This window comes from Mustela lutreola, chromosome 10, assembly GCF_030435805.1.
Source record: "Mustela lutreola isolate mMusLut2 chromosome 10, mMusLut2.pri, whole genome shotgun sequence".
Lineage (NCBI taxonomy): Eukaryota > Metazoa > Chordata > Mammalia > Carnivora > Mustelidae > Mustela > Mustela lutreola.
This window is the reverse complement of record NC_081299.1, coordinates 18921763-18982710: the sequence shown is the minus strand read 5'-3', so window position 1 is coordinate 18982710 and position 60948 is coordinate 18921763. Positions and strand designations below refer to the sequence as shown.

At 47.6% G+C, this 60948-nt stretch overlaps 1 protein-coding gene across 2 annotated transcripts; it reads left to right on the top strand.

Annotated features, from left to right (window-relative positions):
- Window positions 1–457: 457 nt before the first annotated feature.
- Window positions 458–31878, top strand: PAFAH2 (platelet activating factor acetylhydrolase 2). 2 transcript variants are annotated; one of them, XM_059136278.1, is made up of 11 exons: window positions 458–615; window positions 7217–7357; window positions 8320–8446; window positions 9040–9136; window positions 13918–13986; window positions 14365–14506; window positions 15494–15607; window positions 19155–19246; window positions 21066–21236; window positions 23014–23168; window positions 30315–31878. In XM_059136278.1, the coding sequence occupies exons 2-11, from the start codon at window positions 7268–7270 to the stop codon at window positions 30407–30409; spliced, it is 1152 nt and encodes a 383-aa protein (XP_058992261.1). In that variant the 5' UTR covers window positions 458–615; window positions 7217–7267; the 3' UTR covers window positions 30410–31878. The 2 variants fall into 2 exon arrangements, with proteins under 2 accessions (XP_058992261.1, XP_058992260.1); XM_059136277.1 differs by having other exon boundaries at window positions 8320–8473.
- The last annotated feature ends 29070 nt before the right edge of the window (window positions 31879–60948 follow it).

The window sequence follows — 60948 nt, the reverse complement described above, 5'->3', positions numbered from 1 at the left end:
CCTCCGGGTTCTTCCTGTTTTCTGTCGGTGAGTTTCTGAAGAGGGACAATGGAAAATCCCAAGTGTCAACAAGTATCGGTTGGTAGAAAATGTGCGCTTAACTTGAATGATCAGTTTCATATTCTCACAGAGTGCAAAGTAGGGGTAAATCAAAAAAAGGGCCATAAGTTCCCGAAAACCCCGCACTCCCTGAGAATAAGACGAAGCCATGGGTATTTGTAGGCACGCCCAGGAATTATTTGAGAAATGGTGAGGCGGAGGGTTACTAACCGGAACTATAAGCGGTAACCCTCCGCTCGAGTCTTGTAATCGTGGAGGCGACGCCTCAGACCGCCAGGGGGAGGAATCGCGCCGTACCCCGAGACTTGGGCGGTATCATTCAACAATGAGGGGACGCGTGGAACTCTGGGGATTGTAGTTTTAAGGGTCGCAATGCGCGTCTTGAGCGATGCACATCGGAAGTTGTAGTTCTAGGCGGAGAGGAGGGGAGTGCTTTTAAGGGCCAATGATGAGTTCTGAAAACTACACCTACCCAAGGGCCACGGGGTTCGGAGTAGATTCTGGTTTCGGTGGAGTTGACCTTCTTGGTTACTTCTGAGGGGTCAACTTGGCTGGGTAAGTTGGCTTGGAGAAAGCTCTTGTTCTGAGCTGAGCTATTAACCGGTTTCTCATTCTCCAGCCGGGTTTGGGGGCTGCTTGTCTCAATCCCAGTAACTCTGGGATTAATCCTTCATTCTTTCCTGTTTCCTCTTAAGACACTTCCAGTATCTACCCTCACCCTTAATGCTCCCACTATCATCTCGCACCTCCCGGCGCCCCTGGAATCCCACCCTGAGCTCTGGTGGTAGGACCCAGCCCCCCCACAGCCCCACCCGCAGCACACAACGTGACGTCCCCGAAACCTGGGCGTCTTTATGCCCCACGCCTCCTGTGTGCTTCTCTCTTCCTTCACTTACCGCTGTTTCATGCTCGTGGAAGAAAAGTCGCCATTCCCTCTTGTCACTGTGGAAGAGCCCTGGACTCGGCAGACCCAGGATCTGCCCGTCCTCCCGCAGCTCACTCGCTTTGTGACCTTGGATGTTGGGCAAATCAAGCAATCTTTCTGGGACTCCCGCTCTTCGTTTACAAAATGGAAATGGCAATTGCTCTGTCAGTCTTAGGGTGAGGCTCTTCGGTGGAGCCAATAAGCTAATATGTGTGAAAGGGCTTTTTAAACTGTAACGCTTCCACAAGCCAGAGAGGTTATTTTTATTAGAATTATTAATGCTCTGGAACACTCTTATCTTGGTGTGTGTGTGGGGATTTTATTTATTTGACAGACAGAGATCACAGGTAGGCAGAGAGGCAGGCAGAGAGAGAGAGGAAGGGAAGCGGGCGCCCCGCTGAGCAGAGAGCCCAATGCTGGGCTGGATCCCAGGACCCTGGGATCATGACCTAAGCCAAAGGCAGAGGCTTTAACCCACTGAGCCCAGGCGTCCCTTTATCTTGGGTTCTTTTCTCTCTCTGCCCCCTTGTTGCTCAAGCTAACCCCTTGAATGCTTGGTGTCTCCATTCTCTAAGAGCAGGATATTTCCTCACTTCCTCCAGAGACCAAAGGTCAGATGAGCTTTAAGTCCCCAGAGAGCTTTGAAAGGAAGCCCCAGAACTGCTTCTCTTGGACTGTGTCCTGAAATAGCCAGTGATGAAAAGTCCACACAGCTGGCAAAAGGGTGGCTGGTTTCTGCTCACTGGAAACAGGATCCCAGCAGGAGATGGGACAGCTGCATTGTAGGAACCATCCATCTCCTGGGCTCTTGTGGGCCTTTTTAGTACACTCTGATTTTTGCTGGGGTGTTTCAGACTCAAGAAGGCTGGGAGAAAGGTTCCACTTTGCCAAAGGTTTTAATACAGAAAAGATGAAAGAGACCTTGACCCCTTGGCCAGGTATGATGAAATAGCATTGTTAATTAATTTTTAACATTTTGTGAGCACTTAAAATGTACCAAGCCTTAGGCAGTATAGCACTTTTCTTATTTATGTATTTTTTCAAATTTGTATATATTTTCTCAATTTTTTAATTTAAATTTAACTTTTGAAGTGGCTTCATTTTACTTATAAAGAACTTGGGCTTAGAGAGGTCATGCTGTAGAAATTACTGTAGTTAGAGTTACTATCTCTGGTTATAGTGCCTTCTACATGTCAGGTGTTTTATATTCATTATTTAATCATCGACAACCTCATGAGTGCTGTTATTTCTGCCGTATAGGATAAATTCTCAGAGGCTCAGAATTTAAGGATCTTGCTCAAGATCACAGCCATTTAAGAACTGGAATTCAGACTGTCACCAAAGCCTTTCTTTTTACACTATGCCATATAGCCTTATTTTTGGATTAAAAAAAAAAAAAGAATTGAGTGGTTTTAAATCAAAGCCAAGTAAAGGAGCATTTAGTGGGTCCTTACTACATAAGGAAAACATTAGGGTAGATGGTTCGGCCTACAAAGAAGTATAAAATACAGCCTTTGTATAGTATGTATATCCAAAGAAGTGAGGCATAAGTTGTGTAAAAATTAAATCAGATTCATTGGATAAGTTAATTATTGAGACCAGTTTTATGCAAGGCACTACATTAAGCCTTGTGATTGGCAGGAACATGGTTCTAGGTAGCCACAGGGATTGAACCCAGTGAAATCCATGGTCATTTCATTACCATAAAATGGTGGGCTAGAACATCGTATACTCTCAGCAGGTGTTTGTTGCATGGGTGCATCTCTGAATAAAAAGTCCTTTGTGTCATCTGGGCCAGAGGTTCTCAAACCTTGCTGATGAGAAACATGGGAAGCTTTTAAAAATTGACCTCTGGGGGCACCTGGGTGGCTCAGTGAATAAGCGTCTGCCTTCGACTCAGGTCATGATCCCAGGGTTCTGGGATCGAGCCCCACATTGGGCTCCTTGCTCAGCAGGGAGCCTGCTTCTCCCTCTCCCACTCACCCTGCTTGTATTCCCTCTCTCACTGTCTCTCTCTCTCTGTGTCAAATAAATAAATAAAATCTTAAAAAAAACCTGACCTCTGGGAATAAGGACCCTAAAATCTGTATCTTTGAAAGTTTCCCAGGTGACTGTGACAGTAGACTCAGGAACCTCTGAACTCGGTTCTACTTGGGCCACTTGTAGGCAAGTTACTGATAGAAAACTGCTAGAATAGGTAATTACCCAAGAGCTCTCCTAAGGCGGCCCGTGATTGGTTAGCAGGTGAGGGATGCGGACAATGCTTAGAGTGGAGAGGAGGGCAGGTGAAAGGACTTGTTAAAGCATAGAGAACCAGAGATTTCTGTGGGCCCTCATGGATGGGGCAGGCTTACGTGGGTGGAGAGGCTTCTAGACGGGCACCATCATGAATTGTGCGGATGAGCTGAGCAAAAGAAGGTAGGCACACCTGGGCCGATTTCCTTGGAAAATTACATGACATTTATTAGAAAGGACTCTGGATACTGTGGGTGGGTGTCTCTTGGGCAAAATAGGATTTTCCCATCTCCCTACTTCCTTGGACATCAGTTAATGTGAGCCCAGAGAACACAGATTCATTTTTGTGTATGCCTCACTCTGGCCAGTTAGCTTTAGTTTGTATTTATTTCCAAACTTAGTTAAGATTCTCCCAGAAACTTTCCAGGACTACTAGAGAGTTCTAGTCCTGTCTGTTCAGCAGTTTTTAACTCTTCTCATCCTGATTTCTATCCCAAGCGCTCTTCTCTATATGGCATAAGACTGAAAGGTCTTCACGTAAGAAGTTACTCTCATTCTGGTCACCCAGTCCTGAAACCTGACTCCTCTTTGGCTCATTTATCTTCCTTGCCTCGCCAAATCCACTCATTTTCCAGATCCGTTGTTTCTACTTTCCACTCAGTCAACAAGTACTTCCTGGATACTTCGAGAGAGCCAGGTACTATCGAGGTGTTCTAAATGCATTATTTCGTTTCACCTCCCTAGCAACCCTACGAGGATGGATAGTTTTCCATTGTACCCGTGGGGAATCAGACTCGGTGAGATCAGAGGATCTGCCCAAAGTAAAAAACCTATGCAGCAAGGGAGCTGGGCTCAAACTTGGCTCCTTCAAACTTAGTATCACTCATTTGAGGAGTAGATTCAAGCTCCTTAGTCTAGCACTAGAGAGACCGCTACCTTCCATGTCCATTGTACCTTTCTCTTCTCCCATGTGCTTTCTTACCCCTGTGCCTTAGCTCACGCACTTTCTTCTACTTAAAAAGTCAACCTTTGCCATCTTCCTCTGCCCTCTGCTGCCAAGCTACAGAAGTGTGCTTTTTTCTCAGAACTCCCGCATCAGATCCTCTTATCTGACCCTCTTTTCTGGCAGCTAGAACTCGGAGCTGCTTCATTGTCATGTGCTCTGTGTCATACATCCCTGCCTATGTCTTCCGTGTGTGCCCTCAGCAGCGAGGGGGAAAAGGTCAGGGTGTGAGACTAAGTAACACATACTCAGCTTCTCTGGCTAGCCAGTCCACTGACTGCATCCGGACCTCAGTTCCTTCCTTCTTTTCTTTCTGTCTTTTTTAAGATTTTATTTATTTGAGAGAGGGCAAGAGAGCACAAGCAGAGGGAGAGGGAGAAGCAGGCTCCCTGCTTAGCAAGGAGCCTGATGCAGGGCTCGATCCCAGGGTCCTGGGGTCATGACCCAAGCCTCAGGCAGATGCTTAACCCACTGAGCCACCCTGGCGCCCTGAGCTTAGTTTCTTTTTAAAAAGAACTGCATTCCACCACTACTGAGTAGTAGAAAGAAAATCATTTGTTATATTCCTACATTAAGCAGAATGACATTCAGATTTTTGGTTATTTGGGGTTTGCCATTGGACCAGACATTTGGAAGTTGGCAGCCAGGAGTTGTATGTGTGATAATAGTTCTGCTTGCGACGTGCAGCTCGCTTAATTTCTGAGGATCTGTATGTAATGGGGAGGGTGGGAGATGACTGTGGCAAGGATTGATAGAAGTAGCTTATAAGGTCTCTTTTTGCCCAGACACACTTGGATTTGAACTTTCTGATCCATCCCAGAATGTCTTTAAAAAAGCAGAATAGTGTAGTGACAAAAAAATGTGAGTCTGGGACTCAGTGTATTGGTTTAGATGCTTTTGGTTCAGGCAATCGAAATCTAAAGTCATTTGGTTTTAACAAAAAAGGGACTTACTGACTCATGTAACTAGAAAGTCCAGAAGCCGGTCAGGTTTTTCAGGTAGTGTCTGATCTAGAGATTCTTAATGTCTTCACAGATATGACTCCATTTGTCTGATTCTCTCTGTGCTGCTGTCCTCCATGGGTAGCTTCATCCTCAAGGTAGCAAAGTGGCTGCAACATTTCAAGGCTTCATACCTGCTTATCACTGTAGTTCAGAACAAGAAAGAACATTTCCATCTTCAACCACCAAGGTCCTGGGCTTTACTCTGAATGGACCAATTATGTCATGTGCCCACTCTTCATCCAGAGACGGACCAGGGGACACCAAGGACTGATCGGTTCAGGTCAACTAAGGCCCAAATCTAGAAGTTAGGGAAGGGGTGTCAGACCCACCCAAGCCTCCCAAGCCACAGGGATACTGCATAGGAGGGCAGGATAGAATGGATATGGAGAAGTTTGGCCATATTCTCCACTGTTAACAGCCATGTTGCCCCTGATCAGATTCTGGCTCTGTTAGCTAGATGTTCTTGGAGAAGTTACCGAACTTTGCCAAGCATTGGTTTCCTCATCTCGGTTTTTCAATTAATGAAAAGAGGGAGAGGAGAGCAACGGCATTGACCCCAATTTAGGGAGCAGCCGAGTTACAGGAATGTTTGCTATTTAGGAACACACTCACCTGCTTGATGAGGCTGCTGCTTGATCTGCTGCCTCGTCCTGCTCTTCTCCGTCTCTGCCCTTATGTCCCGTGTAGGAATGCTTTCCTTCCTCTCCCCTGCCTCTAAATCTACCTCAAGGCACAGCCCAATTGCTACTTTAAAAAATATATATATATTTTTTGATAGAGACATCACAAGCAGGCAGAGAGAGGGAAGGAAGCAGGCTCCCCGTTGAGCAGAGAGCCCAATGCGGGGCTCGATCCCAGGACCCTGAGATCATGACCTGAGCTGAAGGCAGAGGCTTAACCCGCTGAGCCACCCAGGTACCCTCCAAGTGCTACTTTTATAGTAGTTTAGGTCTGTGTTTGTGTAGACAGGTAACTGAGTCTCCCCCATGAGCAGGATCAGTAGATCCAAGTAGACCTAAGAGCTTAGGTCTGGATTAGACAGACCTGGTTTTGCGGCCGGGAAGCAGGATCACTTGGGAAAGTTATTCAGCCGGTTTCCTCATCTGTAAACAGGGTCTTCATAGGCCCTTCTTCGGAGAGTTGTGGAGAGAATGAAATAACGTACTATATGGAAGGAGCTTAGCTCAGTGCTGACACAGAGCGACTAATGCATCTTATCCTGGCCTCATGAGGTCACGGTCTGGGTTACAGTCTCTGAAGAAGTTACTGCCATGCTGGGCACGTGGTAGGTGCTGAGTAAATACTTGGCAGTGGGTTTTGTTGTTTTTTGTTTTTAAGAATTTGTATTTATTTGAGAGCTAGAGTGCAAGTGAGGGGAGGGACAGGAAGAAGGAGAGAATCTTATTTATTTATTTATTTATTTATTTAATTTATTTGCCAGAGATCACAAGTAGGCAGAGAGGGAGGCAGAGAGGGAAGGGGAAGAGCAGGTTCCTTGCTGAGCAGAGAGCCAGATGTAGGGCTCCATCCCAGGACCCAGGGATCATGACCTGAGCTGAAGACAGAGGCTTTAAACCCACTTGGCCACCCAGGCCCCCCGAGGGAGAGAATTTAAGCAGACTCCCTGCTGAGTGTGGAGCCTGACAAAAGGCTTAATCTCATGACCCTGGGACTATGACCTGAGCTGAAACCAAGAGTCGGACCCTCCTGTGACTGAGCCACCCAGGCGTCCCCTTGTGAGTGGGTTTTGGGGAGCATGGGGGCTCTTTTTCCCCAGCTGTCCCTTCACCCTGCTCCCAGCAACAACAAAGCAGCCCTTAAACCTTGGCGAAGTCAGTGTAGCAAAGTAGATGACGTGGAAGACGGAGTGAGTCCCTGGCAGGGAGATGGGGTGATAAGGAGCGTGGGACACGGGTGACAGATAACACATAGAAGCAACAGGAAGCTAAAAGGAAACCAGCAAGAGGCTGTTCTGTGTTCTGCCCTCAGCCATCAAGTCCGGCTCTGCCCAGGTCATTGTTTGTTTCAACTGGTGATAAAATGGGGGTGAACCAGTCTGTGGGCTTCCCGCCTGTCACAGGACCCCACCTCGTGGGCTGCGGGGATGTGATGGAGGGACAGGGTCGCCAGGTAAGTGCTTCAGCTCATCCCCGCACATCCCCCCCCCCCTTCTGTGCCCTGTCAATAGCCAACCTAACAGAGGTGGTTCTCAGCAGGGGAAACAGAGTTAGAGCTGGATTTGCTGATAGAGCCCCCAGGTCCGTCTTTCCTGACCTTTTTCTTCTTCTTTCCTGTTAGAAAGCTCTCAGTAGCCAGAGATGGATTCTTTTGCCAGCTAGGAGGAAGGCAGGGGCTCCAGCTCCAAAGGCAGCTCTCAGATCCCCTGCCCAGTCTTAGAGCAGTTGCCGGATCTGGAAAGGTTTCCAGTCTCGTCCCAACCTGAGGGTGTGAGGGGGGAGCAGTGGACCGTGTGCTGTTGGCCTTTTACTCTCCAAACTGGGTAGGAAGACCTGCTCCTCCTCCTCCTCTACTGCCTTTATCCTTTTTCCCTCCTGCTTTGGTTCTGGACTTTCCATCCACCAGTTCCCAAGTGCTTCTCTGCTGGCCCTTGGACTCCCCCTTTCCCTTGTGAGAGGCACATACTTCCTGTTGACCTGTCACCCACTCCCATGTGAAACAGTTGTGTTGCTGCTTCCTAAGGGCCAGCCTCGAGAACAGGTCTGGGTAACCCCCAGATGCTGCCCCCCCAGCATGAGGGCTAATCTCATTCCCAGGGCTCCTCCAGGCCTGGGCTCAGGGTCAGATTTAAATCTCTCTGATCCAAGCACTGAAAATATTTCAGTGCCCCCCAGATATCATTGAAAATATAGTCGGCTATTTGAAATAACATAAGCCTTACGTGTATGCTAAAAATAAAACTGCTACTTTCTGGATTTTCTGGATGAAAATTCAGGTATATGAATGGACGCTTAAGTGCCCCATTTTGCTGGCCTGCTTTGCTGGTACCCCACATACCCCCTGAGTGTGCCTATAGAGAAATCTCACCAGGCTTGGATTCTTGCTCTGAGCAGTTGCTGTCTTCTTTCCTACAGGGAAGCTTCTTTCGACTCTTCTACCCCTGCCAAGAGGCAGAAGAGACTCCAGAGCAGCCACTTTGGATTCCCCGCTATGAGTACTGCACGGGCCTGGCCGATTACCTGCGCTTTAACAAGCGCTGGGGTGGGTTGCTGTTCAGCTTGGGTGTGGGTAAGTGCTGCCCCCCCGCCACATTCCCAGCTTTTTAGTTCTGTTCCTAGGAGATCCCTCGGCAGGCAAAGGACTGTTAAAGCTGGCATCGTCCAGCCCTCTTGTAGTGGGGCATGCATGAGCCGATGTGGTGTGGAGAGTTAGGAGAGGATTACATACATTGGTTACAGAGCTATGTTGTCCAGGGTTCAAATTCACACTTCATCATTGAAAGTTTCTCCTTAGCTCTCCTCTCTCTGGGTAAAGTCATGTTGAATCATCTACTTCCCCCAAAGGCCCCACCATGAGGAACTCTAGTTAACTGCCTTGGCATCTCAGGGGTTTACCCCATAGTTGTTTGGTACTTCTTTGCATTTATCTTCCCATATTCTATCATATTTGTACTTTCTAAGGAAGAAAGGGGGAAAGCAGAAGTGATTGATTGCCCTGGACTGCTCAGGGGTAAAGGTGCTTCTGTGCTTCTCCAGTGAGGAGGGCACATGTCCCCACCCATGCCTTTACCCAGACTGCCTCTGGGATTCCGGCTTCAGGGAAGCCGGAGGTAACATAGGCCCTGTCTCTGCTAGGATCTTGTCGCCTGCCTGTTAGCTGGAATGGCCCCTTTAAGACAAAGGACTCCGGATATCCTCTGATCATCTTCTCCCATGGCATGGGAGCCTTCAGGTAAGAGCTTCTGTCCCTCAGACCTTGTCATAGCCCTTAACTCATGGCAGCTGCTGAGTCTTGACTTACTCTCAGGGGGCCGAGAGACAGACATTTCCATCTGCCAGCACTGGGTCCACCGTCCCATGAAGGCTGTCCCTAAGCCTCTGTCGCCTGGTGGGGTCTTTCTGCAGGCTTCCCATCCTTTACTTCTCGTGGTCCTGCATGGATAAATGAATAAGCAGACATAATTGATTACATGTTTATATTATATTTAAAAATAAAGAAACATTTATAAATAAACACTTTTAGCTCTCTTCCTATATACACAGCACAGAAGTCTTAGAAGGAGCTGGAGTGTTACAGCCAGACTCGTTCCCTCAGTGCCTGTGGAGGGACAGCTCTGCCATGGCGCCAACGTGGCGGTGACACAGGCCCACTCCCTGCATGCCTGCAGTGCAGGGCCCAACCTGGGAGGCTGTGCCCCATGGCAGCGCAGGACAGCCATAGAACTCTTGGGGCCCTGATATCCTCTGCGTGGTGTGTGAGGGTTCAGTTAGGCCGGCACCTAGCAAGCGTGCACACACAGTGCTCGCTCTCTGTGTGGAGGACACGAGCTGGGGAACTGTAAGGTCTCTTATCAGATTCGGGAAATTCTGCCTGATGTTTGTAAGGCAGTATCCATTCAGAAGTCTTCCTGTGGAGCCTGATTTCCCCACCTTGCTGTGTTGGGTAGCTTTTTTTTTTTTTTTAAGATTATTTATTTATTTGACAGGGATCACAAGTAGGCAGAGAGGCAGGCAGAGAGAGAGAGGGGAAGCAGGCTCCCTGCTGAGCAGAGAGCCCGATGCAGGGCTCGATCCCAGGACCCTGAGACCATGACCCGTTCCAAAGGCAGAGGCTTAACCCACTGAGCCACCCAGGTGCCCCTGTGTTAAGTAGCTTAATAACCGTAATTCATATGTTGCTGTTTAATTTTGTGACTATTCTGTCTGTATGTTCATTATCAACATATAAGTCTAGTTTATGTCCTAGAGTGTCACACGTCATAAAGGTGTCTGTTTTTGCCTTCCCACTCCCCAAACCATTTTCCATACTGTAGCCAGGGAGATCTGTTTGTTTTGTTTTTTATTTTTATTTTATTTATTTGACAGAGAGAGAGACGGCAAGAGAGGGAAAACAAGCAGGGGAACAGGGAGAGGGAGAAGCAGGCTCCCCGCTGAGCAGGGAGCCTGATGCAGGGCTCGATCCCAGGACCATGGGATCACAACCTGAGCTGAAGGCAAGCACTTTAATGACTAAGCCACTCAGGCGCCCCTTGTTTTGTTTTTTAAAGATGTATCCATTTATTTGAGAGAGAGGGAGACTGAGCATGAGCAGGGGAGGGGCAGAGAGAGAGGGAACGAGAGAATCTCAAGCAGGCTCCCTGCTGAATGTGGAGCCCGAGGTGGGGCTTGATCCTAGCACCCTGAAATCATGACTTGAGTCCAACCAGCTGAGCCACCCAGGTGCTCTGGGGGAGATCTGTTTTAAAAGCAAATATGACCTTTAATTTCAGCACCTAGAACAGTGCCTGGCAGAGAGTAGGTGCTCAGTAAATAGTTGTTGAATAAATGAATGAATGTCGCTTCCCTACTTCGTCTTTACAGTAGCCTTTGAACTTACTTCAGCTCCTGTCATTGTCTTACCTGGATGCATGTCCCTGACAGTCTCCAGCCTTGTTTCTTACTACTTGCCCCACTCCAACTCTCTAGACACACTGACCTTCTTTCACTTACATAAAGGTACTACGTTATTTTCTGCTTCAGAGTTTTTATCTGTTCTGTGCTTTGTGGTTCTTCCCTTTGCCTGGAATATTTGCTGTTCTGCTCCTTGCTTCCTCCTGTGCTCCCCACCCCTTCACCTTTGTCTGGCTAATTCCAGATCTCCCTCAAGATCTTAGTTTGGATGTGGCTTTCTTAGGGACACCCATCCCTTAAACATTAGTTCACGTTTTTCCGTAATATGCTTTCATTAGATAACCTGTACTTTCCAATATTTAACACAATTGCAGTGAAGGAATTACACATGTGATTATTCTTTAAGGTCTGTCTTTCCTACTGGATTGTAAGCTCCATGAAGGCAAGAACCGTATCTGTCTTCTCTCTCTTTTGGTACCTAGGACAATACCTGGAAAGTAGTAGTTTCTCAAAGAATATTTATTAAGTGAATGCAAGGGCTATGTTTTGCTAGGTTTTCATTCATTTAGCAAGTACATGGCATAAGAAGTCCTCTGGAGATAAGTCAAGGAATTGCATTTCCTCGGGGAGCCCAAACATGGTCTCTCATAACTGTAGCCCATGGCAGGAGAGTGAATGCAGAGATGAGGCCGTAAGGCAAGTGGATGGTTTTCAGTGTCGCTTTCTTATTCAGCAAATTTAGTACCTGCCATATGCTGGGCCTGTGCTGGGGTTTTTTACTCATTAGTGAGTAAGATAGAGTCCCTTCCGTCAGAAGGACTGTAGTCTAGCAGGAAAAAGAAGTCAGAAACATTCTCTCCTAAGTTCACAGGTATTTTATACAGAGAGCGGGTGAGCACATGACTTTGGAGAGTGGTCTTTTAAGAATCGGTATTGAGACTTCACACCTCAGTCGACCTGGGTGACCCATTTATAAATACTCTTCATTCGCCAGAATGAAACTCCAAGCCAAAGGGCAGGGAGGGAAAGGGGCCTGGTTTCCTCCTGTTGCGTATGTGGTTAATTCAGGATCTGAAATCCTTCCAGACCTATGTGTTCCCACCCCAGGGTGCAGTATATGCATTTAAACGTTCCCTGCTTGCAATGTGCTATTGTTCCTTTGGTTTCCACACAGCCCCGTGAGGTAGGCAGTGGGGGTGTGTATCTTACAGATGACCAAACGGGCTCTGAAAGGCGGACTTGCTGAAGGTTACACAGTCTGAACTGAGAAGGGATCAGAGATCTCTCTGGTTCTGCCTCCCTCGGAAAAGTGAGAGAAGGTGAAAGGAAATGTAATGTCTCTCCTTCCTGACTTTTCTGAATCAGTTAAGATCCAGGCAAATTGTAATAATAGAAAAACCGCCAACAGTAGTGGCCGAAGCAATAGGAAATGTGTTTCTTGCTCAGCTCAAAGAACGCTAGTGGTAGACAGAGATGATATGGTACTTTCACAGAGTTACTGGAACTTCTTTTATCATGCTCTGCCCCATGTGGCTTCCATCTCTAAGGCTGTCTAATGACGTCAGGGGGCTGCTGTAGCTCCTGCCATTCATCTACATTCCAGGCAATAGGAAGGGAGAACTCTCCTGAGACCTTTTTTTTTCCCCCTGAAAGTTCTATCGAGCACAGTCGGTTATGTCCCAATGACTAGAGCTGCTCTGTTCATTTTAGTAGCTTTTAGCGACGTGTGGCTGTTGAACATAGCAAATATCGCTGGTGTAAACTAAGATGTGCTGAATTATAAGATACTGGATTTCAAAGACTTCATATGGGAAAAAAGAGCTAAATAAAATATTTCATTAATTCCACATTTCTTTTTTTTAAAGATTTTATTTTCATTTATTTGGCAGAGGGAGATCACAAGTAGGCAGAGAGGCAGGCGGAGAGAGAGATAGGAGGAAGCAGGCTCCCCGCTGAGCAGAGAGCCCGATGCGGGGCTCGATCCCAGGACCCTGAGATCATGACCTAAGTCGAAAGCAGTGGCTTAACCCACTGAGCCACCCAGGCGCCCCCCAAATTTCTTTTTTAAAGTAATCTCTATTCCCAATGTTGGTCTCGAACTCATGACCCCGAGATCAAGAATCAGGTGCTCTACCGACTGCGCCAGCCAGGCTCCCCTAACTCAGACATTTTGATTATATGTTAAAATGATAATGTTTTGGCTCTATTAAATTAAATAAAATATATTATTCAGATTAATTCCACCTTTTTTTTTAACTTTATTTTTTTATTTTTTTATTTTTTTTTAAGATTTTATTTATTTATTTGACAGAGAGAGATCACAAGTAGGCAGAGAGGCAGGCAGGGAGAGAGGAGGAAGCAGGCTCCCTGCTGAGCAGAGAGCCCGATGTGGGACTCGATCCCAGGACCCTGAGATCATGACCTGAGCCGAAGGCAGCGGCTTAACCCACTGAGCCACCCAGGCGCCCTTTTTTTAACTTTAAAAAATATATCTACTAGAGAATTTCAATTACTTATGAGGGCAGCATTATATTTCTGTTGCTGGGCTGGAACTTAATCACATAGATAAACCTGGCTGCAAGGAAGGCCACAAATGTCATACTGATATCTGTATCTTCAGCTGATAATCAGGTTCTGCTACTAAGGAGGACAGAAAAATAAGTGTTTAGGCAGTTGACAGTGTCTGCCGTATTCCTTTTTTTCTAGGAAGTTGGAGGCTGGACAAATTGACATGCTAAATTACAGGTGCATATTTGCATATTACAGAAAGGGCCAGAGTGCCTGTCTCCAGGGATCTGACCTGCTAATTTGGGAGACCTACAAGAATACGTAGACAATAAAAATGCAATTGTTGGAGTAGCCAGACTATATTGGGGGTGGGTGGAGAGGAATCAGGGTTTGTGTGGGGTTGAAAACACCATGGATGGATTTACACATGCTTCATGGAGCCTTGGGGAGACGAGTGCTCTGCTAACCAGAGAGAGCACCTTGAAGAGGGAGGGTTGCTGCAGGTGAAACTTCCTCTCTTCAGTCTTTTGAGATGGTCACCAGCAGAGCATGGTTGGAATGGGGGCTGCAGGGGGCCGTTCTTCTGAGCGCTCCTCTTGTCTCTCGCAACTCTAGGACGCTGTATTCAGCCTTCTGCATGGAGCTGGCCTCCCACGGCTTTGTGGTTGCTGTCCCGGAGCACAGGTGAGGGGTGAAGGCCATAATGAACTCTTGGATTGGCAGCCGCCAGTGGGCTGGGACAGAGGCTAGTCCCTTACCCGTATATTATTTCTAATCTTCACAATGACCATGCAAGGAGGGTATTCTACTCAATTTCAAGACAAGGAAACCAAAGTTCAAAGGTTCAATTGCTGGAAGGGACACAGCTGAGTTGGGGCCCAAGTCCAAGTCAGTCTTTAAAATCAATGTTTTTTTTCTACTCTCCTGTGTATGGCCCCAGATCTTTCTCCCTGCTAGCCAAAAGATGACCTAGAGTGTCTTGGCGGAAATGGAGGATTTGGCAAAGGGAAAAAATAAGCTCAAGGGTGTCCTCTAGTTTCTCCAGCGGCACATGTATTTCAGGGATGGGTCCGCCGCGACCACCTGTTTCTGCAAGCAGGCCCCGGGGGAGAACCAGCAAGCTCCCGAGCCGCTGGAGGAAGAATGGATCCCTTACCGTCAGATTGAGGAAGGGGAGAAAGAGTTCCATGTCCGGAATTGCCAGGTAGGCTTGTGCCTGTTGGGGAGGGGGAGTTCATAAGCCTGTCCTCCTGACACTAACAGTCCCTAAAAAGACTGAACTAAGAAGACTTTGATCTTCTGTCCTGAGATCTCACTCAGAGTGGGTCTGAGCTTACCATGGCAGAGAAAGGGGGTAGTAATCAAGACTCTTCACAATTGTAGGTGACAGAAACTTAATTTAATCTTGGTAGGCAAACCAGAGAATTGACCGGCTTATACAGGCTGCATGTAAGGGGCAGGACCACTGGAGCCCGATACCATCAAGATGTTTTTTCCTTCTCTGTCTCCTCTGCTGGTTGGTCTTATCTGCAGACTGCCTTAGAACCACAAGGTTAAAACCACAGCTCTGGACAGACTGAGTTTGCATATACTTGGCCTCACCACTGGAGAGAATAGGGCTCTTTGGAGGGTCGTCCCCCAGTTGTCACACCTGCCTCAAGCTGCAGAAAGAAAAATCCTGGAGGGAGGCTTCTGGGCCCAGGAGAACTATCCAAATGGGAAATTTTCATCAGAAATAAGTTGACAGATTTGAGGGGGTCACAGTCCTCAAAAGTGAGGGGTAGTGGGTGAATTGGGGGTATGTGAGCGCTAGGCAGATGAAAACAATAGATGTATGCTATAAATAGGGAAGTCAAATCCAGTACTGGGTTGATTAAAAAAAAACACTCTTATTTCTTTTGTGTTCAGGGTGCTTTCCTATATGTTGTCTTATTAGGTCCTCCTGACGCCCCATGGGGAGGGGGGCAGTGTGAAGGGCCATGCTGACTCCAGTGGACCATTAGGTGGCGCTTGTATGGAGCTGCTGGGAGGTTGCCGAGCCTTTCTCAGGCCATGGAGCCCACGGTGCTTGCTGAGCACTAGGTGGGCATGCTCTCCCCACACCCTCCCTCGGCTCTGTCAGAGAGTGAGGTACTTGCCTCATGGTTGTGCTGTGTTCTGTTCCCGCCCCCACCACGACTCTGTGTTGCAGGTGCATCAGAGGGTGAGCGAGTGTACTCGGGTGTTGAGGATCCTGCAAGAGGTCACTGCTGGGCAGATCGTCCTCAATATCTTGCCCGACGGGCTGGATCTGAAGACCTTGAAGGTATGGAAGCAATTAGTGTCACCTGGAGCATATGTGTTCATCAGGACCTTGGGGTCTGTTCTGTTCCGCATAACAAAAACCTAACTCATTGGCTTAAACTAGAAGAGAATTTGTTGGCTCTGATAAGCAAAGAAGACCAAACGCAGACTGGCTTTAGGCCAGCGTAGGGAGATCCAGGGTCTCAGACATTGTCATCAAGGCTCTGGCACTCTCTCTTCTTCTCCTGGCTCCCTTCCACTCCATGTGTGGGCTTCATTCTCACCGGACTCTCCCCATTAGGCAGGAACCCTGGTTGCTCGCAGCCCATGCCTATATTTCAATGCAGCTTCAAATTTAAAAGGAAAAGAGATTCTCGTGGCTTCCACTGTTCTGAGAAGGCTGTGGCCCTGCTTGGGTTACATGTCCCTTCCAGACCAGTCACTGTACGAGAGGGACAGGGTGTTCTGATTGGCCTGCCTACGTTATACACCCACTTCTGGGTCAGGGGAACCTGAGCGCCAGGACTGGCATCCCTACAGGGCCACGTGGATAAGGGAAAGATGTCTCGTTCCCCAAAGGAAGGGCTGTTGAGCAACGAACAACCTGTGTTCTTTTCTAATTCTTTCCTTTGAGGGAATCCCAAAAATCCTTCCAGGAGGATAGAAACTGTCCCAGCTCTGGAATCTGGTTCCTATGCAGATACATTCCCAGCACCCCGCACCCCCCCATCTTTCCCACCTGAGTTCAAAAGTAGCTCAGGCTCTATTTAGAGAACCAAGAAATCACACAAAAGCATAAAGAAAAAAAGCTTTTCTTTTTGCATGTTGACGTTTGTCTTTCCAGTTCCTTTAAAACGTGTAACACATATGTTTATGTTTTTAAAAACAATAATGTTATTATTTAATACATGCTGTTTTGTGGCCCTTTTTTTCACTTAGCATACTAGTCTGAATGTCTTCTTATGCCAGTTAATATTTTTCTATGGCATGATTTTTTTGATAGCCATGTAGTATGCCATTGCACAAATGAGAATGGGGTGTGTGTGTGTTTGTATATGTACATACATACATACGTATATATAAATTAACAACTACTGTTGTATGAGTACTTAAAATGATAAGAGCCCCTTACAGAAACTTATGCAGCAAGCATTATTAGCTCTTTACATAAAAAGAAACCAAGGATCAAAGAGGCTAAGAATCTACCCAAGGTTACACGTACGTGGTAGAGTCAGACTTCAAACTGGGGCCTTTTGATCCCAAAGCCTGTACTGTGTGCCCCACAGACTTACTAGCAAATGCCTTTTAAAGGCTCTGGTCGAGTCAAGGCCAGCCAGGGCACGGTATCTGCCTGGAGGGCAGCTGGGAGCTGACATCTGAAGCACTTCTCCAGCAGAGCGCTGTGTGCTGCCGGCCCCTAGCAGACAGACAGGGTTCCGGGCACTGAAGTACAGGGTTGTGTGCCTCTGAGCCTGCGACAGGCCTTGGGCAGGCTGGAGTTGAGTTGGATTATCATTGGGGGAAATACGGCATAAAAACAGCTAAGAACACTTTCACCTAGCAGAGTAAGTTCTAAAAATTGATTACTCACTCTTGTTGGCAAAGCTCTGGGGAAGCAGATACTGTGCTGGGTTGCCCGTGAGAGTACAGATTGCCCCACGCAGAGCACTTTGGCAATAGCTATCAGCAGTACAAGCGGGCATATTCTTTGACCTAGCGATGTCCAGTTCTAGGAATGGATTCCGTAGATATCTACACGTGCAGCTTGATAATATGTACAAGGTTATTCGTTCCACTGCTGTTGGTAACGGCAAAAGACTGGTCATATCCTAAGTGTTCTCCAGTAAGGGAAGTCGTTGAATAGATTATGGGACAATGGATATTAGTTTTGATAATGCTAATTGCTGTAACTACTAAGTCCCAGACCTCAGTAGCTTAATGCAATACAAATTTACTTCTCTCCCACGCCAAGTTGCAAATAGGTGCTCCTCTTGCAAGGGGTGACTCAGGGATCCAGGCTCCTTTTAGCTTATAGCTCTAGCCTCTTCCACTTGTGAAACCCAAGGCCACTGTGTGCATTAAGCCAGGAGCGGGGAAGGGCATGGAGATTTATATAAAACACTTTTTTATGGGCCAGGCCTGGAAGTGGAGATACCGCTTTCATGCTCCTGTTGGCTGGAACTCAGTCCCAAGGCCACATCCAGCTGCTGGGAAACAGAGTCCAGCTGTATGTTGGGAAAGAAGAAAGACAGATTTGGTGATCAGCCAGCCATCTACGCCATGGGGAAACCAGATGTAGCTATAAGAAAGGATAAGGAAGGTCTTTCTGTAACTAATATTATTATGCACAAAGGTAAGTTTTGTGTAAAGAGTGGGGATGTAGAGATTCGCATTTACCTGTGTGTGCGTAAGTAAGCTCTCCAAAGACACTGAAGAAACTGACCCGTTTGGGGATATGTGTTGGGCCACTATGTGGAAAGGGAATGTGATACGTGGGTGACTTCTTTATATGCTCCTCATTTTCCGCATATATAAATATATTAACCTGTGAAAAAAAGCAGAAGCGGCCATCAACCAAGTTGTTGGTCTGAAAGTACTAAGCAAAGGGAGAGAATTTAGGTACAGGGCCTCAGGATGGAAACTGGGGAGAGCAGAGGAGAGCACAGGTTCAGGGCAGAGCCTGGGCCACAATGGCTAGAGAGATTTCCCAAAACCCTTGGCAGACAGCTGCAGTAGCTTCTTACATAACCGTGCCCTAGAGGCTTCTGGGGACAACTTGAAATAGATATTTGCAGAGCAGGAAGAGCAAGCCGACTCATTCTGCCCGATCAAAGTTAGGACAGATACCCAAAGGAAGTAGAAGCTGGCTTTGTTTCTACACAAGCAGCCCTTGCCTTCAGAGGGACATGGAGGAAGCAGGAGCTTTCCGTTCTGTCCCCCGACTTGGCTCCTGTGTCACCCTTTGGACTGGCTGTAAGGCAGGGATCTAGGGGTTGGAGACGGTTCTCATTCCTAACGTGCTCGCACGGATGGATCTGTGTGGAATCCATCATTTAGGCCCAGTCATTTCTTCACGTATATTTAGCTGTCACCCTGGTCCAGGCATCACAGGTGGTATGCTTACAAAAATGAAGATGAGGGGCGCCTGGGTGGCTCAGTGGGTTAAAGCCTCTGCCTTCGGCTCAGGTCATGATCCCAGGGTCCTGGGATCGAGCCCCACATCAGGCTCTCTGCTCAGCAAGGAGCCTGCTTCCCCCTCTCTCTCTCTGCCTGCTTCTCTGCCTACTTGTGATCTCTGTCAAATAAATAAATAAAATCTTAAAAAAAAAAAAAAAAAGAAGATGAAGAACATAGTTTTCAGAATTCCTGACTGCAGGAAGTTGTCTGGTCTGGGGGTTGGCTGACTGGCCACTCTCCGTTGAGCACGAGGTTCCTGCCCTACAGGCAGGACCTCATCCACTGTACAGTGCTTCTGCCTCATTGTCTCACTCTCTGCCTCCTGTCTCTGAAGAATTCCTGGAAAAGCAGCCCCACATTTCTAATTTGGTTCAGTTCTCTGCTTTCCTCAGGGCAGCATCAACATGAGCCACGTGGCTGTGATGGGACATTCATTTGGCGGGGCCACAGCTGTCTTGGCTTTGGCCAAGGAGACCCAGTTTCGGTGAGTGTCCTAGCGACGCTGCTGTTGAGCTCTGCGCACTGTTCCGTCATTCAGCAAGTATTTGTCACACGAGCGTTATGTGCTAGGCACTGGTTTGGGAGCTGGGGATTCAGTGGCGAACAAGAAAATAAGGTCTCTGATTTCATGGAATTATGTTATTGTGGGAGGAGACGGATGAGTAAACAAGCTAACAGCCAAATCCCCAGCACTCAGGTACAGTGAAGAAAATAAACAAAGCTGATACGCCAGAGTAACTGGAGGCTTCTTTCAGGAAGTGACGTAAGCCAAGACTTCAGAAGCCAACCGTGTGAAGGTCTAGGGAAGGATCATTCTAGGCAGAGGGAACAGGTAATGCAAACACCCTGAGGTAGAAGGAAGCTTGCCATGTCAGTGTGGGAATGGCACAATGAGTGAGGGGGAAGTGGTTCAAGATAATGATCAGAGAGATAAACAGGCTAGATCACACGGCCTTTTGGCCAGAGTGAAGAGAGTTCAATTTTATTCTAAGTACGATGGGAAACCATTAAGGGTTTTAAGCAGAGAAAAATATTTTAAGTTTTTATTTATTCATTTAACTAATCACTACACCCAACGTGGGGCTCAAACTCACAATCCCGAGATCAAGAGTTGCATATTCTTTTAACTGAGCCAGCCAGGCGCCCTGAAAAAAATCTTACTTACATGTTAAAGTGTTAAGAATACAGTGCTGATAGTTCCAGGAAAAATCAGTGGATTAAGTGTCTAACTTGATCTCAGCCCAAGTCCTGATGTCAGGGTCCTGAGTTCAAGCCCTGTGTTGGGTTCCACACTAGGTATGGAGCCTACTTTAAAAAAAAAAAAAAAAAAAAAAGAATTAAAAATTAAAAAAAAAAAAAAGCTCCCTCTGGCTACTGTATGGCTACTCTACTGTATGAAGAGTAGATGGTTGAGGACAAGACTGAAAACCAAGAGGCCGGTTAGAGGAAGGCTGTTTTAGAGTCAAAGTCAGAGGTGATGGATTGGCATTCAGATGGAGGAGGCAGGATGGAGAGATGCGAATTGAGTCAGGATATGTTTTAGAATTTGAGTGGGGGAGATGATTGTCCTTTATTGAGATGGAGAAGACTGAAGGAACTCTGGGTAGAGGAGAGGAGCTAATCTTAGGGCCTTAGTTTTGCCCCAGGGGACAGATTACTGGACACACTGGCCATGTCTTTGAGCTCTGGCACCACAGAGGCTTTTCCTGACCTCCTGTGCTGTGCACACTGTGGGCTCACATAGCTCCACGTGCAGTCAGGGCACTAAGCTCTATTTTGTTCCCTTGTCTGTTCTGTCTCCCCTTGATCCTTAAGAACAAGAACTGTGTTATATGTCTCTGTATCCACAGCATGGGGCTAAGCACATAGTAGGTACTCAGTGTTGAATGAATGGCCTTTGAGTAACCCAGGTCAGCTGCCTGAGAGTAGACCCAGGAAAAGGTCTGATCCTTGCTGTCAGGGACTTTAAAATCTAGAAGGATCTGGGGTGTCTAGCTGGCTCATTGAGTAGAGCATCCAAATCTTGACCTCAGGTTGTGAATTCAAGTCCTGCATTGGGCATGGAGGCTATTCTAAAATAAATATAAACAAACAAACAAACAAAACCTAGAAGCATCTTTGGTGACAGGTAAAAGGGATGTCTATCCAAGATCCTAACTGAAGGGTCTGGGCCCTGGTACCCCCTTCCTGGCTTTCTGAGTCTTCCTCCCACTGAAGGGAAGAACCCTGTCCCTCCCCAACTGGCCTGACTATCCTTGCCTGGGTTTCTGCACAGCAGTTCCAAATGTCTGGTCCTGTCACAGGTGTGCTGTGGCTCTGGACGCTTGGATGTTTCCTCTGGAACATGACTTTTACCCCAAAGCCCGAGGCCCTGTGTTCTTTATCAATGCTGAGAAATTCCAGACAGTGGAGAGTGTCAACTTGATGAAGAAGATATGTGCCCAGCACGAACAGTCCAGGATCATAACTGTCCTGTGAGTAAGCCCCAGGGTCTTGATCAGGATCCCCAGTGTCCTCTCCATTTGCTACTTGGTGATGGCTCTCTTAATTTCTTGTAAATTATCTGTAAGTTCTACCCATTAATACAATACTTAAATACTTCCTGAAATGCAAAGTGTTAATTCCTTTAGGACTTCCGGTCTGTCCTCCTTCATCTAGCTCTACCTACAGCAGTTCCTTTCCTACTTTATATGACCCGATGATGGGATTTACCTCTTGGCTTCTGGAAGAAGAGTATTGTGGGATTGTGAGTTGGAGAGGGAAGGTATGGGTCGATGGACTCCAGAGATCTCTAACCTCATTTGGGAATTTTATTGAGTCTTTTGAAGAGTGTAACTACAACAGACCCTTGACATTCACGAGATAGACTTTTGGAGACCTTGAATACCTCAATTCAGATATCGCCCATAAACCATCTATATTCTCCCCAAGAGAAACCACATTCACTTCCATTACTAGCACCATCAGGTGGTTTTCTCACGGGAGCCACTTATCACAGAAAGAACATTTTGAGTGACCATTAGATTTTGTAGCATAGATCAGAAGTGGCACAGAGTTCAGGTGCAGGGCTGAGGGCCCATGGACAAGTCTCCCAACTTGCTTCTGCCCTGCACTCGAGCCTAACAGAGCCTGACCACATATGCCACAAGGGTCCCAGGTCCTAGTTCAGCAAAATGACAACAAACTACATGTCCCAGGCTTCTGGAATCACTCGGGTAGTTGAAATCCTAAATCCAAAGCCCTGGAATGCTGGGAGTCCTGTAGTCAATGCTTCTTCCCATGCTTCTCTTGGCTAGGCTGTCTTCCTTAGGGCCAGCACTCCCCGTCCTTCGGATCTCATGGCTGCAGAGGACTGCTTGACAGTTTCCCCAGCCAGTCAGATGGAGGATAATGGTGACCTCCGGAGGGAAAGGAGGCGAGAGCAGTTGGCAAGGAGAACCCAAGGGCGTTCGGACTGTCAGCACTGTATTCTTAAACCGAGTGTTGGGAACGCAAGTGTCCATTATATTATTCTTTCCACTTTTTCATCTGCCTTAAACAACACATTTTTAAAAACAAGTCAGGTTTTCTGCATGATGTCAACTAAAGTTTAGCGTTTAGATTTTTTTCCCTCATTGATTGACTAGTAAATACTTAGCTGTGAGTCATAGCCCAAAGTGAACCTAGTGGGCATTTCACTTTTGAATTAAATGTATTTGATAGCTAGGAACTTAAATTCTAATCCAAAAGCCTTCTTTTATAGGTGTTTGCCCTTACTTTTCTGATTACTCCAATAAAGGCAGGTGATTCCTTCTCCTGTTTACTTTGTGGCACTGTTCTGATGAAGAAGGAGCTGATATGTTTTGTGACCATTCAAACATCACCAGGGAAAAGCCACAGTGGTTTATAATGACAGTGGAATGACAGTACGGCAGGCCTTGCCTCCTCGCCGCCTCGCCCTGCACCTGCCCTACTGCACTCTACTTAACTCAGCCTTTCCCGGCTCTGTCAGACGTGGTCTGGGGGTTGAGGCAGCTTTGAAGCCAGACACACCTGCATTCAAGTCCTAGCTCTCTTCCTTCCTGGCTGTGTGACCTTGGGCAGATCATTTCCTCTGATTCTATCCCAAGGAAAATGCTTCCCTTCCGAGACTGTGGTGAAAACTCAGAGGTGGTGCACATAAAGCCTCTTGCCCGTGGTAGGTGCTTAGCAAATATTCGTGTGCTCTCACCTCCAGACCTGTACCAGTTACTCATTTCTCTTTGCCTCTAGTGGGTCTGTTCATCGGAGTCAAACCGACTTTGCTTTTGTGGCTGGTAACTGGATCGGTAAATTCTTCTCCGCGCAAACTCGTGGGAGCTTGGACCCGTATGAAGGTCAGGAGGTTATGGTGAGGGCCATGTTGGCCTTCCTGCAGAAGCACCTAGGTAAGGAGAGAACGGGGGTTTGTGGGCAGCCCTGGGGGTCCCTTAGATTTCCTTACCCAGTGGCCTATCCTGACATGTCCCATGTCAGGCAGATGTATGGCAAAAGGAAAAATCTGAGTGAAGGAGAGAGCTGCGTAGAGTTGCAGACAGAATGCTTAGCTGTAAGTTTGCAGACCCTAACTCTTGTCTCTTACTCCCCAAATGACCTTGGCCTAGTCATTTTACTTCTGAGCCTCGGTTTCCTCACTGTAAATGGCACTTTCACCTTTCTCTCTCTCTCTCTCTCTTCCATTACCTGTGTCCTAACTCATTCTCACTCCCCTCATCTGTACCGCAGAGGAGGTTAAGACGCTACATGGGCTAAGTTTGTAGACATACTTTTTTTTTTTAAGATTTTGTTTATTTATTTGACAGAGAGAGATCACAAGTAGGCAGAGAGGCAGGCAGAGAGAGAGAGGAGGAAGCAGGCTCCCTGCTGAGCAGAGAGCCCGATGCGGGACTCGATCCCAGGACCCTGAGATCATGACCTGAGCCGAAGGCAGTGGCTTAACCCACTGAGCCACCCAAGCGCCCTGTAGACATACTTTAAACAAAACAAAGCATGGAAGGCTTATGACCAGTGTCATCCGTCACTGACCAGTTAAGTGGCAAGGCCTGTAGAGGTCTTTGGTGCAGCCTTCCACCCAGGGCGCGTCTCCTCTCCCTTCGTGCCACCACAGAGTCAGGCAGCATGGAGAGTGCGCCACTACGAGGGTCGGCCCCCTCTGCCTCTCCATTTTCAGACTGATATTCTAGTTAGGCTCCTTTTGGTTATGAGGAATGGAGAGTCCATCATTTACCTGGAGAAAAAAAGGTGAGTTTGTTTATGAAAGTACATCTGGCCACGTGGGAAGTGAAGAGTTAGGGGAACCGAGGTGGCTTAGCAGGACTGACCGCTCTCTCTCTGGTCTCTCTCACGGGCTCAGTCTCTCTGTCTCTTCTTCTAATGACATCTGTTTCTCTTACCTCTGGTCTGTTTTCTTCTTTTCTACTCTGGTTTTTCTCTTGCTGATAGCATCTCCTTATTCATAGGTAACTATGTTCCTCACAGCTTCGGTTGGCTCAAACCACGGCTTGATCTCCCAACTTTGTGGCATCCTTTTCCTCTGTGGCTCTCGGTCCTCACTGCCATATTTTCTTGGGTTTCTTCGACCAGATTCCCAAGGGAGACAGCTTGATTCTCCTGGCTCACCTTTACTTAGCAGCACGATGTAGGCCAGTGCCCCACTGAGGCCTGGAGCTCTCTTGACTGATGTCTTTTTCTAATCTAGCCAGCATAGAGGAGGTGAGGGGCTGGGTGGCTCAGTCGGTTAAGTATGTGCCTTTGGCTGAGGTCGTGATCTCAGCTTCTTGGGATGGAGCCGCGCATTGGGCTGTCTGCTTAGTGGTGAGTCTCCTTCTCCCTCTCCCTCTGATCTCTCTTGCTTTCACACTCTCTCAAATAAATAAAATCTTTAAAAAAAAAAAAAAGAAAGAAAGAAAGAAAGAATGGAGATGGCCACCACTGTGTGCCCTAGACTGAGCCCTCAGTGGTGTTGTACACAGTACAGTTTCCTTCAGAAGGGAGCCAGGCCACCCCGAGTGTCCAGGGTCACCTCACTCTAGCCTAAGACCGAGATCTGATCCTTTCTGACTCCTCTTTGCTTGGCCTGGTCATCCCCTCGAGGGCCACCCAGCGAAGCTGCAGACCCTTTGTACATGGCAGCTATTTAGGTATTCAAAGTCCCCAGTGGTGTCTTCTCTGCGTTTTCTGTTCGGTAAGCTCGATGTCCGTGGTACCTCCCACCTGTTCCCCAATGCTTCCCCATGGTTCCCCATGTCGCCATTTATTATCCCCTCTGGATGCACTGTTTGTCAGGATGCCTTTTGATGTGTGGTGCCCTGACTTCAACCTGACATGCTGGATGTGGTACATAGAGTAGGATGGTCACCTCTGTGCTCTGGACACTAGACATCTAGTTGTGTGGCCTGAGTGCCTAAAAAATTTGGTGTGAATTCACTTTGCTTTCTTTTTTTAAAAAATATTTTATTTATTGACTTGAGAGAGATAGAGAGAGTGAGAGAGAGCACAAGCAAGGTGAAGGGCAGAGGGAGAAGCAGATTCCCTGCTGAGCAGGGAGCCCGGTGTGGGATCCTGGGATTCGGGACCTGAGCTGAAGGCAGATGCTTAACCAGCTGAGCCACCCAGGTGCCCACGGATTCAGTTTGCTTTTAAAATATATTTGTTCTGTTATGAATGTATTGACTCTCCTAACTGGAATTTACATATGTACATACATGTTCATTTCATCTTGCTCCTGTGAACCATGATGCCCCCTGGGTTTAGAGACCTTAGGGTTAATACTTTAAAGCAGCGCTCTATCACCTCATGGGAGAGGGAATGGATCCGTGACCCTAGACTGCAGTGAGGACTGACTACATGGTCCTCGGCTCACTCTCCCAGGTCACTCTTAGCATCGTGTCATTAGCTAAAGAGTGAAAGACGGCAGCGGAGACCACAGTGGCGTAGTCTGGCTGCCTTTAGGAACTAAGATGTTGAGCTAAGACGCTCATTACTGGAGACCAACAGAATTGCTGGGAAGGAGAGTTTTAGACCGTAGGGACATTATCCAGAACTTGCTTTACGCCAGGCCTTCACTAAGTACTCAGATTCACCATCACATGTAATCCCAAAGACGGCCCTCTCTGGTAGGTACTCATTTTATTAACGCCATTTTATAGATGAAGAAATGAAGCTTTGGAAATTTAAGTAATTTGTCCGCAGTTATCTGGTTATGAAGTGGCAAGGCCAGAAGGCACCTAAATTGCCCGATTCCAAAGCCCACGTACTTAGTGGATTCCCTGTCCTGTCAGCGACTCCAGTGATCAGGGTGTAGCCTCAGTCTTGAGGAGACACAGAGAGCAGGCACCAAACTGATGGAAAGGAAAGGACAGCCAGGAGAGGAGGCTCCCCAGACAAAGTGATCCGCGTCTTTAACCTTAACAGAGGAGTCTGGTTCACCAGGGAAGGGGCCCATGGCTTGTCAACAGAAGGCACAGAGGCTTGTGTGATCGGTTTGGAGAAACTGGGTTTAGTGTGCCTGGTGCCCGGGAGAGTGAATTGGCAGAACTTAAAGGCAGAGAAGTGGTCAGAAGCCAAGTGTAAAAGCCACGTATTTGCTGGAATGAGTGTGGATTTTAGTCCTTTGGCAAGGCAATGTCACGAATAGACGTGTGTGGGCTGTCCAGCTGCATCATGGAGGACGGGCGGTGGGCCTGTCTGAGAGGCTGAGGGTCCCACTCCGAGGCTCTGGTGTCACTAGGCGAGAAGAGACGGGACAGAGTCTGAAAAGGCAAAGCCTCTCCGTTTGGGGCAATTAGCTTTGCAAAGAAGAGAAAAGCATTTTGGTGGCCACATGGTGCATGTCACACAGGAAACCAAAGTGGGTTGCAGCGAGCTGTACCTCTCCCTGCTCCTAAAAATGCCTCTGGGAGCACATCTGCTACTGACCCAGGGATATTCTTTCTCTTTTATTAAGAAGATTGGGGCTTCTGTCCTATGAGCTGTAGGCAGCTTCTGTCTCCGCTCTTCCACTCTCCCTTCTCCTTTCTCTACAGACCTCTGACACCCTCCCCTCCCCTGTCTCTGAGCTGATGAACTTGGCCTCCCAGGTCACGGAGAGAATGGAAGTAGCCGGTACTTCCTTGAAATCCCAGCACCTCATCCACACGCCTTTGTGTGATGCTCTGCTCCATGCCTGGCCACTAGCTCCCAGTCTGTTCTCTAAGGCCAGCCCCACCACCCACACATAACACGTTCCCTTCTCTCCCCCGTGGGTTCAAGGTGATTGTGACAACAGGTTTTTCCTTTTATCTGCAGATGTCAATCTGCCCCTCTTGATCTGGTTCATTTCACCCTGAGATTTCTCTCTCTCTCTTATTTTTAAAGATATTATTTATTTATTTGGGAGAGAGAGTGAGAGAGAGAGAGAGAGAGGCCGCACAAGTAGGGGGAGAGGCAGGAGAGGGAGAAGCAGACTCCCTGCTGAGCAGGGAGCCTGATGCAGGACTCGATCCCAGGAGCTTGGCCTCATGACCTGAGCCGAAGGCAGATGCTTAACCGACTGAGCTGCCCAGGTACCCCTCACCCTGAAATTTCTCTTAAAAGATACCTACTTTGACCCCACTTACCCCTCCAGTTAGCACCCCATTTCCCTGTTCCTCCTAACAAAACTCCTTGAAAGAATGTTCGTCTTTACGTTCTCTGGCTCTTCTCTCCGCGTTCTCTCTTAAGCCCACTCTAGTGAGGCATTTGCATCCCAGTTCCCTGTGACAATTGCTTTTGTCAACATGGCCAGTGACCATCACAGCCCTCAGCCGGGTGGCGAGTTCTCCTTCCTCATCTGCTGCCGTGCTCAGCTTCTTTTTTTTCTATTTTCTTTTTTTTTCTTTTGGTCAGAGAGAGCGAGCACAGGCAGACAGAGTGGCAGGCAGAGGCAGAGGGAGAATCAGGCTTCCTGCTGAGCAAGGAGCCCGATGTGGGACTTGATCCCAGGACGCTGGGATCATGACCTGAGCCGAAGGCAGCCGCTTAACCAACTGAGCCACCCAGGCGTCCCTGTGCTCAGCTTCTGAGAGAGCTGGTGACGCCCTCCTCCGTGAAACCCCGTGTTCACTTCCAGAATACTCCACTGTGGGTGTTCTCCTGTCTGGACGTCTGCTCCTTCTCCGTCTGCGTTACTGCTTCTGGGGCTCAGGGCTTGGACCTTGTCTCTGTATCCCCTCACGTTATCTCTCCACGCTCGTGGGTAGGTCTTAGGCTGACAACACCCCACTTTATGTCTCCAGTTCGATCTCTCAAGCATCAGATCCGTATAACCCACCACTCAGGGCTTCTCCACCCAGTAGACATCCCCGACCAAACCCAATTCCGAGTTACTCAAGCTGATGTCTTCATTCTTGTCTCTGCTCCCCTTTCCGATCCCTCAGAAATCCTCTTGGCTCTACCTTTCGACTACATGTGGAACCTCGTCACATGCCCTCACCCCCATGACTGTCACCCTGTCCAAGTTGTCTCTCCCTGCCCTTGCCTCCCCACACAGTCTTTTCTTAATCGAGTGGCCAGAGTGAACCTGATAGAAATTAAGTCCAGTCTCTCACACCCCTCTTCCGAATCCTCCGTGGCTCCCCATTTCTCTGAGAGTCAAAGCCAATGTCCAGTGTCCTGCTGGCCTCGTATGATGTGGCCCTCGGTCCCTCCTGACCCCGCTTCCTGCTGCTCCTCCCCAGGCCGCCTTCAGTGTTGCTGCGCAAGCCTCCGGCACTCCAGGCACACACCCACTTCGGGGTCTTTGCGCTGCTGTTCCTGCTGTCTGGGACACTGTTCCGTTCGGTCCCGTGGCTTCTTCCCATCTCCTTTAGGTCTTTGTGCAGATCTCTCCAGTGAGGCACACCCTGACCACCCTTTTATTTCTTTTTTTTTTTTTTAAGTTATTTTATTTTATTTTAAAGATTTTATTTATTTGTTTGACAGACAGAGATTATAAGTAGACAGAGAGGCAGGCAGAGAGAGAGAGGAGGAAGCAGGCTCCCCGCTGAGCAGGGAGCCGGATCGCTGAGCAGGGAGCCCAATGCGGGGCTCGATTCCAGAACCCTGGGACCATGACCTGAGCTGAAGGCAGAGGCTTTAACCCCCTGAGCCACCCAGGTGCCCCTTAAGTTACTTTATTTAAGTAATCTCTATACCCAGTGTGGGGCTAGAACTCATGACCCTGAGATCAAGAGTCATATATTCTTCTAACTGAGTCACCCAGGCACCCCTGATCCCCCTTGTTACGCCCCTGTACCTTCCCTTCCTCGCCTCACCCCCCTCTCCCAGGCACCACCACTGCATCTCTTTTTTTTTTTTTTTTTTTTTTAAAGATTTTATTTATTTACTTGAGAGAGAGACAGTGAGAGAGAGCATGAATGAGGAGAGGGTCAGAGAGAGAAGCAGACTCCCCATGGAGCTGGGAGTCCGATGTGGGACTCGATCCCGGGACTCCAGGATCATGATCTGAGCCGAAGGCAGACGTCCAACCAACTGAGCCACCCAGGCATCCCACCACTGCGTCTCTTATCTGCTCTGTTTTTTCCCCATAGTACTTACCACCTTTTCCCACGCAATATAATTTATTGTGTTTGTTGTTATCTCTGCCTATTAGATTATGAGCTCTATGAGGATAAGGGTTTCTGTTTTTGTGTGGTATTTTTAGCACCAAGAACAGATTGGCCCATCATGGGTGTGCTTGATAGTTTCTGAATTGATGACTATGTGACACTTCCTTGTTGAGGAACTCTTCCCTGCCAGGTTCGTGGCAGGGCACTGGGGATCCAGAGATGAAGAAGAGTGGTCCCTGCCTTCTGTCCCAGCTTTTGTTTGTTTGGAACAAAAGCACCATTTGCCTGTTCAACTGTGCCCTGCTCCCTCCGCCTGAGGCCTTCGTCCCTTTTTGACTGTTCTTACTATGGTAGACCCATCTGCCTGCGATCCCAGGGCCCTCTCTGGAATCCTATCCGGTATTGGGCTGCCTCATGATGTTGCCGTCTAGTTCTCTCTCGCTTTTCATGGAAGTCCCCCAGCTGACGTGCAAAGATCCCTTCCTTCCCGCTCAACGGCTTCCCTGGGCTTTCCATTTTCTCATGCCTTTGACCCAGGTTTGAATTCTGTCTCTACCACTTCTCCATTGGAATGACCTCGGGTGAATCGGGTAGCTTCTCTGAGCCTCAGTTTCCTCCGCTATAAAATAGCTAATACAGGACTTTCTGCATAGGGAGATTGTGAAAATTACATGAATCGGTGCGTGTCTGGCCTAGTTTCTAGGATGCATTACCCTTCAGTAAATGCTGGCTTCTATTATTACCCTTACTGGGTTGTTCCGGGTCAAGCAAGTCATTTATGAAGCACACTGATAAAACATTCAGTGGACACTAGTTACCATACTGCTCTCACCGTCACACCCACCATAACCAGTCCTTTCCGTATCCCTGGTGCTCCTCTCCAGGATGACCCCCGAAATCCACGGTAGCTACTCCTTGAACTAACCTTACAAAGATTTCCCTAACCTTCCTGTTTTTTTTCCCACACAGACCTACAAGAGGACTATGACCAGTGGAACAGCCTCATTGAAGGCATTGGACCATCGCTCACCCCAGGGCCCCCACACCATCTGTCCAGCCTGTAGGCACAACCGGCCGTTTGTGAAAGGTCACTGAGCTGAGTTCCCATTTGGGGCCTGCCCAGGGACACGTAGCCTCCTATCAGGAAGTGGCTGATGTGACCCTCACAGATTAAGGGGATGTAATTGTGCTGCTGATTGGATAACTGGATACTTTGATCTTGGACTTGCTGATCTTAAACTCACGCTGGGACTTGGATCACTTACTGATTGGCAAATTGACTTTCTGGAAACTGAACACTGATGGTGTGGGGACTAAGCAGTGGGGTAGAGCTGGGGTGGGGGGACGGGGGGTGCTTCAAGCTTTAAGCTGAACAGTATTAACCCAGAGGCCTACTCCCTCCCCTTGGGCCATTGTATCTTCTGCCATGGAAGAAATGAGACCAAAGGATGGAGTGAAATTCCCACCTTCAGGACCTCTAGCCCAGCTTAGCACTACCTCTTCCTACCTCTCAGCCTTTCCCTCCCCAGGGCCATTTGGTAAGTTCTGAGCACTTTAGGTAACTTTCTAGGATGTGGACCACCATCAAGATTCTCCATTTATTTTCTTGTTCCATGAAACATGGTCAGGACTCAGACTTGTGAGCCCACGGAGGAGGGTGGGAGTAGTGTCCTCACGGCATAGGGAGAGAAGCTGAGGTCCAGAGTGGTATCACAGAAGCTCTGGGTGTCATGGAGGTTTGCCAGAAATGTACCTTGACAGGAACCCACACAAGTTGGTGGAGATGGAGAAGGTAGGTTAACACCATTAAGTGGCTGTTTGAACAGGCCCTTGCCACAGGAGGGAGACGTTTTGGTTGGTTATAATTTAGCCCTCCCCCCCACCCCCCCAGAGATATCTAGGAACACTTTGGTCTTTCTCTTACCTCAGGTATCAGGAGCCTCCAACATGCCCAGAATCAGGGCACTATAATTGTCTGTTTTCCGGCTCTGAGGCCCTAGCCTCAAATGTATGTCAAGATATAGACTGAATTTCCATTCTGTTCCATTTATAATATGAATGATATTAATACTCATGTTTGCCTAATGATACATTGGAATATTTTCTTTATTTAATCTACATTAGAGCAAGATGGCGAGCCATCTGGAAGTAACTTTTCCTTCTGTCTTTCTTTGTTCGCTTACCATTTATGCCCATGTGGGAAAAAAAAAACTTTAAAAGGAAAGGAAATCTTCCTGGAGATCTAACTCAAAGTTGTCCGGGAACATCATCCTGAAACTGTCCTCTCCACTCCTCTAGACGTCATACCTCAGCCCAGGTAGGGGACCCCAGAGGAGGCAGGAGCAAAAAGGGTCTACATAGTAGACCCAAGGTCAGTGCCACCAAAGCAAGTAGGGACCATGTCTCCCATCTCAATAGCTGTTCTTTCTAAGACACGAAATACCAGGTCCACTGAGACTTGGGAGGATCTTGGGAATTCTGGCAAGACAGAGTATAAAGAGAATATCCTTTATTAAAGCCCCGGGCTCTAGAATTTTGTATCCTGGTTTTGAGTCCCGGCTCTACCGCCACTGTGTAAATTCGAGCAAATTGTGTTCTCTTTCCATTCTTAGTTCCTGACTTTCTAAAACGGGGATCTGCACCATGAATTGTTCAGCAGATTAAGTGTAAGGATGTGTGACCCATGGGTTATTTAAAAAGTATGTTTCCTACTTTCCAAATGTGTGAGATTTTTTAAACTATCTTACAGCTTTTGTTTTCTGGCTTGATTGTTTGTGGTCAAAGAAAATAACCCTATGGTCTTCATCCTTCAACATTTGTTGAAACTTGCTTTTTGGCCCACTGGAAGATCAGTTTTATAAATATTCCATATATGATTTAAAAGACTGTATATTTTGAAGTTTGGGACTTGCTGTTTTACTCAACAACACATTATGGACGACTTCTAGGAGAGTGCATACAAGTATTTTAGAGAGCCTGCCAACCCCGTACGGGGACCAGAGCCCGTCTGCACTCACAGAACCAGCAGATGCCACTTCTTGTGCCTGGGGCTGGTCCTGCAGGTGCTGGGGGCCAGTGCTGGCCGCATTAGCCCAGGAGACCCAGCAAATATGTCCCATGTCTATGTAGGTATCATTCAGAAGGTACTCAGAAACTGGACCCACCTCCCCCATTCGGTTCGTGATCTGCTAATGACTCATTTATCCGGCAACACTGGAGTAGGGGAATCTTCATATAACTGAAAATTATCCTTTAAGCTACAAAACACAATACTGACTATTTTGAGTGGCAATCTACCAAAAAGATAATGCACACATTTGCCTAATGTGAGCCGACCTCTGACATTTTAGGATGTTTCTATTAAGATAAACTAGATTATGTAGCTGTTAACAAGCAGTCCCCAAAGGTAACAGGTGTATTTCTTGCCCATGTCCTTGATCTCTGTCAGTTGGGGAAGCTCTGCCTGGTGGCATCTTTATCTGCATTTGGGGACCCAGGCTGGCTGAAAGCGTTTGCTGCCAGCTGTCGTGATGGAGCGCCTGCTAGCGCTTGAACCTTCTGCCCAGAAGGGCCACTCCCTGTTTCCATTCACATTTCATTAGCCAGAGCAAGTCATCTGGCCATACCTAGTACCCCACACCACCCCCAGGAGAGCTGACCTATATCGGTGGGCAGGTCTGAGGTCTGAGCAGCGGTACCCTCTGGTCTGCAAAGATGAGGAGAGCTGTTTGCTTTGACCGTCTGCAGCCCCAGTGGCTGTCCTTGGAGCTCTCTTGATTGCTTTTCAGAGTCCTGCTGTCTTCCTTGTGGTCAGACTGCCAGCTCTCACTCCTCTTTGCCTTAATGGCAGTCTTCCCTGATCCCTTCAAGTCTGTGACCTCTGATCAGCCACCTTACTTAACAATTGTCTAAAGTAAAAGCAGGTAGTCAGAGAGGGCGTTAGAGACTCTCCTGCAGTGAAAATGCACTGCCTTTAGCGCTTGGACTTTGTAATCCTTTGCTCAGGAGGGATGTCACAAGGCCTTTGGTCCTTTGTCCTGAGTTGTGGGTTTTTTTTTGTTGTTGTTGTTGTTGTTTTTTAAGGTTTTCTTTTTTTTAAAAAAATTTTTCAATTTATTTATTTTCAGAAAAACAGTATTCATTATTTTTTCACCACACCCAGTGCTCCATGCAATCCGTGCCCTCTATAATACCCACCACCTGGTACTCCAACCTCCCACCCCCCCGCCACTTCAAACCCCTCAGATTGTTTTTCAGAGTTTTTTAAGGTTATTTATTTATTTATTTGACAGAGATCACAAGCAGGCCGAAAGGCAGGCAGAGAGAGGGGGAAGCAGGCTCCCTGCTGAGCAGAGAGCCTGATGCGTGGCTAGATGCCAGGACCCTGGGATCATGACCTGAGTGGAAGGCAGAGGCTTTAACCCATAGAGCCACCCAGGCGCCCCTCTTTGTCCTGGTTTTTTGTTCGCTTCCAGGGGATTGAAAGATACCAGCTAATTGGGCCTTTAGGTAAATAAGGTAATTGTGCATATTGTTTGTCATTTGCTGGTAAGTAACCTTCTGGTAAATTACCTTTCCAAAAGCTAAGAAGAGGTTTTGGGTTTCTTTTTTTTTTTTAATTTTTAGAAAAGATTTTATTTATTTATTTGACACAGAGAGAGAGATCACAAGTAGGCAGAGAGAGAGGGGGAAGCAGGCTCCACGCTGAGCAGAGAGCCCGATGCAGTGCTCAATCCCAGGACCCTGGATCATGACTGGAGCCAAAGACAGAGGCGTAACCCACTGAGCCACCCAGGCACCCCTTGGGTTCTTCTGCATCTTGTTCCCCATCCCATTCTGGGACTATACCTAGGGAAGCCTCCTAGTGGTACATGGTGAAGCTTCCGTGCATGGGATGCCACGTGAGGGAATTTCAGTCAACACAGATTGGAATGAGATTCCTCATCCCTTCCCCTTCCCGGATTTGTCACACTGAGGCCGATCGGGTTCTTGCTGTGCCCCCAACACAGTCCCCAGGTGCCTTTCCTATGTATGTCCTGACATGGCTGCCTCCTTGCCCATCCTCAGGAGGACTATGGGGCTCTTGAAACATCAGTGGACTTCAACTGCGTGTCTGGGGCTTGTGGGGGTCCTATATCTGCTCCCCTTTTCTTCTGGGGTCCCTGGGCCTGCCGAGTGACAGAGAGACAGGAGAGCCCGCACTCTATACTCAGGACCCATGCTCATTAGGAAGATTACTTCCTGTCCTGTCACAACCACATGCAGATGCCCAGTGTCCCCAGCCGGTGTCGCATGGTGAAGGGACCGAGATGATGATTGCCACAGCCTGTGTTTACTGGCCCTTCCTGGGAGTCAAGGTTTCCACTCAACTCACACGCATCATCTCGCTTGCTTCTCACCTGAACCCCCTGAGCTCAGGTGCTGTTGGCCTCATTTTATGTATGAGGAACTAGAGCCCTAGAGAAGTGACTCGATCAAGAGGTCACAGGAAGAGTTTGGCAAAGCTGGCATTTCGGCATCAAAATCCAAGCTCCCAGTGAGCCGTACTGTTGGTTACACAGTCTCAGTTTTGCATCTTCCTCTGTCTCTAAACTGTCAGGATAAGAAAAATGTAATTTCATCTATGGACTCTGAAAAACAATCCGAGGGGTTTGAAGCGGCGGGGGGGTGGGAGGTTGGGGTACCAGGTGGTGGGTATTATAGAGGGCACGGATTGCATGGAGCACTGGGTGTGGTGAAAAAAATAATGAATACTGAAAATAAATAAATTGAAAAAATTTTTTTAAAAATGTAATTTCATGAGGAATGGAATCAAAAACAGCAAATTCTATGGGGTGCCTGGCTGGCTCAGTCCCTGGATGGAGCAGGCAACTCTTGATCTTGGGGCTGTAAGTTCGAGCCCCACATTGGGCATAGAGCTCACTTAAGAATAAAATCCTTTAAAAAAAAAGTCAAGACTCCAGCAATTTTCTGTAGGACTATTTAGACTCAGTGACACCCCAGCATTATCGAGAGATGGGTTGGGGAGGGAAGTGCACCTCTTCAAGGACTGTGGCTCAGGTGTTTGGTTGGTATAAGCCCTATGACTTCAGGCTGTTCGTGAACTTCGGTTTCCTCGTTTGCCAAGTGAGAATTCTAGTAGTATTTCCCTCTGCAAGCTGTTGGAACAATTAGGTGAGGTACTGTGTGTAAAGCCCTTAGTCTGCTAAGGGCTTCATCAGCACTAGCTGTGACCAATGCTGTATTCTTCGGTCCTCCTGACATGCCAATACGGTAGCTTGCCCTTCCCTGAGTGGACCCCGGTGGCCCTGGCCTCAGCTCTTACTGCAGCTTCTCTGGTTTCCCGGGTATTTCCGTCACAAGAAGCCGCCCCCTGCCACCCAGCTGCTCTCACTGTGCAAGGGAGGAGCTAGATGAAGACAGTTTTTCTGTTCTCTTGGCTCTGATTTCCGGCTCCTCACATCAAAACTCAAGACCCGCCCCACAGTTCTAGCCTGGTAGGCTGTCTTCCCCACCAGGAAGGGTCTATGCTCTTGGGTTCTGGTCTGGGTTTTAGTTTCACTCCTGATCATCCAAGCACACGTGTCTATGCAGCAGATAGAACCTGGAGGTCCTAAAATGTTGAGTGGGAAACTCACAGGCCTGTTTAGATGGTCGGAGGGAGGAGGACCTGGAGGCGGGGAGTGTGTAGTGGTTGTAGTGTTTTCTGCTGCCTCTGAGGTGGGCAAAAGGGGTTCAAATGCCTGTGACCTCCTCAGGAGACACCCCTGAGGCCTGACAAGGGCCCGCGAATGACCTCAGCTCTCCCCGTCGCTGCCGGCTCTGATTTCCCACCAGCTCCGCTGTGCCCTCCCCGATGCTGGTTTCCGGGTCCTTTGAGGCCAGTCTGACCAGCAGCTTACCCCTGGACTAATCCCTTTCCCCCGGCGTCTTGCTGCCAAATCTGCCCTACAACACTCCTTTTGTATCAAAATGCCAGTCTGGCAAGGTGGTCTGATGGGAAGAGGAGCAAACTGCTGGTCTGGAGCCAGGGTACACGTCTCGTCTCTGTCATGGTCTCTCTTGCTCCGTGACCTGGTGTAGGTGCTTTCCCTCCGGTGACTTCGGTCTCTCTATCTGTATATATCGGGCTTTGGGGTTGTGGTTGTTGATCTGGCTGATCCCTGAGGCCCCTTAGGTTCTGCCACTCCAGGGCTCTGGCCTGGAGTTGTCAGGGACCTGCAGGACTCCCTTTTCCCTGTAGGATGGCATCTCGCCTCCCCACTCCATCTGGTCTTGCCCTATCCCTCCTGTCCTCTGCTTCTTACCACGCACTCTTTTTCCCCAGTCCCCCTAACGTGCCCACCCAGTTCCCCAAACGAACATGCATGCCCTTTCTCGTGATGTTTCTTGCTTGGAGGCGGGGAGGGCTCCCAACCCTCTTCCTGTACTTCCAAGTACTACTAATCCTTTAGGCCCCTTTCGAGTTCCCCTCTTCTCTAAAAGCCTTCTTGATTAGATTCAACCAACATTTGATCCCTTGGCCTCCTGCTCCCCAGGAGAAACACATCCGTGCCATACTTAGTGTTGGGCTGGATTACATTATTTTAGGAGCAAGACCCATCTGTTGCATGGGAAAGCACCCCCCTGTTGACTGACACAGGGAGCAGGGATCAACTGTCCCCTCCCTGCTTGTCCCCTTCTTGTTCCCCAGCCAGACTTGGGAACAGCTGGTGTTCACCCAGCCCTCTGATGGCTCCAGCTGCCCCTGCTTCCCTTCCTTTTGGTTTTCTCAGACCCCAGCTGTGGGGCCTGGGGCAGAGCCAGTGACGACGCGGCCCAGGGCAGCTGGAGTGAACAGAGATACAGGGACGACGGGCGCCCAAGAGTTAGAAGGAAAGCAAAACTGAGCACAGATCACACTGATACTGAAAACGAGGGAAAGTTTGCCAGCTTATTTTCCCCATCTTGCTTTTGTCTAAAAAAAGAAGCTGCTCCAAAATCCAGTCCTCCTCAGCCTGCGAAGCCAGATGGTCCCTACATGCTCAGCCTGCCAAGTGTGCGCGTATAATTACTCATTTGCATGGTATCACACCCAGGTCTGAAGCCAGACACACTTTTTTGCCATTTGATCTGGAGCCAGTGAACCCTTCCGAGCCTTCCTTTTCTGTAAAATGGGGTCACTGATGCCTGCCATGCCCACCTCAGGATTGGGGTGGAGGGAAGGTTTCAGTGTCAGATATAAGAGCGGCTTTGTAATTTGCAAGGCACTAGACAAATATATATCGCTATTAATAACAGAAGTGCCATATTTTGTTTTTGCCAGTGTGCCGCTACATAATGAGCACTTGTTTTGGGCCAGATTCTATGCTAAGTGTTGCACATACATTGTATCATTTAAGCCTAACGACATCCCTGCAAGGTAGTGCGTGTTCTCCCCATACCGTAGCTCTGGAAAATGAGGTTCAGAAAGATGTCCTGGCTCAGCCACAGTCACCAGCATGTGATAAAGTCCTGGAGCCAGGACTTGAACCTAAATTGTCGGGTTCTAAGGCCAGTGCTCTGAATTTCTGAGCATTCCCATCTCACAAAAAGAAAGCAGCTCTTTACCCTATGTGGGCAAAAGTCACCCATGATTTGCTTTCCAGTAAATGCCCTCAACGGTCGGATCATACAAAGAGACATTTTTGTTGATAATCCAACTGGGTCCTGATAGTGCACCTGGAACGCTTTTCTAGCAGTTTCCAGCAGTCGAGGTGGGCTGGTTCCAACAGTCCATCTGTCATCTGTCCACCTCACAGAAAGTGAACAGTTCAGAGAACAAAACCATGGGGCTGACCAACTGGCAGGAAAAAAATCTCTGACATACAGGGTAGATCAATGATTCTCAGCTCTAGACACACATCTGAATTGCTTTGGAACTTTGTACAAATACGGATGCCCTGGCCATGTCTCCAGAGACCCAGAGAAGCTGATTCAGAAAGTAGAGGGTGGGCTTCAGGGGTGTGTGTGTGTGTGAAATAAGCTTGAAGGGTATTCCTGATAAGCAGCCTAGCTTGAGAACCCCTGCTATGGTTTAACATTATTAGCCTATTTTTCTCTTCTTCTTCTTTTTTTTTTTTTAAGATTTTATTTATTTATTTGACAGATCACAAGTAGGCAGAGAGGTAGGCAGAGAGAGAGGGGGAAGCAGGCTCCCCACTGAGCAGAGAGCCCGATGCGGGGCTTGATCCCAGGACCCCTAGATCATGACCTAAGCCGAAGGCAGAGGCCCAACCCACTGAGCCACCCAGGGGCGCCCTATTTTTCCCTTCTTTATGGAACAAGAGAACTAGCTGAAAATATAGAATCATTAAATTTTAGAATGGGAAGAGCCTTTTGATGCATGAGGAAACCAAAGCTCGGAGAAGTTCCTCAAGAAGTTGGTAGAGAATTAAAATCCAGATCTCAGGCTGCCAGGGTGGCTCAGTCTGTTAAGTGTCTGATTCTTGGTCTCAGCTCAGGTCTTTATCTCGGGTGAAGCCCTGTGTTGGGTTCCACCCTGGGCATGGGACATACTTAAAAAATCAAATCCAATCCAGATCTGACTTCCATTCTAGTGCTCTAAATGCTTCCAGAGATGCCAGGGTTTTATTGGATTCATGAAGAAAATCCTAAGGACCCACTCACCATGACATCCATGGTTTCCAACAGTCCAACCTTGGAGTTTTTGTGTAGAGAAGAAGCCTGGGCTAAAAGATCTGTGAGAATCAACTCAGATGGCCTTTCTCACATGTGTTCATGTACTCTCAATGGATGGCCCCGTTCTCATGAAACTGAATCTAGAGGGCAAGAAAGGCCAACAGTTAGGCCCCGTGTCACGAGCACCGAACCAGAGGCTATCTGAGGCTCTGAAGGGGCACAGGGTGATGAGTTCAACTTCAGCAGAGGAGAAAAGTTCTCGGTATTATATACTTGAGCTTGGCATTTGTATTAGTCATCACAGCATAATAACCCCAAATTTAACAGCTTAGAACAACAAATATTATCTCACACTTTACGGCTCAAGAATTCTGGATTGGCTTAGCTGGGTGGTTCTGGCTTAACATCTCTCTTGGGGCCGCAGTCAGGATGTCAGCTGGGATTACTGTCATCTGAAGGCTTGACAAAGATTGGAGGATCCAGGGGCGCCTGGGTGGCTCAGTGGGTTAAGCCGCTGCCTTCGGCTCAGGTCATGATCTCAGGGTCCTGGGATCGAGTCCCGCATCGGGCTCTTTGCTCAGCAGGGAGCCTGCTTCCTCCTCTCTCTCTGCCTGCCTCTCTGCCTACTTGTGATCTCTGTCTGTCAAATAAATAAATAAAATCTTAAAAAAAAAAAAAAAAAAAAAAAGATTGGAGGATCCATTTCCGGGCTGGCTCACTCACATGGGTGCTACCAGGAGGCCTTACCTCACGGAGAGCTCCATGGGGCTGCTGCTCAAGACATGGCCGCTGGCTTCTCCCAAAGCAAGGGATCCAGGAGAGAGTAAGATGGAAGCTGCAGTGTCTGTTATGACCCATCCTTGGAACTCTCATTCCATTGTATCCATAATATCCTGTTATTTTTCGGGCCAGGCCTGTTCAGTAGGGGAGGGGATTCTACAAGGGTGTGACTACCAGGATGTGGAGATTACTGGGGGGGGGGGGTGTCATCATGGAGGCTGGCTGCCACAGAATTGAGGACGGATGGAATTTTCCAGATGGCTAAGGGAGAAGGCCTTCTGAGCCCAAGAAATAACATGTAAAGATCCAGAAATATAAATAGCAAGGCATAACATATTCAGGACATTGTAACTGGTTTGGAGAAAATAAGTGAAAAATGGGAATATAGGGAAGCTTACCGAAGAAATCAAGGCCTTTTGTGTCAAGTGAAGGAGTTAAGCCTTTAACATTTGGCCAGTGGTTTTCAGATGTTTCCACACGTATTGGAATCATGTGAGAAGATTTTAAGACTTCCAATGCCAAAGCCACACCCATATCTAGTAAGAATCTCTAGGAGTGGACCCAGGTATTAGTAGTTTTAAAAAATGTCTCAGGTGAGGGATGCCTGGCTGACTCAGTCGGTGGAGCACGTGACTCTTGATCTTGAAGTCATGAGTTCAAGCCCCACATTGGGCATGGAGCCTACTTTAAAAAAAAAATAAAAAGTTTCTTAGGTGACTATAATATGCAGCCAAGTTGGAAAACCAGTGCTGTAGGCCACATGAAGTAACTAAAAAACTTGAAGCAGGAGAGTTAGGTGACCAGACTTCCAGACTCTTCTAGACTCTTCTCAGGGGTGAGGAAGTGAAGCTGTACTTTCCCTCTCGGCTCACCTCGAAAGTTACCGGTAGAATTAGAAAGGCTCCATCCTCTGCCCTCACCCCTCACTCAGGTAGTCCATGGGTCATCCTCTTTACGACCAAAAATGGAGCAAAAGTATCTAAACTTTAGCAGCCCCGAGTAACTTCTCATCATCCTAAATTGCCTATTTATAAATTTCCAAACCTGGTGCGGATGCCAACTTTCTTACATTAACATAATCACTCTTGAGGATTTTTTTTCCACCTGCTTCACACTTTCATATATCCATTTGTCTATCTCTGCATGGTCCTCCCGTCCAACAGGGGCATGTGAGTGAGGGCGGGAGTCTTCTCGGTCAGATGGACCTCTGGATTGGAGTCCTGATGTCATCCCTTATTAACGTGTTGGGTGACTGAACCTCTCCGGGTTTGAGCTAACTCATTTGAAAAATGCAATCTTATCTGCCTCAGAAGATGCTTGAGGATATCAGAGGAGGTCCTGCACGTTAAGACCTCTCCTTGGTGCCCGGCACACAGCTCGCCATCAACGTTCACTACCGTTCAGCATTCCAAACGACACTTTAATTTTCCGTTGCATCAAACACACCACCCTCCCGTTTGGGTCTACTTAGCAGCTCTCCCCCTTGCCAGGGTTTTGAGCCATTTTTAGTTGTTTTTACAACTCTGCTATTTTACATTTCTTTGTATAAATTGGTGGGATTTCTCTTTAACGTTCTTTCCCTAATGTTTGAAATGTAGAAATTGAAAATTGGAGAGAGGAGGTAACTTGTCAAACGAAGGTCTTTCTGCTTGTTAGTGTCAGAACCAGGACGAGGGCCAGGTCTCAGATACCCTGAGGCTTACCCTGTGTTCTTTCTCCCCTGCCACCCACACCCCGTACTCACTGGAGACTTGAAGACTGGCCCTTCTTGCCTTCTCTTCTCCAGGCTCTGTGATTCGATCTCCCAGTGTGCCCTCTGAGATGCCCTCTCCCACCCTTTCATCATCCTAGAGGCCCCTCATCAATTTCATCAATCCACTCTAATTGGAGCAGCAGCCCTGCTGGTCCCCTGGGGGGTGGGAGCAGACGATGACTAATGCTTTGGAGACCTGGACTCCTCTCTCGGCGCCTCTGGATCTCTGTTGGTTGATGTTGTGCAGTCAGATGGGGATGGGGATCCGTCTGACTCACACCTCTCTCTCCTACCTGGAACACGGTCTGCTTTCATCAAATCCACCTTTCCAGAACAGTGGAGTGTAAAGGAACCATAGAGATGGTGCTCTAACTAGCACCTGTTATCTACACAAGGAGGAGACAGACTCGATGGTGCAGAGTGATCAGCGGCAGATCTGGGACTGGGACCCAGGCCAGGAGACTCCTAGCGTAGTGGTGTGGAGAGGGCTCTGGAGCTGGGCAGGCCTGGCTATGAGTGAGTCCCAGCCGTGTGAGCTAGGGCAACAGAGTTAAACAATGCCCAATTTCCTCTTCTGTAAGATGGTGATGCCCAGCTCAGGGATTCAATAAGGAGTGAATGAGGTAATGTTGAGTGTGGAGCACTATGGTCCATAAATGGTGCGCCGCCAGTAGAGCACAGGGGTTAAGAGTCTGGGCTTTGAAATCAGGGAACTGTTCAAATCCTAGACACCCACTCATGAGTTGAGCTGTGCGATCTTGAAGGACTTATTTAACGAGAGCTGATACTTAGTGAATTTACTTGTTCCAGGCATTATGCCAAGTGCCTTAGAGATATTATTTCATGTAATGTTCACCATACTTTATGAGATAGGTGCCGTCAATATCCCTGCTTGTACAATTGGGGACATTGAGGCATGCACAAATTTAGTAATTTTACCTTTCTGGTTATTCTCGACTTTAAATTCTTTTCTGCCAAGCACACCCATCTTCTTCTGTGAATGACGAAGAGTTTTCTCTTGCTTTTGAGCTTTGAAACAGGCTGTAGTCTCTTCTATGCCCCCCCTCCTCTTCTCTTCATCAGATTCGGTTCCTCCCCTCTGTTCCAGTGTTGCCATGGACTTTTCTCTAGAAAAACCCAGCCGGCATACCTCACACAAGCTGCTCCCCCATCTTCTCGCCCCTGCCTGCTGCCAGCACCCAGGGCCTACTCCTCGGGGCTGTTAGCTTCTCCCAGCCAGGTCCTCATGCACACTGGCTCCCCCGTTACACAAAGGACCCCGTGAAGGACAGGCATCCCTGGCCAGTTCAGTTCAACCAACGTCATACTTGCTTGTGTCACTGCTGGACCAGATGTCAGGCACTCTCCCGATGGTTCAGATGGTTCAGCCAGGCTGTCAGAGCCCCGTCTGCTCATCCCTACTCTGTAAAAATGAAACTCAAATTTCACACCACAAATGCGGAAGTCTGAAAACACGAATGCCAGCAAAAATGTGGACCTGGGGGGAATACTCACTGGGAATATTCACGTCCTTCTGGTGGCACACCAGTCAGTTGGTGCAACCACTTTGGAAATATCTTCCAGAGTCGAAGATGCACATACCCGACGAGCAGCAAGTCTACTCCCAGACAAACCCAAAGAAACAAACAAACAAACAAAAAAACCCCAAAGCGTAAACAAAAACAAAAAACACCACATATAGAATCACACATACACCACAAAAACCACACATACACAAAAAAATCACACAGACACAACAAAACATCACATACAGATTTGTTTTTCTTGTAGCACACGAATCTTTCTTCATTGCAAAAGTTATTATTTCCCCAAAAACTCCTAAAAAAAAAGAAAGAAAATCTTGAATTTTTTTAAAAAATCACATTTCCTTTAAAAAAAGTTTATTGTAAAATATACATAACATGAAATTTACCCCTTTAATCCCTCTTAGGTGTACAGGTCTGTGGTGTTAAATGCATTCATATTGCATAACCTAAAAATCCCATGTTTCTTGAGGAGCACAGGTTTAAATACCTAGATGGTACGACCTAGTGAATTAGGAACCACCTATGTTGTCAACAAAGCATTAAATAAACTATGTTTTAATTTATCCTAGCATTTAACTGCCCCCTTTTCTTATTGACACGAAATTAAATGTGCTGCCTAATTTTCTTCTTCCTGATTCTTGTGCTTCTAATTTTTCCCCAACTTTGTGTTATGAAAAACTTCAAACATAGAGAAAAGTCAAAATCATAGTACAAAGAACACCGCCTGTAAACCCACCACTGGATTCAATAATTTGAGACTCTTTACTCATGTAGTTCCTAAAACATCGCCATCACGTGTCTCTTGGGTTGGTCCTCTGTTTCCTGTATCCCATTTGGGTCCATTTCTTTCCTGACTTCCTTTTCCCTTTTGCGTGAGTATGCATACTGCTTTGAATGGTTGTGTGACAGGGAAACGTGGAGTCCTTTAGGATCTCAGATGTGTATGTTAATTTGGCTGAGGAGAAGATTCTAGGTACAAATTCATTTTTTTCCCACAGACCTTTGAAGACCTCACTCCTTTGTCTTGCAGCATACAGTACTGTTGGTAAGAGACCTGATGCCAGTTCAAGTCTTGATCCTTTATCTCTGGGAACTCTAGAGGCCAACTTCTATCCTCAGAGGTCAGGCACTACACCAATATGTGCCTGGGTATGTATCTCTTTTTGATTGAAAGACATTTATGAATAAATACTTGGTTGATTAGTGTAGACAGACAGCTGGTGTGGGTTCCTCTGAAGCCTGGGAGGTATTTTTTCACAGGGGATCACTTTTTTCCCATGGGAGGTCTGATTATATGGGCTCTGAGAATAAGGGCCTGTCAATAAGCAAGCCTCCCATCAGACAATCTTAGGATTCCCAAAGTTCTAAAATAAGAAGTGGAACAGTGTGTTAGTGGTCTGTTAATTGCAATGGACAGAAAACAGGCATGATCCCACTTAAGCAAAGACAATTCATTGGCTTAGGAAGTTTGACTAGGGTTGCTGACTATCTGCATGGTGGCAAGATGGCTGCCAGCAGCCCCACACTGCCATCATCTTTATAGTCCACAATCCCAGAGGAAGATCCTAGAGTGTTCTCTCCCAGGCACCATATTATTAAACCTGTGGAAGGAGGCTGACTCTGCTTGGTTTCTGTACCTTCATCTTAGACCACTCGCTGTGGACAGGAGATAGGTACTAGAATTGGCCAGGCTTGAGCCGTGGCCCACTTCTGTTGCCTGGGGCAGGCAGGACACTGAGACTGTTTACCAGAACCACATGGGATGGCAGAAGAGCAGGCAGCCCCGCAAAGGGCCGAACTCCAGGCAGGCAGACCACCTATATCCTCAGAAGGATTCTAGGGTTTTTCATTCCCAGATGGAGCTCTTTTTCCCTTCTGGGACCTCTGGCTTTTTCACCTGAGAACCAGCCCTCCCTGAGATCTCTAGCTTTGTTTAGAAATCACTTCCAATACCTTTAGCAGATTTAAAAGTGGCCATTCAGGGGCGCCTGGGTGGCTCAGTGGGTTAAAGCCTCTGCCTTCAGCTCAGGTCATGATCTCAGGGTCCTGCGATCCAGCCTCGTATGGAGCTCTCTGCTCAGCAGGGAGCCTGCTCCCCTCCCCTCTCTCTGCCTGCCTCTCTGCATACTTGTGATCTCTGTCTGTCAAATAAATAAATAAATAAAATCTTTAGATAAAATAAAATAAAATAAAAGTGGCCATTCAGCCCTGGAATGCATCGGCACAGCACTGTTCATATGAGGTCTTCTATCCTAAAAACCGAATCATTAAATTTATAACCTTTTTTTTCTGTCAAGCTATACAGGCAAAGCAGGCATCCTCACTTCCCCTCCGAGCCCCGCCCAATGCCAGCTCTCACTTCCGAAAGTCAGGAATGATCTGCAGTGGAGAAGCGGTCAGAGAATAGTAGAAATCAGGAATGGAGTCAAGGTTGGATGTGGAATGAGAGGGGGAAGAGGAGGGTCTGTGAGAAAGTAAGGGTTGGAAAGGTCTTTCAGAAGTTACTTGGTGCTTTTTAAAAAATTTTTCTATTTTGACTCAGTTCTACCAAAATGTCCCCCATATCGAATTGGCTTCGCCCAACTGCCCTGCTCTGAGGCCCAGTTGGAATGAGACTCAGATCAGCTGACTCCCAGGCCAGTACTCTTAGCAGATGGTGTACAGTCTCCTTGCAGGAAAGACCCAGACACAGACAGGGCAGATTCCTGACAATTCCTGAGGCTCTGCTCTCATTTGTCTCCCGTGGGTTTCTGCCTGAGCAGATGCTCCACCCATCCTGTGTCCCGCTCCCCACAGCCCCTTCCTCTTCCTCCTGGGTTCAGATCAGGAAGGTGAGTGTGGAACGGGTCAGCTAACTGGTGGCTCCCACTTTCTAACCCCTGCCCTTCTAGTCTCTCCGGCCTCCTTGTCTTTCATCATTGAAGGTTGAGGCCCAGAGGATGCCCTCACTTCCTTGTTCCCCCCTGTTCGCAACCAGAGCTCCAGAGCCTGGAGACTCCCTCCACACCTCGGCGGTACCTAGGAAAGCCATAGGCCTTGGTGGTCCCCACAGCCCTGGAGTACTGGGGCAGACAGATCAATTGTTTCCCAGGGGACAGTCCCTCCTCATGGTGGGGTCTCAGCCTTGAGTGAAAACTTTTGGTATTTAATTTGGTTTCTCTTCCCTTCTTCCCCTCTTGTATTCCCACCATCCCCCAACACACACACACACCCGCCACCTCCATTCTTTGAGTAAAAGATACTCTCCTATTAACTTGGGCTGCCATAGCAAAATATTACAGACTGAGGTGCTTAGACAACAGGCATTTGTTTCCCACAGTGTTGGAGGCTAGGAAGTCCCAAAACAAAGGTGCCAGCTTATTTGGTTCTTGGGTCACTCTGCGTGGCCTGCAGACAGTTGCCTTCTCCCTATGTCTTCACAGGACCTAGGGAGAGCAGTCTCTTTCTCTTGGTCTTCCATTCCTCTAGAACCACTGAATCCATCATGAGGACGCCACGCTCAATCCCATCGGAACTCTATTATCTCCCAAGGGCACCACTTCTCAATGCTATCACATTCCCAGTTAGAGCTTCAATGTATGAATTTTAGGGGGACATAAATATTCAGTCCATGTTGAAGATGCAGCAAGATGCCCGCCTCCGAACCTGGAGAGCGGCTCTCACCAGACATGTTATCTGCCGGCGCCTTCAGCTTGGACTTTCCAGCATCTAGAACTGTGAGAAGGAAACATTTGTTTTTAAACCACCCACTTGCTGGTGTTTTGTTATAGCAACCTGAACAGACTGAGGCTGTTACCATTGGGTAAACCTAGGCGAAAGGTATAGACAATCTCTCAATATTACCTCTTATAACTCCATGTTAATCTAAAAATTAACCCAAGGGGTGACTGGGTGGCAGCATTCGGTTGAGCGTCCAACTCTTGGTTTTGGCTCGGGTCATGATCTTGGGGTCATGAGATCGAGCCCCAGGTTGAGATTCCATCTCCCTCTCACCCTCCCCCTGCTCATGCGTGAGCCTGCTCTCTCTCTCAAATAAATAAATCTTTAAAAAATAAATAAATAAAAATGAACACAAAATAAAAAGTTTTAAGGAATGTATTATAGTGGACATCTTCTGGATGTACCTGTATATCTCAACTTCTAAGTACTTCCTTTAGGTTGATTGCTATGAGAGAAATTATTCATTAAAACTATTCATTTCAGGGCACCTGGGTGGCTCAGTGGGTTAAAGCCTCTGCCTTGAGCTCAGGTCATGATCCCAGGGTCCGGGGATGGAGCCCCGCGTCAGGCTCTCGGCTCTAAGAGGAGCCTGCTTCGTCCTCTCGTTCTGCCTGCCTCTCTGCCTACTTGTATCTCTCTCTGTCAAATAAATAAATTAAATCTTAAAAAAAAAAAAAAACTATTCATTTCCACTCATTAGCAGAAAAGAAGAGCTCTGGATCTCAGCACACTGGGGCTTTCTGGCTTTCACCCAAGAAGCCTTGTGGGCATAGAAAATTGATCTGTATGTCAGCAGAGGAGGAGGGGTTAGCCATACTCACAGATTGTTCTATTAAACCCAGAATTCTAGCTCACTATTTACAATGAGAAACGTTAGCTAAGGGGACCAGACTCCCGGTCTCTTGGCCAGAGATTTCACTCCTTGTAGGCCCTCCACTGGCAGAGTCAGGGGAATTAGGTGACGTGATTCAGATGTTAAAGATACCAAACTACACACATTTCCATAGTAGGACTAAACCATTGTCACCAGGGACAGATGAATAGGTTCTTGGCCCTGGACATTCCTCCCTAAGCAATGCTTGAATAGGGACAGCCTGTATTTGCCAATTCTGTGCTCCCAAGGTTGATTAACCCCTGTTCCAGTTAACACATTGTTTCTTTAGGTATATAATTATATTCTAGTGAATTACAGCCAGATCTTGTTGACTTTGGAGCCCTTCTATCTCATTAAAGCACTTTTTCTTAACCCCTTATTCAGTAGAGCTGGAAGGCTCTAGAAAGCTCCTAGACCCTGTGAAATTGTCTGCAGAATTTTGACATTTGACAGAAATTTGACATAGTCAAATGTGCATTTTTCTGGAGAGGGAGTGTGTTCATTTATCAGATTTTCAGAAGTGGATATCAATTTAATAGTGAACATCCATGGCTCCCATGTTCCAGATCTTGTACTCAGGGTTTCACATACATTATCTCATGTTATCCCCACTGAGTCAAGAAACTCAACCCAAAGTTACCAATTTAGGCAAGTTAAGAACTACTTTCTTTCTTCCCTCCTTCCTTTCTTCCTCCCCCCCCCCTCCTTTCTTTCTTTCTCTTTTATAAAGGTTTATTTATATATTTGAGAGAGAGACAGAGACAGAGAACCCAGTGGGGAGGGGTAGAGAGAGAGAATCTTAAGCAAACTCCCTATGCAGGGCTTGATCTCCAGACCCCGAGATCAGGGCCTGAGCTGAAAACCAAGAGTCAGAGGATTGACCGACTGTACTGCTCCGGCACCCCAAAGAACCACTGCTTTCAAGTGACTCTGAATCTTTTCTCCAGTGTACAGTTGATGTCTGTCCTACAGGGAAGTCTTACTCCCACCCCGCCTCCAACTTTTTTATCTTCCTAAATGAAGAAAGAGTTATTGGCAGCAGCACACCCACGTCCCATGCCAGATGAGGCTTTGGAATGGCTTTGTTGATTCTTCCTAGAGACTGAGCCCCACTGTCTGTCCCCGCATCTCTGGTTACCTGTTTTATTCTCTTATTCACAGATCCCTGTGCGCGCTCCAGTTAGCTTGTGGACTAGCGCCTCGTGTCTGCGACTCGCCCACCTTGGCCTCTTGGATAGCACCTTCTGCGATCCTTTCTTCCCAAAGGCAGGCCCGCTATCTTTTTATTCTCCCTTTTACTCCATCAGAGTCTAGAAACTTCAGATTTTCCAAAAGACCACTGGGTTGCTTTTTATCAAAAGCGGTGGGCATTTCAATGTTAGTTTTCCAGTAGAAAGTCAGGCAAGAGGCTTTTCAACCTTTATTTATTTGCTAGATATTCCTTAGTCTTCTAGGTACTGTTCTAGGCCCTACAGATATGGATAAACATCTTTGCCTTCGTGAAGCCTAGGTTTTAGGGGAAGAAAACAGATAGTAAAAAAAATAAGTAAAAATATAGTAGGTCAGATACTTTTCGGTGTTGAGCAGAGGAAGAAGATAGGGGCAGAGCATAGAGAGTGCCAGCGACGGGGCTCTGCATTTTTGTTTTGGGGGGTCAGGGAAGACCTTGCTGAGAAGTAACAAGTGAGCAAAGGCTCCTGTGGTGTCTTGGAGAAAATGTGGATTTTGCTGCAAGACAGGCCAAGTTCAAATCCCAAGTCTCCACTTTTAACTCTGTGGCCCTGGGCTAGACCTTTGCTAGACCCAGCTTTAGTTCTTTCCCTTACAGCATGCAGATCCAAGGACCTACTTCATGAGAATGCTGTAGGATTGGAACCAAAAATATCTATAAAATGTCTGGCACCGAATACATGAATGGAAACTACTGTCCTAGCTTTTGTACATGATCCTGAGGGTCCTTCCAGTCCAAGGTCCCCTTAGTTTCGGAGGAAGGTCTTACTTGGATCCAGAGTCCTCAAGGGGAAGGTCTAGAGTCACCTCCCTTCTTGAATGCGGCACCAAGAGAAGGTCTGAACCTTCTCTAGTGATGATCTGGATGCGGGCTGGTCTGCAGCAGTAACATGAACACTCCTTCCTGAAAAGAGAGGCTTTTTGTTCTTAAGGAATAGTCCATATTTCTCTCTTCTCCCTGCCTGACAAGGGTGTGGTCTGCCATCCGTTCCCTGATTGCACTGATTCCACACCCTTGATCTATTTCCATCTCTCTAGCACTTGTTTAAAATAAGGAGCTCATTGCTATTCTGCCCACGGCTGCGTCTAAATCATAACTGGGCTGGGAGTTGAATACATTTTTCTCTCTTCTGCTAAATACCACTTTTATCTTTCCGAGCCCGCAAGCCCTCGGACGACAGTCCGCTTTAGCAGTCCAGGCGAGGGCCCGAGGACCCCTCCCCAGCTCAGAGTGAGCGTCCCCCACCATGACCTGTGCATCTCCCCCTAAAAATCCTCCTGCACCAAGAGCTAGCCAAAGCCATCTTCCGAGCTATCCCCTCCTGTTTTTGCTGTCCTTCTCTCCTTGGCGGGCGTGGGCGCTCTGTGAGCCTGTGAGTCTCCCGTCTGTCCTGTGAAGACTTGAGCCTCAGCACCCTCTGGTCTCCCGTCTCCCCCCTTTTTGGACTCCTGTTATAGGAGGTAGAAGACTGGCAAAAATGAGGGATCCAGGGAACTCCAAAAAGCAATTTCATAAACACAACTTAAAGGCGACTTCTGATTCTGAAAAGAAATGATGTCATACTCTAAATTCAGCCTGAAACTCGTGCTTTTTCATCTCTAATCTTTTCCCTTCTAAGCCTTAACTCCTCCCACGTACCTCTTCTTCCTTCCCACGAGAAGGGTCAACATTATTATCATCATTTTATAGACCATCAAATCAGCCCCCCTGGGGAGGGAGGCCGTGGCGTGGCCCAGATTAGGATGTGAGGCTCCCCCGGGGACAGACGAGCCTGGAGTGTCCCTCCACTGCCTCATTATTTTCATCGTTACGAATTTTTCCATATTACAAGTCCCCGTGCACTTGTGATAAGAAACCCTTGTTCCCACCGTTGCAGTCATGGGGTCTAAGGAAGAAGGATAAGTGCCCCGTTCTGCTGTTGGGAAAACAGAGAGTCACTGGGAAAACAAAGAGCAAAGGCCCCAGAGAGAGTTAGGAGGACCAGATAGAGGGTCAGGACCGGGCTCTGCCTCAGCTGCAGAAATGGCCTTCCAAAGGAAAGACTTCCCCAGCAAGGGTGGTGGGTGGCCGGGAACAGGCTCTGAAGCTAGTCAGCCTCTGTTCAGTCCTGTCTCTGCTCTTTCCTGGCTGTGTCACCCCGGACAAGCTATCTTGCCTTTCTGAGCCTCAATTTCCCCATCTGTAAAATGGGAATCATTACATTTCTTCCTTCAGATATTGTTGTAAGGATTACATGAGAGGAAAAGCAAAAAAGTACATAGCACAGTGTGTGACCACCAGTAGCTGTAATTATTAGATGCCTTCAGTGCACTGGGCGCTGTGCCAGTCACCGGAAATACATGAATAAGGTGGATTCTTCGCCTTTGAGGAGTTGACCGTCTGGTGGACAGTAGAAGAGGCCAGCAAACATGTACCACACTGGGCATTGAGAGTGGCACTGTCTACAGCAGGGACGAGAGTTCTCTGTCTCTAAGCAAAATTGCATGTTGAGGACAGAGACTGAACCCATGACCTTAATAGTGGACATGTAAAAAAAATAATAACAACAGCAAGTAGCAACTGGCCATTTCCGGGGAGAGGGTGTAAAGTGTCACAGCGGCCTGTGATTATCATTTCCTCCTCGGCGGGTCTGGTGATGAGTGATGGAAGCACTGAGCGTGGCTTTTCTAGGGCCTTAATAAAAGTAATCGTGCCTCAGGTCAGAACTGGTATGGTACGGGCTCCCCACCCACCTCTTGGAGGGGAAAATAAGTAGCAAAATGGCCAGAGGGTGATTTGGGAAGAGGCTGCTGGCCAGAACCTGGGAAAGTCTACTAGGCAGATCACCAGGGCCGAGGGTAGGGCAGGCGTAGGGCTGGCTCAGTGGAGAGAGCGTGCCACTCTTGATCTCGGGGATGTAAGTCTGAGCCCCATGTTGGGTGTGGCCATTACTTAAAAATAAATAAATAAAGTGATGGCAAAGTAAGCAGATGGTTTTTCTGTGGTCAAGGAATTTAGGAAAACCTCTTTTTGCAGGTTTAGGTTAAAGTGGAACCCTCTCCACGTGCTTCCCTTGGTTACCCACGAGCATGGCAGGAGAGGTGGGAATGATACGACAGAGGGCAGTTGACCCTGGCGCCCTGCCAGCGGCTTCTGCCCACACACAGGGCTGCATCTGAGGGCGTGTTCCTGCGCGAGCTCAGACTTGAGGTCTTGTCCACCGTGCTTTGTTTGCCCTGTCAGTTTTGTTTTTCCCCTCACATGCGTATGATACTTTAACAGGGCAGGAATTCTTTTCAGCTCTGGAAACCCACAGATTCTGTAACACCTCTGTGAAGCAAGTACTTGTCATTTCTTAGGAAACTGAGGCTCAGAGAAAGTAAACAACTTATCCAAGATGAAATCGCTAGAATATGGAAATTCCCAATCTGGAACCCAACTCTGTTGGCTGTGCGCCCGGTGCTTCCGCAGTTCTAGATGCTTCCTTCCCTAGGGCCGTGGGTTTGGGCTTTTGCTAAGAAGGAGAGGGTCCTGCAAAGGGCTGAAGATCAGTGTGGCCTCAAAGCTCCCTTCCTTTTCTCCATACTCCCTTTCATGTGGGAGGTCACAGGGACATCAGGAAGCCAATGGTGTGTGTGTGTGTGTGTGTGTGTGTGTGTGTGTGTGTGTGGAATGAGCCCCAGCTTCAGAAGCAGGAGGTGAGAGCTTTCCTCCAACTCCGAGCCATCTCTCCTGTGACCTTGAGCACATCACTGCCCTTCTCAGAGTCTTGGGGTCCTTCTCTCCTGTGGGGAGTCTGTGCCCTCTCCCTGCCTACCTTGGGTATGACGAGAATCAAAATAACTAGTAACATCAGAACTGCTTTGAGAGTATGAAAAGCGTGGTAACAAGTGCCAGACACGATTCTGAACATCTTCATACGAACATGAGGTCTGGAGGCCCTCAGACTGTTTGCCTCATGCATTTGCTCAGTGCTAGAAAAAAAAAAATGCTTATAGAATCCTTCCCCTGGGCCAGACACTGAGACACTGTGTTCAGTACTGGAGACCTGAGGAAATCTCCAGGCTCTGGGGAATGCAAAGGGAGAAGAGACAGATCTAGACAAAGAATGATGGAACCTAGATGTGAGGAGTTTAAAAGGATGTCCACAGGCAAGACCTCTCACTGAGGTGTCCCAAGGTGCTGTGGGAATTAGAAAGGGGTGTGGTGAGCACCAGTTGGGACCAGAGAAGGCCCCACAGAAGGCAGATGAGTGGGAAGGTAGGAGGGGGGCTGTGTGGAGCAGAAGGAGTGTGCCCGGTGTGTGGACAAGTCTGTGGGTCGTGCAGTGTGGTTGGAGCATGGGCTGGTTGAGGACGTGTGGTAGCTGTTTCTTATCGTCGGAATGGAGCCCCGGGGTCCCCCTGGAGTTCTCTTTGCTCCATGTTTAGGCAGGTATGTCTGTGTGTATCGGGTTGCCTTTCTGGGTTACAAGAAGCCCGTGTAAATGAAACTCAGTGACGAAAGTTTGTTGTGAGGCTTCCCTGGACGGGGAGAGATTTTCTCTTGCTGTTTTAAACTGTCTCAGCTGCTACCCAGCCATGCTCAGGATCTCCTGCTTCCAAGTGCAGAGCTGTTCAGTTATGGCCTGAGCTGTAGGGTCCCTCTGGCTCCGCTGGCTGCCAGTGGTGGCAGTTCCGCAGAAAGAGGCTGGGTACCTTGGTTCGCTGCCAACCAACGCAACTCGCCCCAGTATATGGGGTTTTCAGTCCAGCCTCCATGGCAGGAGCTGGTTTTCACTGGGCCCAGCATCCACCAGGCCATCCCATCCCGGGTCCAGAGAAGACTGGTTCTGATCACAATCCGCTACAACTTCATACAGAGAGAACTCAGGACGCCTTCCTCAGAAGCAACTGTGAAAAGGGCAGGTCACTTAGCTTTCCAGAATCTCAGGGAAGCCATTTCATCTGCATAGACAGTGTTATTTATCCTGTGAGCCCTTTTCCATTGGGACCTTAGGGCCCAAAGTTACCATCCCATGATTTCTTTTTTCTTTAATCAATCCTGATCTTGTCCCAGTTTCCCCTACAGAAAGCTGTGTGGATTTCTGTCCTGGGCAGAGAGGGTTGGAGCGGAGGAGGAATCTTTACAGATCACAGTTCCACTTCACAGATGGGGAGAGTGGGGCCCAGAAAAGGCAACAGACTTGCTCCAAGTTGCACAGGAAGTTAGCTGCAGGGCTAGGCCCAGAACCAGGTCCTCTGATACGTGTCAGATTTTTTTGGTTGGGGTATAAAGGTGCTTTGGAAGCGTTCACGAACCCATCTGCTGTGTATGAAGCAATGAGCCATATCCTGGGAAGAGACGGCCGTATAATCCCTGTCCTCTAGGAAGTTACAGCCAGGGTAGCAGAGCACACATAGAAAAAGCTAGTTGTTTGATTTCAAACGGCCCAGGGGGAAGCCAGTATAGTGAGGCAAATTTGACTATGTCTAGGGGAGAGATCTGTAAACTCCGAAGGCCCACCTAACCCTCCATGCGCTTCTGAGAGAGGAGATCATCAAGGTTTTTTGTTTAGAAAAGAAACAAAAAAAAAAGACTCCAGTCTTGTTGGAACCACACAAGCCACAGCAGGACTTCTGCACCAGCCACAGGCTAGCAGAGAGCAGTGAGGAGCCTGAGCGAATGCAAAGGAGTAAGACGGGGGACCTTATGACAAGTGAACCTGTTCCCTAAGCCATCTGTTTAGGCAGATCCCTCCTAGCAGCCCGGAGCTACTAGGGAGCAGGACGGGGGTCTCTGAAACACAAGTCACCAGTGGGAATAAGGCCACTGGACAGGAGGTTGTTTGTCTTTCCTCCCTCTCAGTGGGTGGAGTTTGCAAAGGGCACACGGAGTATTTTTTCTGGCTGGCCCCATGTCCTTCCCGTGCAATGCCTAGGGGATGCTACCAGAGGCTCCTGAGAGTGGCAATGGACTGGCTTCCAGAAAGACAAGTTAAAACCCTGCTCCGAGGTAAGCTCCGGAGCCTGGACCCTGGCAAATTAGTCTTTTGGCCTGGTTGCCATGGAGACAGACAGGCAGCAGCTGCGCCGGGAAAGGGACCAGCAGCTTCACCAACATCTAGGATTCTGAGACAGCCATGAAGGGGGAGGGGGCTTGACACTGCCCTTTCTCCCCCAGATACAGAGGCTCCTGTCTGCCCCCCTACCCCCCGCCCCAGTGCCCAGACTCGGAGGATCTGGTGAGTTGCCAGGGTCACAAAAGGGGCCACAGCGCTGCTGGCTCCTGAAACCCTGCTTTTCTTCCTTCTAGGCCACCGTAATTGTCTCCTGCTCAGCTTTTCGAGCAAACAGATCTTCCAGAGCTGAGCTCCTGGGCCCTGGGAAGGTTCCCTATAGCTCCCTCTTGGAGGTGAGTCCCAGCGTGTTGGCCACCAGAGACCAATTTGGCCCCATCTTCTGTCGCAGTCTCTCTGGAAAACCTGGCAGAGGCCGTGTGGGGATGTGACCATCCATTGTCTGGGAATGGAGCTTGAAGCTGAGCCTAGAGGGAACTCGGCAAATGATGGGGTTTATTGTTCCCTCATTTGATGCTAACTGATATCATTAATGTGTGGCTTCAAGCCCTATCCTCCCTCGCCTAGTGGCAACCAGTCCTTGGCACTCCCTTCCTATGGGTTATCTCTGGAAATTGAAGGTGGGAGAGCAGGGGCCTGGGATCCAGGTCGCCTGTGTCCACTTTCCCGGCAGAGCTGCCAGAAGGTTGGGTCTCAATGTCCTGGTTTCCTCCTCTTTGGTAAGAGGAGAAATGAGACTGGTATTGTCCAGGGCTTTGTACGCCTGGGCAGTGCATGTGACTGGGGTTGTTACCTAAGAGAGCCCTAAAACAGGAACAGAGGAGAGCTGGGGAAATCCAGAGGACTTTCGATGTTGCTGTTGTAATTATGAAGGTAGTTCATGTGTGGGCGTGGGGGGAAAGTGCCAGAATATATAAAGTAACATTGGGAAAGCGACCCATCACTTCCAGCCCCAATCCCTCATTCCTGCTGAAAACTACTCATAATTTTGTTGTCTATCTTTTTTTTTTTTTTTTTTTTTTTTTTTTTTTTTTTTTTTTTTTAAAGATTTTTTATTTTATTTATTTGTCATAGAGAGAGAAGCGAGAGCAAGCACAGGCAGACAGAGTGGCAGGCAGAGGCAGAGGGAGAAGCAGGCTCCCTGCCAAGCAAGGAGCCCGATGTGGGACTCGATCCCAGGACGCTGGGATCATGACCTGAGCTGAAGGCAGCTGCTTAACCAACTGAGCCACCCAGGCGTCCCTGTTGTCTATCTTTTTAGATCTTTCTCTGTGCACACACTTGCCCCCATATTAGATTATGTTTTAATTACATAAATGATATGAGAACACATTATTATTATAAGAGAAACAAACATGGCAGATAAATGTAGAGTCCAAAGCAGAAGTCTCCTTTTCAATATGTTCCCTCCCCCAAACAACTATGGGTCAAGTTTAACATCCTCCATACAGTTACGTACAAACACAAACACAGAGTTCCTGCTTTTCTTTCTTTAGCATGAATGGAATCATAACATCCGTATTCTTCTGCAAGTTGCTTTCCTGTCACAGTGATATGTTACCCTGGGGCGCCTGGGTGGCTCAGTGGGTTAGGCACCAACTCTTGATCTCGGCTCAGGTCCTGATCGTGGGTTCATGGGATCGAGCCTCACCTCAGGTTCCTTGCTCAGTGTGAAGTCTACTGGCGATTCTCTCTCCCACCTCCTCTGCCCCTCCCCCAGCTCACTCTCACTCTCTCTCAAATAAATAAATAAATCTTTTTTAAATATATATTTTTATAAATAAATCTTTACAAAATATATCTTACCCTGTAGATTTTTCCACATTGGTATACCTATTTCATTCTCTGTAACTGCTGCTTACTATTCTCCTTTTATGTATATTCTGTACTTATTAAGTGATCTCTTCTGATAGACACGTGAGTTGTTCATAACCTTCTGTTATTCATATTACACTCTGAACATTTGTGCATCTATCTATGTTGGGTTTATTTCTAGAAGTAGAATTGCTAGGTTAACATGTTTTTGTATCTTTAATTTTTCTAAATACTGTGGGGATTTATTTTTAAGTGTGTGTGTGTGTGTGTGTGTGTGTGTGTGTGTGTGTGTTTAATTATCCAAGACATGGACTCTGGTTGCAAAAAAAGGTGGAAAAGTATAGAAAGCTGTGTAGGAAGAAAAAAGTCACTGACAGTCCCTCCGCCCACTTGCCACAATTGTTTACTTTTTGGCATGTTTGTTTCCAATTATTTCCTATGTCCAATTGTGGTTACAGTGATCAGATCATACTGCAGAGAAAATTTCTGTCCAGCTTTTTTTATTTAATGTAATAAGCATTTTCCTATGTCACTAAAATATTTTTGTAAGCATCCTTTTTATGATTTCATGATAGGTATTGCATGTACATACCAGAGTTCCTTAACCATTCCTCTACTGTTGGACTTTTGAATTGCCTGTATCTTTTTCACTGTAACACCTCAGTGAATATCTTTTTGTATAATTCTTTGAAATCCAAAAATTTCCTTAAGCTAGATTCCCAAAAGGAGAATTACTGGGTCTAGAGGTAGGATTTTAGTGCATCTGTTTTTTAAGTGGAATTTCAAATTGCTAATAGGCATGCATGTACATAATTCCAAAGGTACTATTTTATTACACAATGAAAAAAAAATACCTGTATCGTATTTGGTCCCTCAGCTAGGGTGTTCCTCCATAAAGGCAACACTATTACCTGGTTTCTTCTGTATCTTTCTTAGAAAAAAAATATATATGCATATACATATACACACATACATACAAAGACACATATATATGGAGATATATATTCATTTTTCATACAGAAATACCAGATGCATACTCTTTTGCTTTCTCTCTTCACTTAGTTTTTTTTTTTAAAGATTTTTTACTTGTTTATTTTACAGACAGAGATCACAAGTAGGCAGAGAGGCAGGCAGAGAGAGAGAGAGAGAGAGAGAGAGAGGAGGAAGCAGGATCCCCACCAAGCAGAGAGCCCGACGTGGGGCTCGATCCCAGGACCCTGGGATCATGACCTGAGCCGAAGGCAGAGGCTTCAACTCACTGAGCCACCCAGGTGCCCCAACTTAGTATTTTAATATTTTTATTTATTTATTTGACAGAGAGAAAGAGATCACAAGTAGGTAGAGAGGCAGGCAGAGAGAGAGGGAGAAGCAGGCTCCCTGCTGAGCAGAGAGCCCAATTCTGGGCTTGATCTCAGGACCCTGAAATCATGACCTGAGCTGAAGGCAGAGGCTTAACCCACTGAGCCACCCAGGCACTCTTCACTTGATATTTTTTGATGATTGGTCCATATATGAAAAGAACTGCCTCATTTTCTAGAAACATTGCATAGAATTTTTTCAAATGGATGTACCATAATGAATTCCATTGAAACATTTTTAGGTTGGTTCCCACCTTTTGCTATCGGAGCTGTGCAGTATGGAATGTCCTTACATGTATGATCATGTATGTGCTAGCACACCCATCTATAAAATAGATTCCTTTCAGTGGAATTTCTGGGTCCCTGGAAATGTGCGTTTTACACAGTGCTAGCTAGTGTGGTCTCCCTAGATGGTGCCAATTTCCTCATTAAAGGGCAAGGAAAAGTTTTTAAAGCTCTCAATCCAAATGGCCAAACTGCTTTCCAGAAAAGTGTTATCTATCTCAACTCTTGCCAGCAGAACCCAGCACTCTGCTCCCTCCTCCCACAGAGTAAAAATAGCTAATGCTTGTGGTGTTTGTGCTCAGTTGTCATTTTTTCAAAAAGGACCTGTGAAAGACTAGTGGAAGTGAGCAAATGGTTAATTCTTAAACAGTTTTTAAAACATAGCATCTGGGAAAATGTCCTAATCCCACCTTGGCCACTTCTGTATGTGTGACCTTGGGAAACTGCGTCTTCTTTCTGAGACTAAGGTCTTAGAGTTGTCCAGAAGAGGAGATGAGAGAATGCGCTTAGTACAGCTCCTGGCATATAACAAGGGCTCAAAACATGGTCGCTAAGAAGAAAAGTTAGCTGAGGAAAAAATACCAGCCCTCCAAATAATCCCAACTGTGAGCGGAAGGGAGCTCTGAAAAGAAGGCTGGGCGGTGCCAGCTTTGTTCTTTCCCTCAAATTCTCCCTCAGGTCTTTCCTGCCTTGAAGAAAAAGGGAAATAGGGCCAGCAGCCCCTGGGGAGAAGCACCTAACAATAAGACTAGCTCTAAGGAGGGTTGGGATCTGGGACCTCACCCGGATTCCCCTCCTGCGCCTCGCAGGGGGATCACAGGCAAGATTAGTCTTCATCCTCCGTGGGGGTCCCTGTCTCAGAGCTTCCACAGCCCCCTCGGAGTCTGGGAAGTGAGAATTGCTGACCGAGCCATGGGTCTTTTACTCGGAGCTAACAGCAGGCGGCTGCTGCCAGTGCCTCCAGGGTCCAGCATCTCAGAGCTGCCCCTGTGTGGTGCGCGGGCGCGGCTGTGTGCTCTCTGGCCCGGGGAGGTCCTGGTGACTTGTCCTTAGTACCGTTCTTTGCAGCGGTGGCTCCCTTCCAGCCACTCAGGCGCTGGCTGCGGGGCCCCAGGCGGAGCCAGCCCACCCTCGAGGTGCTGCAAGTGGCAGGGAGGGGTCGCTGGGGCTCGCTCTGGGTGCTGGGTGTTGTGGTCGGCTCAGAGAGCCTGGGATGCAGGGTGGCCTCCCTGAGCTCCACACCTGCAGGAGTCCCCAGAGACTTGCCCTCCCCCAACCTCCCGGAGCAGGGATGCAGCATTGAAAAAATCAGCGGCTTAGAGACGCCATTTCTGTCCCCACCCTTGTCTGGGCTGGAAGAGCCAATCACGATGCCTGTGTGTAGCTGTGAAAGCTGCAGGTAGAAACCACCTCGGGTGGGAGAGCAGATCCGTGGAGCACAGTGAAGCCATTTTCTGGGAGGATTTGGAAGTCTGTCCACTCACAGTATAATCACCATGCTGGAGAATTTCAGCCATTCCCTCCCCACCCACCGCCTTAGAGCCTTAGACACTAACCTTTCCCTTGATTTTCCAGGGAGAACCAACAGTGACTATATGGATTGAGCCCCGTGGAACCAGGGGGTGTGGGGGCTCCTCTTGGCCCTGAACGCAGCCTGCTCTATGACTATGAGAAAGCAGTACATCCCCAGGCCTGTCTTCTCATTTATAAAGATGCAATAAGGAATAGAGTTAGACCATGTCAAGTGTTGGTGAGGCTGGGGGGAACTGGGTTTATACCCTGTGTCCTGACAATTCTATTTCTTGGTTTCTACCCTGGAGAAATACTTAGGTAGCATATTCAAGGAGGTTGGCCACTGCAGGCGTGTATCTAATAACAAAGCATGGAAAGTAGTTCAATGGCCATCAATAGGTAAAGTATAAATAAAAGTCTTTTTTCATAATGGGTCACTAGATTGCAGTTAGAAGGAATAAACTGGGTCTCTATATGCAGGGCCATGGACAGAGCTCAAAATATATTAAGACAGAAAGTCGCAGAATAATGCATACAGCATAATACAACGTTTCCAACATACCAAACGGAGCTGTGGTATATTCAAACATATGTAATGCATTTTTTGAAAAGTGAAAAGATACACTCCCAACTCGGAAGAGTGGCTTTCTCTGGGGAGAGGAGCAGGGAGTTGGGATAGCCAGTGGAGGTGAAAGTGAACTTGAGCTTTCCTTGTAACATTCTAACTTTAAAAAAGTGACAGTGCATTCATATATTGTCCAAGGAATTTAAAACCATATAGTCAAAAAGAAAACACTGGGAAACAAAATATGTCAAAATGTAAACAGTGGTTAATTCCAGGGGGTGGGTTATGTGATTGTCTTCTTCTTTGTACTTTAAAATGCAGGAAAGGGGTTCAAGAGTGACCCATCAAGTCCCTCAGCTCAAAGAGCCTATGATCTTGTGCTTCTAGGGCAGCATCCTAAAGACCTTGCCGCCCGCTGAAGGGCTTTCAAGGGCCCTGGTGCTCCTGCCCCACCCATTCCCCAGAC

What these genes read in the sequence shown, in the direction of transcription:
- PAFAH2 (XM_059136277.1), top strand. Translation starts at nt 7,268, where the DNA reads ATGGGGGTGAACCAGTCTGTGGGCTTCCCGCCTGTCACAGGACCCCAC. An exon ending in CATGGCATGGGAGCCTTCAG is followed by an intron (nt 9,137 to 13,917) that starts GTAAGAGCTTCT and finishes TCGCAACTCTAG; the next exon opens with GACGCTGTATTCAGCCTTCT. An exon ending in TCCATGTCCGGAATTGCCAG is followed by an intron (nt 14,507 to 15,493) that starts GTAGGCTTGTGC and finishes TCTGTGTTGCAG; the next exon opens with GTGCATCAGAGGGTGAGCGA.